At 39.0% G+C, this 71,606-nt stretch overlaps 5 protein-coding genes across 15 annotated transcripts in view; 2 read left to right on the plus strand and 3 right to left on the minus strand.

Moving 5' to 3' along the window:
- The first annotated feature begins 5,903 nt into the window (after positions 1-5,903).
- On the plus strand, positions 5,904-8,190 carry LOC149752907 (uncharacterized). The gene is made up of 3 exons (XM_089925660.1): positions 5,904-6,287; positions 6,529-8,052; positions 8,143-8,190. Exons 1-3 carry the CDS (start codon positions 5,904-5,906, stop codon positions 8,188-8,190), a joined length of 1,956 nt encoding a protein of 651 aa, XP_089781786.1.
- A 2,025-nt stretch (positions 8,191-10,215) lies between these two features.
- Positions 10,216-13,122, minus strand: LOC120105187 (uncharacterized). 2 transcript variants are annotated; one of them, XM_089925457.1, is made up of 8 exons: positions 12,803-13,122; positions 12,259-12,643; positions 12,089-12,175; positions 11,676-12,005; positions 11,399-11,562; positions 11,227-11,320; positions 10,720-11,146; positions 10,216-10,635 (listed from the first exon to the last, which is right to left on the minus strand). In XM_089925457.1, exons 4-7 carry the CDS (start codon positions 11,727-11,729, stop codon positions 10,946-10,948), a joined length of 513 nt encoding a protein of 170 aa, XP_089781583.1. In that variant the 5' UTR covers positions 11,730-12,005; positions 12,089-12,175; positions 12,259-12,643; positions 12,803-13,122; the 3' UTR covers positions 10,216-10,635; positions 10,720-10,945. The 2 variants fall into 2 exon arrangements, with proteins under 2 accessions (XP_089781583.1, XP_089781584.1); XM_089925458.1 differs by lacking the exons at positions 12,089-12,175; positions 12,259-12,643; positions 12,803-13,122 and having other exon boundaries at positions 11,676-12,010.
- A 3,851-nt stretch (positions 13,123-16,973) lies between these two features.
- On the minus strand, positions 16,974-42,579 carry LOC103709367 (zinc finger protein BRUTUS-like). 8 transcript variants are annotated; one of them, XR_015968874.2, is made up of 15 exons: positions 42,024-42,579; positions 37,701-37,910; positions 29,305-29,499; positions 28,843-29,210; positions 27,943-28,168; positions 27,689-27,857; positions 26,318-27,571; positions 26,014-26,185; positions 25,710-25,931; positions 21,529-21,666; positions 20,011-20,245; positions 19,820-19,879; positions 19,659-19,753; positions 17,385-17,456; positions 16,974-17,303 (listed from the first exon to the last, which is right to left on the minus strand). XR_015968874.2 is itself a non-coding variant. In XM_088704522.2 (14 exons), the coding sequence occupies exons 1-14, from the start codon at positions 42,327-42,329 to the stop codon at positions 17,166-17,168; spliced, it is 3,765 nt and encodes a 1,254-aa protein (XP_088560648.2). In that variant the 5' UTR covers positions 42,330-42,579; the 3' UTR covers positions 16,974-17,165. The 8 variants fall into 8 exon arrangements, 6 of the variants coding, with proteins under 6 accessions (XP_088560648.2, XP_088560647.2, XP_088560653.2 ...); XR_015968873.2 differs by having other exon boundaries at positions 27,686-27,857; XM_088704522.2 differs by lacking the exon at positions 19,659-19,753.
- Positions 42,580-51,063: 8,484 nt separating this feature from the next.
- On the plus strand, positions 51,064-63,176 carry LOC103709365 (AP-3 complex subunit delta). 3 transcript variants are annotated; one of them, XM_088704529.2, is made up of 4 exons: positions 51,183-54,400; positions 59,230-59,411; positions 61,955-62,316; positions 62,633-63,021. In XM_088704529.2, exon 1 carries the CDS (start codon positions 51,365-51,367, stop codon positions 54,299-54,301), a length of 2,937 nt encoding a protein of 978 aa, XP_088560655.2. In that variant the 5' UTR covers positions 51,183-51,364; the 3' UTR covers positions 54,302-54,400; positions 59,230-59,411; positions 61,955-62,316; positions 62,633-63,021. The 3 variants fall into 3 exon arrangements, with proteins under 3 accessions (XP_008792886.6, XP_088560655.2, XP_026661319.4); XM_008794664.6 differs by lacking the exon at positions 61,955-62,316 and having other exon boundaries at positions 51,064-54,400; positions 62,633-63,176; XM_026805518.4 differs by lacking the exon at positions 61,955-62,316 and having other exon boundaries at positions 59,306-59,411; positions 62,633-63,176.
- Positions 63,177-64,459: 1,283 nt separating this feature from the next.
- LOC103698052 (putative protein phosphatase 2C 15) overlaps positions 64,460-71,606 on the minus strand; it is a 7,730-nt gene continuing 583 nt past the window's right edge. The window contains exons 1-8 of the mRNA XM_008780008.6: positions 71,090-71,606; positions 70,369-70,540; positions 70,107-70,260; positions 69,969-70,032; positions 69,734-69,841; positions 69,487-69,612; positions 69,049-69,281; positions 64,460-65,010 (exon numbers count right to left, since the gene is read on the minus strand). The exon at positions 71,090-71,606 is cut by the window's right edge and continues 583 nt beyond it. Coding sequence (XP_008778230.3) covers positions 64,791-65,010; positions 69,049-69,281; positions 69,487-69,612; positions 69,734-69,841; positions 69,969-70,032; positions 70,107-70,260; positions 70,369-70,540; positions 71,090-71,389 — 1,377 coding nt within the window. The 5' untranslated portion in view covers positions 71,390-71,606 and the 3' untranslated portion in view covers positions 64,460-64,790. The remainder of the gene's footprint in view (positions 65,011-69,048; positions 69,282-69,486; positions 69,613-69,733; positions 69,842-69,968; positions 70,033-70,106; positions 70,261-70,368; positions 70,541-71,089) is intronic.

Consider the following 71,606-nt stretch of genomic DNA (forward strand, 5'->3'; position numbering starts at 1 on the left):
ATTAGCCTTATGTAATGATTTAAGGTTAAGAAGACAAATGAAAAAACAGAGACTCAGAAAAATATCAATTAGGTGAGTTTTGTGACCAATTTGGATTTGATATGCAAGATAGACCACAAGGTTTAGTTAAGAAGAAAAGAAAATATAAAAAATATGAACATAAAACACCTTGTAGGAAAAAGCATAATGATAAATGGTATGCTAAAAAGAGGCATCAACAACAAGAGAAATACTCTTAAAAAATACAAAAGAAAACCTTATCGAACAGATGAACCTAAATGTTTTAAATGTGGTAGGTTTGGGCACTATGCTAATAAATGTTCAATGAGAAGAAAGATCAACGAATTACAAGTTGATGACCAACTAAAAAGTTAGTTAGCCAAACTAATGATAAACTCTTCTTCAGAAGAAGAAGAATATAATAGCTTTACATCAGATGATGAAGAGATAAATATTATCTCATCTAGTTCATCTTCGGAATCAAATTCTGATTCAGATGACTGTTGTTGCAATAAATCAAGTTGCAATAAAGACTATTGGAAATCAATGGTAAAAATGAGAGGATTAAACATCCTAACCAATAGTCAAGAAGAAATCCTTAAGGTATTAGATCAAATTAATGACAATAATACTAAGAAACAATTGTTAGAATTTTTACAGGAGAAGAACCCAAATAGGGCAGAAACTTCTAAACCAGTACTACCGAGTGAAGGATATCAATTAAGTGAAGTCCTAACTAGATTTCATTATTCTCAAATTAGAGAAAAGCCAGTTTCAATGAGTGAATTGAAAAACAAAGTAAATCAATTAGAAATAGAAATTACTTTATTGAAAGAAGAAAGTCAAAAGACCCAACTTAGGTTATTACGCCTAGAAAAACAATATGAACCTGATATGGAACAATCTATAATGAATCAGCTGAAGAAAAAATCTATTCTTCAGGAAACAGATGGCTTACCCGAATATTTAAATATGTTAAAACAGGTAACCACTCAGAAATGGTATATTAAAGTTACCATTATAATAAACAATAATTATATTTTAGAAAATACAATTGCCTTAGTGGATAGTGGCGCAGATTTTAATTGCATCAAAGAAGAAATAATTCCTACAATATACTTAAAGAAAACTGCACAAAGAATCATAATAGCAGAAGGTAGCCAATTACCTATTAAAGAAAAACTAACAGATACATTTGTCTGTCCTAAAGATGTTTGCATTAAAACATCATTCATCATAATAAAAAATCTGACTCATGACATCATTCTAGGAACACTTGACATCATTCTAGGAACACCATTCTTAGATGATATAATGCCTATCAATAAGATAGATAAGACAGAAATTTACTTTGTAAAAGAAGAAAAACAAATAGTATTTTCCTTCATAATAGACCAACAAACAGAGGTCATTAATGAGATAAAAGAAACCCTTATTAAAAAAGAAAAGCAATCAAGCTCTTCTAAAATTGGCATTGACAACTTTAAATTAAAAAGTTTAGAATTTGTCCCAGATTACCAATGCATCAATCATTAAGTTGCATAATCAATCAAAGAATATTGCATCATGGTCACTACAGCAAGAGGCTACGGTAAGTTCTCAGAAAGCCAAAATTGAGGTAAAAAATTTACCTTATACAAATGAAAATGCATCAGTCATTGATAACATTTTACAACAAGTTGTAATTATTATAAATATTATAATCCAGTTTTTGAGGATAATCCTCCTTCTAATACAAGATTTTTGCAGGTATGATTCCTCTCAAAGGAACAAATTATAATCGAGGCAGAAATTCTGCTCGATATAGCAGGGACGCAGTGCCAATGCACTTTCCATGAGTTTAGAGAATGCTCTGTTTCATTTGAGTAGAGAACGTAGTGCCAATGCACTTTCCATTAGATATCCACAAATGGTGGATCTAGCAATCTATCTGAAAGAGGACAAGACGGTTGACCAACAATAGCAAATTAATGCTGTAAAGAAAGAAATGTTTTCTCAGGCAACTTCATCATCTAACCCTATGATGAACGAAGTACCACAGAAAAATATCCTAAACAGTACTTATTTGGAGAAGCAATCTGAACAGGTGATTATGTACCTTGATCATAATGATGTTCAAAATCTAAATGATCCATGGTTCATACGTCAAAAATATTTTGACGAATTGGGTTATCCTTCATGCGAAGAAAAGAACGGAGTAGTTATGGAGGCAATTTTACTCCTAACTAATTATGTTAAAATTAATCATAATTTTCATAATAACCCAATGAGGAGTACATCATCAACTTCAGCAAATGCACTATTCACAAGGTGATTCGACCAAATGAATGAAAACTTGACCCGAATCAGAGCAAGCCATTCCAGATAAATAGGCAGACAGTCCTAGCCATTCCAGATAAACTCGCCATCCCGACTTCAAACGGGCAAACACGGTCTTCCCAATGACTCACACTCAGAAATAATACAGAAAGAACATGAGAAGAGTGGCAAGACAGCCGTCCTAATGACTTCAGTTTGAATAACATAAGACTAACATGAGATGGATTATGATCAACCAATTCATGTCCTTAGTCTAAGAATCATAACAAAAAACACAGAATAAAGAAACTAGAGTCTGAACATCATACCTCTATGCATACAACATCATTAGAGGCTTAGCCAACCATTCTGGCTATGCCAGTTCCCTATACTAGTATGGTTGGCTCAACAAGGGATATCCAATGGATTTACGTCACCTTGGCCTATGAACCCACACAAGTATAGTTGGGTACAAATTGGCCTAAGGTACTACTAGTAGCCTCTCCTTGGGCTCAATGCTAAATGAACTGTATAAAGTTGATACTAACGTGGCTCTGATACCAAATGGAGCGGGAGAGGATGATACCAAATGGTGAACAAAAGAGGGCCTAAAGTAATACGAATGAAATTTATGTATAAAGATTTAGTAAATTGGAAATGTCAACTAATGCAGTCTACAATAGAAATTCTATAGTGAATAAGGATCGGCAGTGCCAACAACAGTCAGATACTTGAGATAGGCTTGTTACAATTTCATGGTTACACCACAAAAGAAAATGATCTTCCATAAAGAAGGATTAGGCAAGTATTTCTCAAGAATTAGATTTAGTCCACAAGTTGAGATAGGAAGAGAAGCATCAAGGTCCCAACCTATAATACAATAGCTAGTTCACTAAGTAGAAGAGGTGATTTTTAAAGATAAGAAGAGATAAAGATCTTGATGATGGCGCCAAATTTTAGAGCATCACTATCCTAAACCAAAACATCCAATCTAGACCATATACATACAAGAAATAATGCATACTAAAAAATCAATGCTAAAACTCCACCTTTGTTCAAAAATTTGATGCATCTCTTTCTCTTTCTTTTAACACTTTCTGCAAAAATAATGTGTGAACTTTAGATAAAAATGAAATATGATGGAATTTAAGCAAAGAGCCAAGACCAAAATACACTTTGAAATAGTGCCACTTAAACGTGCTGCCTCTGGCAAGTCAGACCAAACTCTATTGGTGAATGGATGATGCATCTTTCATAAGACAGAGTCAGGTTGATACAAAGATCACCATCTAGCCATCTAGGAAGGATGATCAACGAATGTCAACCGTAAAGAAGAGGATGTACAAAAGCAAGGATTTCAAAGAATCTATAAAGCTTCAAGGCCTCCTCCTAGCTAAAACCTTCACCTTGAGGTTAATAAAGACTAAATGCAATCTAAAAAATTGGTAACCATCTTCACTTGGACCATCGATCTTGTATGCAGAAAGCATGGCCATAAGTTCATTCACTTTAGGGTGTTTAGAGGTCTCCCTTGGAGATAAGACCCCAAACACGAGCAACCAGAGACAAGCAAGCTGAATTCAGAAGTTGGGAGGAAAAGCGGGGAAAGAGTTTTCTTGCGAATAATGTTATAAAGCTGGAATCTGACTCTTTCCACCCTGCCCTCAAATCTGTATTGTCAAGAGCTACCAAGCTCTCAGCAAAACTTTGAAATTTGACAGCACTTTCGAATGCCAGAGGACAAGCATGATGTCAGTAATTATTGGTTCAACAAGGTTGTCTTCTGCTAATTTGAATAGCAAGCTGGCAGACACACCAATACCATAATAATCCCCCATTCTGTAACCATGAGCTCCCACTCTTGGCATCAACCTATCAAACATGTCCCATGCAATTTGCCTTCCCAGCACAAACAAAAAGAGTGTCTGGGTATAGAAATTTCGCAAGATTTGTTACTTCAAACTTTTCTAATATCTAAAACCAAAATGTTACATATATCGTATCAAGTCTTGACCACAACAATACAGATACATAAGTGCAATCTAAGTCGCAATATCTTATAACACAGGGTGAAAGAATTATAAGAATCGAAAAGAGCTAGATTATAAATTAAGAAAAAGAACTAAGTATCCCACTTGCCATCAGAATAAGGAAAAAACTAAACGGCCAACGATAAACGATCATACCACATAACATACACCTCCATAGATTTTCAAAAGAAGAGAAAAAGAAGAAGAAGGGCAACATCACAACTTTAGCTCAATATTGTATAGGAACCACGATCTAGCACCAGGAAAAATCTAGTTCTTCCCAAAATTTTTGTCAATGTATACCTACTCATGCAACCAAACCCAGTCAATTCACCAAGTCCCACCATCAGTGAACCATCAAACATATCAAAATTAACATTAACGTAGAAAAGGAATGATGGAACTGGAAGTCACCAGAAGGCCCTATTTTTTCTTGTTATTGCTGTTATTCTTGTTGAGCAGCTCATCCGGGACGACTTTGAGCAGCTTTCTCTGCTTCGACTTGGTTATTTTCTTCAAGGTCTTGGGGTTGGTGATCTTCTGGAGCATCGTGCCCGTCCTCAGAGTGTTCTCCTGCTTCCTCTTCTCCCTCTCCTCTCTCCTCTTCCTCTTCTCCTCCTTGTTCCGCCGGATCTCCTCCTTGAGCTCTTCCTTTCGCTCCCGGAATGCCCGCTTCAGCTCCTTCTCTTTCGTCCGGATCTCGAGAGAGAGGCCGCGGCGGGAGGCGGCGATGGCGGACGCCCGTCGGGGGCGGGCCTGCTTCCACTTCCTGCCGGAGACCTTGCCGGCGATGACGCCATCGTAGGTGGGCCGGCCGAAGGCCGGCTTCTCCGGGTTCTCGAGGGACGGGAGGGCGGGCCTCTTGGACGGCGGAAGGATGCCATCCCCGCCGGCGGCGGCGGCGTGGGGGTCGACGTCCATGGATTCGGTGCCATCGGATTCGGATCTCTTGCGCTTGTTCTTCTGGCCGCCGAGGCCTTCGTCGAGGCACCGGAAATCGAGCATGCACGCCATGAGACAACCAAGATGAGGGCTGGGGGGAATACGAGAATCCAAGAGACGCAGGGGAGGCTTTTTATTGTTAGGGTTTCTGATCTGGAGCCCAGCCTGACGGCGGCAGGCGAACGAGAGCACTTGCGTTGGGCTAGTCTTGATATGGGCTTTCTCTTCCTGAGCCCATCCCACTAATGCTCGATTAATCGATGGCCTTTTAAAGGGCGGCCCCTGATGATCAGCGGAAGCGCATCGAAATAAATCAATCGCAGTATTTCTATCTATGTGCAGCACCTTGAGGCGATACAACTCTGCTGAATATAGATATAACACAAATCCACTCACAACTACGCATATCTATAAAATACAATCACAAGTTTTAAGTCCTCAAAGCACTTTTTTTTTAGGGGAAACTAATCACCGGTCCAGTGTTGGACCGGAGTACAACGAATAGTCCCTGTTGGCCGAAAAGGTAACTCCCGGTCCCGAGACTCAGGGAACCATAATTTCCGGTCCCTGGGAGGAGAAATGTCCAAGAAAATTTGCCTAATATGCCCCGATTCAGTATTTTGAAGGCGGAAAATGGAGACGTTTGGAGTTTCGATTCGGTCTGGCCAACGGAAGAGGAGATTCTGTTTGATGGCGGGAGGAACATTGTCGTTTGGAGTTCGGCACCGATTTCCTGTTTGCGTGGCCAACGGAAGGCGGGAGAGGAAGACCGTTGGAATTCCAGAGAAGACTTTGGAGCTCCACAAGCATTCTGCTCTGTTCTTTGAGGTTCCAACGAACTGTAGGGCGGCTTTTTGGTTTGATGTCCTCTGTTCTTTGGAGCTCCACAAGCATAGTTTTCTGTTCTGTCAGGTGCCAACGCACTGTATGCTTATCGGCCCAGCTAACGGAAGGATTTTTAGAGCAAGACCTTGGGGACCCGAATTGGAGGCCAACGGAAGGCTTTTTGGTTTGAAGGTATGAGGAATTAACTTAACTGTTTTCCATCTTGTTTCCTTTTGCCATAGCTTGTGGGGAATTAACTTAACTGTTTTCTTTGTTTATGAATGCCTTGTTCTGCTCCAGTGTGCCATCTTCTTCCGTTTTGCCTTAGGGTGTGGGGAATTAAGATCAGGTGTGCCTCTAACTTTGTTTTAACAGAGATATTTTGCTGATGTGCCTCTGATTCTGCACTCTTCGTCTGACTTTGTTATAACAGAGCTTAGCTCCAAGAATTGTCGCCAAATCATTTGTGCTGATCCCTCCTATTTTCATTATGATGGCTTCAAAGAACAGTAGTAGCCCGGTTTTGATGGCCATTTGTTGTTACGGTAGCGAAGCTGTTATTATTTCCATATGTGAGGACACAACTCTTGATCAAATATTCAAGGAAATAGTGGAAAGGTGGAGACATTTATCTTCTACAATGATAGAAATTAAGTTTTATATTCCAAACAAATCTAGAATGGTTGTTACCCTCATGAGCGATAAAGATGTTCATAACATGCATCAAATACATGTGAACTTAAATGCGGCAGTGATTGAGATGGTTGTTACTCATTCTCCAAGCTTGATCGAAGCTGCTGATGTGGTAATCAATACCAGATATTCCATATTTGAAATTTTATTTTGTTCATTTCGAGCTAGAAGAACATTAATAAGTGTGCTGAAATTATGTTTATCGTTTTGTATGGACAGTGGCTCATCCCATGGTGCTGAAATTAGTTGGAGATCCAAAAATATTTCAAAGAGTAGCTCAAGTAATTTTGTCCAAGTTGTTGAAGAGACGAGAGCTGCAATTGAAGAGGAAGGAAGTCAAAGAAATTCGTTGGATGCTTGGAAAAGTTGTATAGAGGGCGTTGGTCAGGAGTTCAGGAATGTCGAAACTCTTCGTGACAGCATTCGCAACTTTTGTATCGCAAATTGCAGAGATTTTGTGTTCATAAAGAACGATCGTGAGCGAGTTACTGTGGAATGTGCATATGAAGAATGTGAATGGCGTATCCATGCTTCTCGACTTGGTAATGGTGAAAAGTTTGCAATTAAAAAAATGAACGGTAACCATACATGTGGAGGAGGGATGCAAGTCCGGTTGCATCCAAAGGCTTCAAAACGTTGGGTTTCGAACATTGTTAAAGATAAACTTCAAGATATGCCATTATATAAGCCGACTGACATTGTAAAAGATATTCGTCGGGAATATGGTGTTCAATTGCCGTATCATCAAGCTTGGCATGGTAAGGAGCTGGCTATGAAGGAGATTTATGGTAATAGATCGCTATCTTATGACCGAATTCGGTGGTATTGCGACGCCATTGTTCAAACCAACCCCGGCAGCATTACAAAGTACGAAACATGTGAAGGTCGATTCAGACGTCTGTTCATTTGTTTTCATGCTTCACTATTGGGTTTCATAAAAGGATGTCGACCTCTAATTTTTATGGATGGGACATTTATAAAACATAAGGATGGGGGTGTATTGCTTGGCGCCACTGTCAAAGATGGCAATGATGATATGTTTCCTATAGCTTATGGTGTGGTAGATACAGAAACTGATGAGAACTGGAAATGGTTTTGCCAGATTTTCAAAGAAGCTATTCATAGTTGCAGTGCGTATCATGGTCAAAAGTTCACATTTATGACAGATAGACATCAGGAAATTAGTAAATCGGTGCCGAAGTACTTTCCTGGTTGCTACCACTCATATTGTATTCGTCATGTGAAAGAAAACTTCAAGAATCAGGTTTGCATCATAATATTGTAAATAATTTTAAGTAGAAAGTATCTAAGTAATATACCATCCGGAATGTCTGATATTTAATTGTGATCGCAGGTGCTTGTCCATTATCGTGCAGCTGACAGAAAGAGGCTGCTTGATTAACCTTGGCTGCTTGTCCTAATAAATAATGCAATCAGTTACAAGAACGTCGTACACAATTAACCTTGGCACACACTAAATTTATCCCCGAACACAGTTTTCTGCTTTTTGCACACAGTTAAGTTAAACATTCTGCTCTGTGCACACAATTTATTGTTTACTGCATACAGATATGTGTCATTTGCACACACTTATTATTGTAGCATGGCACAAACTCAATTAACCTGGAAACATACTTAATTAACCTTGGCACACACTAAATTTATCCCCGAACACAGTTTTCTGCTTTTTGCACACAGTTTATCGATTACTGCACACAGATATGTTCCATGTGCACACAGTTAAGTTAAGCATTCTGCTCTCTGCACATAATTTATTGTTTACTGCACACAGATATGTGTCATTTGCACACACTTATTATTGTAGCATGGCACAAACTCAATTAACCTGAAAACATACTTAATTAACCTTGGCACACACTAAATTTATCCCCGAACACAGTTTTCTGCTTTTTGCACATAGTTTATCGATTACTGCACACAGATATGTGCCATGTGCACACAGTTAAGTTAAGCATTCTGCTCTGTGCACACAATTTATTGTTTACTGCATACAGATATGTGTCATTTGCACACACTTATTATTGTAGCATGGCACAAACTCAATTAACCTGGAAACATACTTAATTAACCTTGGCACACACTAAATTTATCCCCGAACACAGTTTTCTGCTTTTTGCACACAGTTTATCGATTACTGCACACAGATATGTGCCATGTGCACACAGTTAAGTTAAGCATTCTGCTCTCTGCACACAATTTATTGTTTACTGCACACAGATATGTGCCATTTGCACACACTTATTATTGTGCATGGCACATACTCATTTAACCTGAAAACATATTTAATTAACCTTGGCACATACTAAATTTATCCCCGAACACAGTTTTCTGCTTTTTGCACACAGTTTATAGATTACTGCACACAGATATGTGCCATGTGTTCTGCTCTCTGCACACAATTTATTGTTTACTGCACACAGATATGTGCCATTTGCACACACTTATTATTGTGCATGGCACATACTCATTTAACCTGGAAACATACTTAATTAACCTTGGCACACACTAAATTTATCCCCGAACACAGTTTTCTGCTTTTTGCACACAGTTTATTGATTACTGCACACAGATATGTGCCATGTGCACACAGTTAAGTTAAGCATTCTGCTCTCTGCACACAATTTATTGTTTACTGCACACAGATATGTGCCATTTGCACACACTTATTATTGTGCATGGCACATACTCATTTAACCTGGAAACATACTTAATTAACCTTGGCACACACTAAATTTATCCCCGAACACAGTTTTCTGCTTTTTGCACACAGTTTATCAATTACTGCACACAGATATGTGCCATGTGCACACACTTATTATTGTGCATGGCACATACTCAATTAACCTGGAAACATACTTAATTAACCTTGGCACACAGTTTATCGATTACTGCACACAGATATGAGTATGTGCACACAGTTTATCGTTTACTGCACACTAATATTAGTCATGTGCACACAGTTAAGTTAAGTCCTTAATGATTGTGATCAAGCAAAACATGGATGATTGTCATATCGTTTACCTCCAAACAGAAGGGCCCAAAACATCTGACTGTCATGGCCTTTGGAACACACAAAGATGTTCTCCATTTTGCACACACTTACAATATGAATGACAGTTTCAATACAATCTGATTTTTGACCTGTACTTCCCATGGCACAAAATCATATGATAGCGGCACGGCATGGCACAGTTAACATATGTAACTAGACATTTTATAAATCACTTACAATATGAACGACAGTTTCAATACTATCTGATTTTTGACCTGTACTTCCCATGGCACAAAATCATATGATAGCGGCACGGCATGGCACAGTTAACATATGTAAGTAGACAAAACCCTAAATCATTACAACCAATTTAGAGCACGACAAGATAGACAATAATGCCAATCATCTCAATAATACAAATGTATTCATTAGAACTGTCTCATTGTTACATTACACAAAAAAAGAAAATGTATTCATCATAACTGTCTCATTGTTACATTACACAAAAAAAGAAAATGTAGGAGTAGGTTGCCTGCTCTAATCTCTCTTTCTACATATCTTCTCATACAAATTCCAGAAACTATCATTTGTACTGCAATGGTCATTCAACAAAATATTGCCTGCAACCCAGCTTCTATATAAAGAGGGATCCTTGAACTGTTCCAGCAATGGTCTCGAAGTGCCCCGTGTCAGTTCCTCCACATACATGAGCAAGTATACCCCACAGTCGAGAGTATCCGGCATTTGCTGTGGACACTCTCGAATTTCATGAATGATAGTTTCCGGGATATGGTATCCTACGCGGTCACTTAGCCAAAATCGCAGAAATGATGCCTACATGGATGTGAAGAATATATTATTTTTAATGTACCTGTGAGTCTTAAAAAAAATGTAACAAATCTTTAAACTGACACTCACAAATTTAATATTATAGTTTGCATCATTGAAGCTCCACATAGAATTGTAGCATTGAAAACACTGCTGCTTCAAGTCCAAAACAAGTAAATACCAATGCCATTCCATATTCATTGGAATGAATAGATATCTATAGTTTTGGAGATCGCAGAGTTCTATGTCCCCTAACCATTTTATAATACTAGGCTGCAAGGACTGTAAAATACTTTTTGTAACATCAGCAGTTACCTCACCAATGCACAATAGATATCGATTCACGGCAGCCTACAAAATTCATTGTCAGAATACACATAATTTGTAGGAGAGTCTTAAAAAATTTTGGGTGATTCAAAACCTGTATTTCACAGCGCAAGAATATAGATGGGTTATCAACAGACTGAGTCTTTTCTCGATGCCAAAGCTCCATGACACGAAAGTAAACGTTGACGACCTGCATTTATTAAAAGAACTCCATCAAATAGAACCGTTGAGAAGAGAAATACATGTGAGGTATGTCTTCAATTAACCTACATCACTGCGTAGTGGCCCATCATGTAGGAGCTGCTCTATAGCATCACCGTTGCATGATGGTTTCAAAGTATCTGCATCCTCCCAAATGGTGTGCCTACAAAATTCATTCCAATATTTAAGCTACTTACATAGTGATAAATGTGAAATTGCAAACTTAATTTAGGTAACTTACTCCATGTGATTTTCTTGAAGGAAGAAATCAATAGCTTCTTCATGGTACATAGGGAGCACACCTTCCCCCTTCCCGTAATACGTATGTTTCCTTGCCATTTTCAGTTTACTCTTTGGCGTCTCCACTCTTTCAACATCAATGAATTTAGTGGTTTCTTCTAAAAGCTAAGTGAAATGAAATGAGAATACAACAATTTTACTTAACAAAGAACATGATATGGATTTACCAAATTGCATATGTACGCAGAATATTTAAGGAACAGAACAAATTTGTATACCTCTATAGGGGGTGATGTTTCTTTGTCGAGTGGAATTGACTTGCGGAGCTCCATAAGTGCAGTAGTGATAGGCTCCAATAATTTACTCGACCGAGTGGGCAAATCCTCCTTTTTAATTGCTAGTGCCCTACTACCTTCACCTAGAGAGGCTATTTTTTGTTTCTTTTTTGCCCTTCTATAAGTATTTGGAAAGTGTGCTATGGCCTTTGCTTTCTCTGTTGCCTTTCGCTCACGTGCTCCAAACTTCACGCGCCGGCATAAGGAGGAAACATATTTCGTGGAGATAGGTCCAATTTCTTTCTCACCCTCAACATCAGTGGGCCAAATAACCTGATAACAATATGCATTTCATCTAATAAACAAGATAGTATAATGATAAAAAATTTTTTTATCAAAATCAAATAATTACATACCTCCACCTCATCTGCACTATCCTGAATCTCATCTTTCTCCACTACACCTTTGTCCTTAGCTTCAACTGCAGTATGCTCTTCACTCACCTAATAATGAGTTGTATTTAAGAAATAACAATCACCATGATCCCCACGACAACATAGTTAATAATTCATCAAACATTGCTTACCTCGGTAAAATCTGTATCATGCTTAACATTTTCGTCATCCACTAAGAGACCATTATCTCGAAGGACCTTCTCAATTCTGGACACCCTCTTATCAACCAAAAACAAATACCTCTCAGCCACTTTTAAGCGGGTATGTAAGCTTTCCAATGTAGGTCCTTCACTCTGGCTGGATGATGGAATCTAAAACAACACAATTATCCAATTAGGTCCTTCACTCTGTATCATGCTTAACATTTTCGTCATCCACTAAGAGACCATTATCTCGAAGGACCTTCTCAATTCTGGACACCCTCTTATCAACCAAAAACAAATACCTCTCAGCCACTTTTAAGCGGGTATGTAAGCTTTCCAATGTAGGTCCTTCACTCTGGCTGGATGATGGAATCTAAAACAACACAATTATCCAATTTAGAGTATGTCTTTAACTAAGTGCCACCAAATGAAATTAAATGTGTACCAAGTGGTTATAAGTTTGTGCCGCAAAATAAAAGGTGCGTGCCATATGGAAATAAATCTGTGCCAAGTACTTGTAAATGTGTACTACCTGACTTTTCTCTTTCGGAGCTTCTAATATTGGCCTTCCTCGCGAGAGAAAGTGCAACTCCTCCTCTCTAGGCTCTAGCTTCTCGATCACCTGTCGCAAGCAAAAACTTAAGTCTTGCATCATGTAAAAATAAATGTGATGTTACAAATTAATATTCAAACCTGAAATTTTTTTAAGTTCTTCATAACTTTGGCAATCACGTCCACCTTGCGAGGAAATTTGGCATTGCTCCAACGCAATAGACGTGGATACATAAACGGTGGCCGGTGGCTGCCTAAAATGATATTCGAATGCTCAACAGCCCATACCTGCCAAAAAACAATGTGAACATCAAATTTCAACACAATACATATATTAACAATGAAATTTAAAAAAATATAAAGATGCTTACCACCAAAGCCACCGTGCATCCATCCATATATCCACCACATCCATTCCCGCTGATGTTCCTTCTCCGGACACTCTCGGATATAGTAGGTAGCTGCTGCCGAATAAAAGCAAAAACGGCAAGACCCCAACTATATGAACCTAACCGCCCTAAATCATCAATATATGAACATAATGCCTTTGGAATATTGTAGTGTACAGTTGGAAACAGAATAGTGACAAAGAGGTATAAAACCCATAATTTGGTAAAATCCTGCTCTGATACCAGTTGTCAGGATCAAGCGCTACCATTACACCAAAACCGACCGGTGTTAGTGAAGGCGCAACTCTATTTCCTTAAACCCCACCAAAGGCAGCGCCAGGAGTCGACTCCGACCAAGGCCTCGCCCAACCCCGGACTCCGACCTGGCCTCGCCATGGGTTCAGGGACCCCTCAGGTATAACCCACCTACTAACCAGGCCATCGCCGTTGGCAGGCGACAGGACATGCTGACAGTGACCCTCCCTGTGCTGCTCAGGGACCCCGCAGGTATGGCCCGCACAGCGGCCGAGTATGTCCAACATTCCCCCCCCCCCAACGCGATGCCTGGGTTTCGAACTCGAGACCTCTGGCTCTGATACCAGTTGTCAGGATCAAGCGCTACCATTACACCAAAACCGACCGGTGTTAGTGAAGGAGCAACTCTATTTCCTTAAACCCCACCAAAGGCAGCGCCACGAGTCGACTCCGACCAAGGCCTCGCCCAACCCCGGACTCCGACCTGGCCTCGCCATGGGTTCAGGGACCCCTCAGGTATAACCCACCTACTAACCAAGCCATCGCCGTTGGCAGGCGGCAGGACATGCTGACAGTGACCCTCCCTGTGCTGCTCAGGGACCCCGCAGGTATGGCCCGCACAGCGGCCGAGTATGTCCAACAGATGCTTACCACCAAAGCCACCGTGCATCCATCCATATATCCACCAGATCCATTCCCGCTGATGTTCCTTCTCCGGACACTCTCGGATATAGTAGGTAGCTGCTGCCGAATAAAAGCAAAAACGGCAAGACCCCAACTATATGAACCTAACCGCCCTAAATCATCAATATATGAACATAATGCCTTTGGAATATTGTAGTGTACAGTTGGAAACAGAATAGTGACAAAGAGGTATAAAACCCATAATTTGGTAAAATCCTCTACATCTTGTCGTCCTCTCTTTCCAACTAGTATTTGTAATCTATTTTCTATTGCATCCCTACCGGCCTTTTTGTGGTCACCATCAAAAAAACGGGTGATAAGGTCAGAAGTAACCCTCCCCTCTCTATACAATTCTACTTCATCACCCGTGGCACTCAAACCAAGGATGAGTGCAAACTCACTCCCTAAAAAAGGCACTAAAACTTTACCAAACCAAAAACCTTCGTCGACATCATCCCAAAAAGAGAGCAAAGTGTCTAGGACAGGCCTACTCTGCTTGATATAGGGCAAACTTAGCATATGTCCAAAAGGAGTTGCGGTCACCCTATCATTCTGCTCCCGAGACATAGACTGCACAAGGGTGGCAATAAATTGGACATAGCGGCTGAAGTAGCACCTTCCATTGACCATATTATTCGGGCCAACAGAACATGTTTTGCCTCTACTCTGAATTGGAGCCATATCAAATGTCTGCATCAAAAATATTAATGAAACACGTTATCCATAAAACAAATCTTTCAAGAATGCATTGTCAAACAAATAATAAAGATCAAATTAAGAATCACTGCAGGGTAAAATTAAAGAAAACAGCAACCTTATATCAAACAAATCTTTCAAGAATGCATTGTCAAACAAATAATAAAGATCAAATTAAGAATCACTGCAGGGTAAAATTAAAGAAAACAGCAACCTTATATCATGTATTCGCAGGAAACTATACCAATATATCACCTACCAATAATCTTCCCTGGGCGAAATCAATACTCGATTCCATAGCATTCAAAAACGAAATCAAAATATTATTCCGAACAAAAAAAACGGAAAGCAAGAGAGATTACGGTTTACCTTCCACTATAGCCAGCATTATGGTTCTCAAAAAGTAAGAACAAATCTTCCCTAAGCCAAATCAATATTTCATTCCGTAACATTCAAAACCCAAAAGAAAAATTTCTTCGGAAAATAAATTTGGGAAGCAATATTGATTAGGGTTTAGCTTCGATAATAGCAAGCATTATGGTATACACTAGCATTGGGCGAACGGAACCTTACCTGCGATTCGGAATGCTTATCGGGGCGGACTCGATCGGCAGGAAGACGACTCCGTCGACTGGAAGAGGACTCCGTCGACACGAACAGGAATCGTTCGAGAGGAAGAAGAAGAAGGGGTTCTCTCCGAAGGCGAGAAGAGAAATTCTTTCGGTCGAGAGGGAAACGAAGACGAAGAAGGGTTTCTTCCTGGATACAGAGGAAGAAGAAAATGAGAGGAAGAGGAAGAGGACTCGCCCGAGCGGAAGAGGAGCAAAGGAAGCCGGAAAGCCCATAAAGGGTAGTTTCGTCACCATTTAGAAAGCCAAAAACTCTCGGGACCGGGAGTTACATTTTCGGTCAACAGGGACTATTCGTTATACTCCGGTCCAACACTGGACCGGTGATTAGTTTCTCCTTTTTTTTTATTGTCTCATTAGAAGAAAGGTTGATAAAGACGTCATGCAATAAATGCCAGAGAACATAAGAAATAATTATATTAATAAGAAATTTATATGCAATGTTGGTTTCGAGTTGTATTCCTCGGTAGTATGATCATGTCATGCTCTAAATTTAGGACATGACAAATCATGCTCCTGATTTGGATTGTATTAACTGTTTTGAAACAAAGTGATGAAAATAAATATAAAACAAGTTAACACCAAATCTGCCATTCTACCTTCAATCAACTAGACGCGCGAAAGAACTCTGCCGGGGGAAGAATGGATGCATTGACAAGACCCAACTCCTCCAACGTTTGCCATCATTGAGGTTATTTGACTCCTTGGACGTGCCTCAGTTGCCTCACAAATACAGCCTCAAAGTGATCCAGCATGAAAACACCGGGCTCCTCGGAGTAAATTTTCCACGGTACCAAACAGAACCAATAGGAGGACCAACTACGACCCAAAATCAACTAAGAAATAGTGGAGAAAACGTTCAATAGTAAAGGGGCAGAAAACATCCACTGTGGCCGAGTCATCCTTAAGGATAATCCGGTCGGCATATAGTATCCGTCGAGCATAAGAGATACCCTTCCATGCAGCTCTGAACTCAGCATGCATCACCGAAGAATTAAAGATCCGCTGACCCTCTGCTGCCACTTGACTGGATCAAGAGCCGGAGGCGTGCAGACGGAGACAGACCGCTATTACTTGGCATTCGCGGACTACTACAAAAGTATTGTGCCCATCAGGCCACACACATCTACAGAAAAACAAACTATGCAGCTGTTTGAATTGCTTCCTATGCAGCTCACCATTCTGAAGGTTTTGTTTGGAAAGAGTGTGACATAGTACCGAATTCTTTATCTACTTATTGCTTTCGAATTTTGTTGGCCTCATTCACACTCGTAGAATTTCAGCCACTCTTACATAAAAATAAATAAATAAATAAATAATAAAGCAGAAAACATTTGCTCAGGAGCAGAAGACGAACAGCAAGCTAGATACAAGGTGTCGAGACCCTGGTTCCCTAACAAATGCTGACGTTTTCTTTCTTTCCTTTTTTGTCCTAAGGTATGGCGAAGAAAACATGACCTACAGTCCGTTTCCATGGTACACGGGTTAAGCTCGAGAATTCTGAGTAATAATTTCGTTTATTGATCTGATTTGTCAGAAAACTGCTGGAGGAGAACGCCAATGCATTCTTTAAATTTGTGAAAAAAAATGAACTGGCGATGAACTAGTGCGTGCGATACAGCAAAAACTACAAATAGTTGGTGTAAGAATATTATTTACACCTGGAAAAATATTCAAAGAAAAGCACCCTTCACTGATTTGACGTGGAGCAAATCGAAGAATCAGCCTTGATTACCCTGGTATTATATGAACCGCAAAAACCGCATTTGTGGTACAGCCAGTGGAAGCGCGACGTCCCCCTTTTATCGCAGTCATTGCATAGTATATCCTGAAATACAAATCGTAATTATTTAACCGCCCTTGATTACCTGTCATGAAAGCAGGAAGAGAAATTATGACGAAAACACACCTGACATCGATCTCTGTACTCTTCCGGAAGCTCTTCAGCAGCCAACAAGGCATCAAGCATGCCAAAGTACACCTGAATAAATACATAAACATTTTGATATCTCGACTACCACAAAAGAAAAGAAAAGAAATAAAGAAAGTTAATGCCGGAATTATAATTTGAGTTGGGGCATAATATAAGTTTCTACAAGATGGACTCTCACAGCTGCATTTAGGTAGACTGGTTATTTTCTTTCTACGGCTTGTCACAGTTAAATGACGGATCTAAAATTTTGTTAACTCAGCAGGCAAAGGAAAAGGCTTCATGCCGTAATTCCATGATACAATGTTTAAACACATTCCTCTAAAACAATGAATGACAATTAACATGGAAATGTCTGAACAAAGCACTGAGTTTTGCATCAACTTGAAGATGTCATGCAGAGCACATAAGAAACTAGAATGTAACTGCTCACCAATTAGAAGCGGCCTGGGTTTCACAAGTATTATTACAATCTAAAACTATGCAAGATGCTCGCAAGTGGGTTGCCCACCATCTTTTATGATATAAATGTTAACTGAACACCATTTGTATCAAACTCGACTAGAGTAGTGATGCGGAATGGGTGTATGGTGGATGAATTTCGATTTAGCATAGAAAATCATTACTAGTTATTCTAGGCCTCTCAAGTCAAACCTGATTTGTAATTTCTTAATGAAATAACACTTGGATTGTGAGTACTCTAAAACTTCCCAGCAGCATAGTTCAATTGATGGTGAACTATCGAGATTGAAGCAACCATGCGAAAAACAAATGGAGGGTACTTTAGCTTCGAATATCGTGATGCCAACATCCATTTGAGTTCTTAAAGGGTTTATGTACAGAGATAGTCAAAAAGGTGCTGACCAGAAAGAACTAGAAGTTCAGTGTAGTATGAGTTTTCGCACCACAGAGTAAGACAGGAATCGGCACAATAAGACAATGAATCAGCATGAAGGATAAAGTAGGCATCACATGGATGATAGAAGAACCATGTTACAAATTTCTCCATTCACCTTTGCTTTCTTATGTATCCATACACCAAGTAGCAATAACAGTATCATTAAGAATGTGCCTACCATTGACAAGGGCAATTTAGATAGCGAAGGAAATGCAATCTGTCTGCATCTAAAAGGAAAGCTTGGCAGTGAAATGATACAACAAAGAAGACTTACACAAACACTATTTTCTCAACTTCCCTCCTATTTTCTGAATGAAGTTGATGATGATAAAACCAAAATACTAGAACTCCACCAACATGAAAGACCTCAAGGAATGGTTATAAAGAATTAAAAGGGGGAAGAAAGATTCCCATGAAAGGCACCTAAACCTATTGAGACAAGGTGTGTCACAATTTTCAGAATTAAAATGGCCTGTTGATCTCTTCATCAATTATTATCACATGGTCCTAGACGAAGGGATGCAATAAACAAACAGTTTTCATTTTCTTCTCAAAAGAATTTTGCACATCTTTCCATTAAAAATATCCTACCGATGGAGTTGGTTGCTTTCCTCCCCCTATCCCTTACAAAAGAAAGTAGCTCTTTCTAAAATCCAGGCAAAATAATGTTACTGACCATGAATTATGTTAAGATAAAACTAGAAAATCAGCATCTAGAGGAAAAAAACAGACATTTTACCAAGATAAACCTATGAACAAGACAAATAAAATGCACGAACTAGTGAAGAACTTTCTGATGGCCAAAAAACAAAATTTTAATAGGATGATCAGGAAGAGTATATAATAATGGTGTCAATAGCTTTCTAAGACTTATAATTCAATATGTTCATAGATTCCAGGAACCAGAAAATTGTAAAAACAAGTAAACACCTAATCTTAGAAAATGACTAAATTTCCTACCTTGATGCATCAGAAAAGCGAGGAAATGCAGCTACACAATTTTGCTACAAATCGTATATCTGAAGAGTTCATCAAGGTTTTGTGCATCATGTCACTGAAACAATAAAATACCAAATCCTTTGCATGGGCTCCCCGTGCATTTGTATGGCCTGGAGAGGCTTACTTGTCTTATAGTTTAGGTGCTTTATCTGTCTTTGGCAACAGCCTATATTGGTGATTTAACATGAAAATCTGGTCATGTTAAACGATACAAGTAGTTGCACAATTTAAAAAAATGCAATATTTCCTGATTAGATGCAAAAGTAAATGCACATGCATGCACAAAATACAAGACTACTAGCCAGTCAGAATTATCTTTTTTTTATTTTATGGGGCATCAAAATAAAAGGACTAACAGGTCACATCTTCAAAAGGATCAGACCCATTCTTTACTATCTGAACTATGCCCTTTGTTCCTTGCAGTCCATCCAATATAAGATGAACTTTGAAACTGCATAAAGACAAAAAAGTTACTATGCTTTTTCTGAACAAGATATAAGGAATAACGATATCCTACCGCCATGTCTCCCAAGGATTTGCTACATATTGGACAAGTGTAATGACTGCAAGTGTATGCCTGCACAGAAATTGGGAAAGCTTGGTTAACAATCAACTTCATCAATAATTTTAAAATGAAATGAGAGACATGGACACAGAAGGGGAACAAATTCTTGTCCTAAAAGTTTAGCAGAACTGAGAAGGATAAACCTGAAAGCATGCTGAATGCATGAAATGGCCACAGGGAAGAGCTCTCACTGCGGCGCTTGATGTAAATAAAAAATCACAACATATGGGACAGTTTGTCTCCAGTCCTTTTTCCCGACACTTGTGCTCGACTAGTTTCATTCCCAAGCAACAATTGCATTTCATGCAGTGAAAGAAGTCGACACCAAGTCCTTTCCCAACACGACACAAGTTGCAAAATGGACAGTGATATACAGTCCTGGAACCAAAGATTGCAGTTTTAGATACTCAATATTACATGCATATTCTTCTTTTTGAAAGGACTTCCAAATTTATTTCTTGCTTCTATTTTTTTATTTTCTTCTTTTCCTTGTTCTTACTCAAAATAACTACTGATACATACTGCTAACAGCGATGATTCTGAAAGAGTCTCTAAATATTAACTACCTTTAGGTACAGATGCCCTAGCATTAACAACACTGCAGGTTAAAAAGCTATATTCATTGCTAGTAAATTCTCACACAACAAAGGCACATACCACCAAGGTTTTGCTAATGTTGGAAACTTGAAAGATGGAAAAGAAGGGAAGGAATCAAAACGTTGATAAGGGCCACCTTCATATTTGAGGCACAAATTATAAGATAAAAAATCAAATTTGGATACAATCCTCAAGCTTCTACAAAAAAAAACACATAAAAATTCAAGTCACCATTCTAACCTTTATTGACAACACACTTCAAATGGGTACTGGTGTGAATCTAGGCAAGGGTTTATAAGAAGAAATTCTTAGATATTGGAAGAATCTAATTCTCGGACAAAAATCCACACCTGACATATGTACCCAAGTTTATGTAGTACAAATCTGATTCATCGCTCACCCGAAGCATTCTTACTAATTTAGACTGATTTTAGAATTTTTTGTAATCTTGAAAGAATATGATGCCTTCGCTGGCTGATTGCTCTATATTATAGACTAATGAAACACATCAATTACATCTGAGACAGGAGTTCTGTGAACAAAATAAGTTTGAAGAAATCAGTTTGATGTGATCAAGTTTGTCAAATAGCTAGGAAACATTTTTAGGAAGATTACAATCATTATTATCGTTCTCTACAAGCCAAAGTAAGCAATAACCGTGCACAAGAACTTTCTCCTTTCCTTCATTATCTTTAGCCCTCCACATTACATTACTGTGACCTAATCTACACAGACTGGAAGATGCGCAAAAGGTATCTCAGTCATTTATTCAAATACAGAGACTCTTCATCTATGTAGAACACACTGTAAATAAACAGACTAAACTAGAGGAATTTCCTTACATTTATCAGGGTATCAACCACAATTTGGAGAAACATGTATTTTAATTTTTAAGCTGGATGTAGAAAATTAAAGAGACTGTGCAATCAGTAATCTAAAAAGACTTATAATAATTGCAACAACTGCACCAGAATTAAAAAAGATCAGTTGAAAACAGGTCATCATCATATACAATTTCATGCCAATATATGATATTGAGAAAAGGAGTCAGGCTTCAAAAGAACCTTTCATCATCAAAAAACTTGCAGATATTACAATAATATTTGGCCATTGAAAATCGATCACAGGAGGGGGTCATGCAAGTTGATCCAATTGGTTGAACTTTCAGACAACGCATACACATCATTTCAGTCGTTGCTTTTCTGCAGAAAATACAATCATAAAGTCAGGCATATTGCCAATTATAACATACTCCCTCATCAATTATGAGTAGATTTGATTCTAGCTCAAACATACTAAAATCTGGTGCGTATCATCAGTTGATTGAAAAATAACGATGTTCAGGAGTGGCAGGCAGCTCAAACATACCAAATAACTATTCACCAATAAATTGAAGGGAAATTAGCGTCACAAAATTTAAGCAAATAATTATGACTCTCCAAATAAAAAGCTAGTGTCTACAAAATCAAATGTAGTCAAAGATAATTAGGGAGCTGATCAGAAACTAATCAGAACATGCAGGAATATCAAAACTCCAACAACGTCAATAAAGTAGACGGTCTATCACTACTACAAGCAGCTAAGAATTTAATTGGAGTCAGAGATAAAGCAAAAGCCAGCTTTGAACAATGAATCGCCAAATTATCAGCACATTCATGTTTTTCCAAACCTGTATAACATCAGCATATATGGCATTATTAAAAGTTGTTGATTTTGATCAGGCAAATCAATCAACTCCTAATCTCAGATACTGATGAGCTCCAATATAATAATAGTGATTCCCATCACTAATCCTCATTTAAGTGGATGGTACAACTAAAACTACTGGCCAAATACCAAAGGACTACAGATGGTTATGTCTAACCATTTGGTTTTTTCCATGTGTTTGAAGTTTTAAAATGCAACCACAGTATCTAGGTGGTTAAGGTACTTTGTAGTGCATATATACAGGTACATAGCAGGTGCCTATGCAGTTGGCATTCAAAAAATATTTAAATATATACAATTCATAGATATAGATAAAGTAGGAAAGGAAATAAAATATGTAAAAAGATTATGAAAAGTAGGAAATTTAAGTTACACTTGTACACTTATATGAGATCCTATTTTTTGTCACAATATAGCATTTAATCTTAAAAAGATATATTGCTTTACTAAGTATGTTCAAAGTTTAGATATGCTAATGCAACAAAGAAATATACAAATTATCAAATGATGAAATATCAAAAAATAAGCAAAATACATGAATTAGTTAACATCTAAGTTTAAGGTACCTACCAATTAGACAAGATATAATAGTATATAAACTACCAATCTTTATAAGCACACCCAAAAGTCAATCTTCTTCTTTGGGAAGTGACATGTCATGAAACAAGTAATTGTCGACATAGTCCATATGCACTCAGGCCACATATGCAAGCTGTTTGACAGATGTAGGTGTAGGACCTCATATGCAAGCTGCTTGACCTATAATAGGTGCTTGGTCTCTCACACTATGGCCCAATGCCAATGCGATGCGGTCACAAGACAGCATCCACATATGGAAGCTCATATGCTACCACTAGGACCACATTTAAAACATTGTGCATGCATAGGGTGTGTGGGCCTTTGCACAGCAGATATCATCTAGCTTAACTTGTTGAACCATCAAGGCAAGTTTTAAAATACTTAATTAATTCCAAAATGAACTTCTTATCCCTTGAGGATGATAACCCTGCTATGGCTTAAGCATTAAAAGGAGCGAAAGTCTTCAGCCAACACCCACTGATCGGCCAAATAATCACACTATTGGAAAAGCTTGCTACATCTCTAGTAGGCCCTTAGATGTTTCCCACAATTATTTATTCAATATCTCATTGCCATTGCCTCCTCAAATTATTACAACCTCATTGACTAGAAAAACTAGTAGAATTCTCTAGTGTACTCATCCATACTGCTTAAACCTGTTGACGACAATGGAATTTGATGAATAGAGACTGCTGATAGTTCATAAAAAGGACTGACTTTTTAGAAGTACTTTCATCTCTTCTTGCATAGCTACCTAACCTTCCCATAGTAAATTGGACCAACCACATACTTGCAACAACACTAAGCTTTGCGGTGGCAAATTAGACCTTTGATCTCCCAACAATTGGTCCTAAGTAAAAAACGTTCTATGCTCCACAGACAATCCACCACCACAACCATGGTATGCCGAACCGGCCCGTACAAACCGGTTTGTACAGTTACCAGTACGCCGGAGCCGTGGAAACTGGTACAGGCCGGTTCCATGCCGGAGACGAAGAAAACGAAGAGAAAAAGAGAGAGTGCGGGGAAGAGAGGGAGGGAGCCCACCTTCGGCCGCCATCGGAGAGCCGCGGAGGGGCGTCGGAGGCCGGTGGGGAGCGGCGGAGCCCGCGGGGGCGTGGCGGAGGCCGAAATAGTGGACGCGGCCGCGGCCTCGGCCTCCACCACGCCCCGCGGGTTCCCCCGCCCCCCGCCGGGCTCTGCCGCCCCCCACCAGCCTCCGACGCCTCTCCGCGGCTCTCCGATGGCGGCCGAAGGTGGTCTCCCTCCCTCTCTTCCCCGCGCTCTCTCTGGTTCTCTTCTTCTTCTCCGGCTCCGGCGGGGAAGAGCTTCCCGGTTCGTACCGCCCGGAGCACGATACGAACCGGAATCGTACCGGTCCGGTAGGCAACCGGTATGCCTACCGGATCCGAAACGGTGGACCTTGACCACAACCAATACAGAAAGGTCTATTGATTCACATATCTAAGAAAATAGACACCTCTAGTTCAATGCTTCTCTTTCTATCATATCGAACACTTCTAGTGTCAAGCAAAGATCCATCAAAAGGTTCTTCTAGCCTTGTCGAGAATTAGCATCAAGCAGTTCTAGCAAAATACCTATTTCCTGCTCTCCGTTTTATATAACCAGCTTGCTTACCACAACCCCTTGGACTTGCTTTATTTAAGGCACAAATTCACCAATCAATTCTCCAGTAAGGATGTAACAGAAATTCCTGTACATCAAATCCTTGACTAAGATGTCCCGATAAATCTCTATGATGGTCGGAAGACCTAAAATTCATGAAAACACTTGCATGCTTTGCTTTACCATAGATTTCAGCCAAAAATTTGATGTCAATTAGGAAGATCAGTACATAGTTGTAACAAATTACAGGTAGGGTGTTTTAATCTTTCAGATATTGCATGCTCTTCAATAGAAATAGTGGATGATGGAACTTAAATTACCTCCGATTTTACTGGCTATCCGATCGAACCCCTTAAATTTCAAGATTGCAATAATCTCTCATAGCATCTTCTCCATGTAGTTCATGTGCTCTTCATTGCAATCCAATCATCTCATATTCCCTTCTAATGGTTCTTACATGCTCTTGATATTGTGAGCTACTCATTCAAAGCCTCAAATGTTGCATTATATTCTCTGAAGCCTATCTTCAAGTTGTCAAAACCTTTCGCTAGGCAGAATCAAAATGACCTAACCATTGACAAACAGAATCCAACCATCTTTCAGATCAAATTAGTTTCAGATTGGATTTTGATAACGTTGAAACGACACCCAACCTAACAAATATTCATTCTTATTTACTATGGCACACATGGATCTATCTTAGACTACATCACACAACAAGAAGAAAAACAACCATTGAATAGGTTGTCATCCCTTCTCCAGCAAAGGGGAAAAATATCATCTTCCTTTTTTAGAGCAGGAAGCAACCATATATATAATCCAAGACTAAGAACTATGGCAGTTATTTTTCTACATTTCCAATTTACCCCAGGATAAGCCATTACAGTTTTCTACTCCATGTTTAAAAAGTGGTTTGCAAAGCAATAAGGCATCTCTCTTTCTAAGCTACAAAACCTACAACTGCTCTGCAGCTCCAACAAGCCAATAAATTCTGCATTCATGTACCCAATGACCTCCAGCTACTGCATAGCCCCTCAACCGTCACCCAAAAGACACATAAATATCAGTACAATAAAAAAAATGTAGCTGCAAATAAAATGAATGAACTCGAGTAGAGTTATAACAAGAACTACCATTAGAAACTAACATGTTAGAACAGATTTACAGAAGATAATATTTTAAATAATTTCATCCATAAATTCAAAGTCTTCATATTTCTGAATAGGTTTCAATTGATCTTACCATTTTCATTTACAACTTTAAAGCATATTTTATTTGCAGATAAGTTGTCAGTATGCATCTCTAAGTTGACTTAAGTGGAAGAGAGTGACACCTGTCCATTGGATGATCACTGACTTTATCATGGCAGAATCTGCATGTGAACAACCTATTACAACATGCAGCAAGGAGTTTGCAATTTCTTTTGTAGTGCTCACAGCCAAATACTTGCTTTTCTGGATCTTGAAATGATGGAGAGCATCCAGGTACATCTTCCCCTTCTGTTGTTTCCTCAGTTCTTGCTTGCAGTAACTTTTGCTGGGCAGCTATCCAGCGGCTGCAATAACCATTTCCTACTCATTACAGGACTTGTGAACAAAAAATTATGACACATATGAATGGTTATTAGTACAACTAACCTTGTCATGAGATTTTGAATAAGATATGCCTTTCTTCGTGGATCAAGCATTGGATCTCGAGAAACCTTCCGTATCTCTGCCTCGAGTTCGTTCTGATTCATCCGAAATATATCTTTCCAGCCAGGTTTAAACATCTGGTCACTTTGGTCAACTCCTTCTTGGTAATCAGTTCCTAAAGGGCCAAAAAGAAGAGTAAATACAACAATTTATATACAAAATAGAATATCCACATACTCCTTTTATATAAAGACAGTCAAAACTTCCTGCAGCATACAAAGTGCCCGAAAAAAAATAAAGAGAAGACCTTTTGAAAGAACAGAGCACTCTGTTGCATCCTGTGATGATACAGGAGCATCCTTCCACCATTCATTTAGCCACTCATTAAACATTGTGTTTTTGGTTGCTTGCCTCCATGTATCCATCATCTTGTTCTGCTCTTCTTGAGTAAGTGCGGAAGTTACCCATGGTAACATTGATTGGAGAACCTCTGCCCCTGTTGTTCCAATTATACGACCAACAATCTTATCCTGCTCCTCCACTGAAAAGTGTTGGTCGAACAATGGCCACAACTCAAGTTCTTCCCTAAAAACATGATGATCCAGACTAACCCGTATAGATTTGCACATGCCTTGAAGCTTTGTAGCAAGTTCATTTTGTTTCCTCATCCAATCAATACCCTGAACAGAAGAATTGGAACCACTTCCAGCTGCATCAGCTTTAGCATTGGTCCTTCCCAAGACATCATGCAGCTGTGTAAGCTCTGTAAGAACTTCAGAAATATCTTTAAATAGCTTTTCCTCCTGCTTATGGTCTAGAGTGTATGAATGGCTCACATTGTGAAGAGTCTCCCTCGATTCTAAAGCTGGAAATACAATCTCATCCTCAGCATTACTATGAGCTCTATATAGACCCCACAAAAGACGAAATCTTCCACTGAATTGCCGAAGAAAGGCCTCGTCACAATCTATAAGCTTTCCAGATTCAACATCCAAATACTCCAAATCTTTGCGGATTGCTTTATGAAATTTGAAGACATTGTCAATTGGCCTCGCATTGTTCTCCGCATTAGATGACATAATGTCTGTCTCCCAGTTAAAGAGACTGGAATTTAGGGAAGGAGCAGAACATTTGTAAGACAATGAACGCAAGGACTTCACAGCAGTCAATGAACTTATCCCTAAGTTACTGCTATCAACCCCTAACCCAGGTACACAGCAAGGGTTTTTGCTAGACAACGATTTTTGATTGTCAACTGTTTCTGAATGACCATTGTCATTAGCATGTCCACATGTTCCTGAGAAGTTGCATTGTTTAACAGGCCTAGAATCATCCTCATATTGCAGAAGTGATGATTTTTCCTTAGTGCTAAGTGGACAAGCACATGCACAGACCATTTGTCTATAATCTTCTTCCAACTCGTATTTCTCATTTAAAGGACAGCAACCAATTACCTTCGAAGTCAAACATACAAACTTGCCAGAATTGGAGATATCCTGGGATCGACCCTTGCATGCCCATCCAGAGAAAAGAGTAACAAGTGCAGTTTCAGATGATGGAGCTGCACCACACATTTCAAATACATCTCAAACGGCTTAGATGAATGAGAAAAAAATCATAAAAAAAAATCCATGCAACATACATAAAGACATTAAAATGTGAAGCATGAGCAGACAACCTGCCAGATACATATTCTGGAGAAAAGACGTTGCCTCCCCATCACTTAGCTTTGTGACAAACCATGGAAAAACACGTTCTAACAATTTTAATGGCATCACGCATATACTTCTGTATAGAAGTTGCCGCTGCTTCTCAGGAGAGAAATGCTTCCTGGCAAGAGGAAGAACCTAAAGGAAGAAGGGGCGAAAAGCAAACCTTTGAGCGCAAATTTCACGGCTATAATAAAGTCCATGTTTCCACTATTAAACCTACCTCAGCTTCCTCACTACAGAAGTGCCTCTGAGTTGTGTCCATTATTTGATCAGCATGTGCGCATAATTCAGAGTAAAATTCTGCAGGTGTTACCTTTGCTCCTGCACTCTGAACTTGTTCAATTAAACACCTGAACTCGTTAAATTGACTTTCTTCTTCTGCATGCTCCTGTGCAAAGGAGACTTCCCCATCTACTGCAGGAAATATGACTTGATCCTCAGCAATACTGCATGAGTACAAAAGCATTCTGGTTATTGGAAAGAAAAAAAAAGAAGGAAAAGAGAACTTCAAGCCATGATTAGTAACTCTAGCAAGACTGTTTCAGGGGCTGTCATTCAAGTTTTATTTCCATTTTTTTTTTAATCTATATTATGTTATTCTAATGACCAGCATGTGTTGGTGGTGTCCAAGATTAGCACGTGTCCTTGATGAAATGCATGTCTTGTTCAAACTTTTGTAATTCATGTTCTACTCTGTCCATACATGGTTCATGAGCCTAACATGAACTGTATTCAACACACAACAAGGGATGTCGAACAGGTCCTACAGAACTTAAGGAACAGCATCCTGATAGAAGCTAGTGTATGTGATGTTTGGTTAGAATTTTTTTTGTTTTTTTCTGACATGATAGTCCTATTCCAGAAACCAGACCAAATCCTAAACCCACATCCATATTCACGCAACAACAGCGGCCAAACCACTCACAATGGGAAGAGAAAAATACATGACAAAAAAAAAGAACTTGAAAAAATGCCAATATGAAAGTAGCAGTTACATGAGCGAAGTATTAATATACTGATTTTTAACCAGCCAATGGTGGGTGCTCATTATCTCAGACAAACTAATGACTGTTAAAATTTCCACTGAAATTCCTTCCAAAAAAGAGTAGAAGCCTTATACCTATGAAAGATGCATACGTCGGCAACAAATTGTAGTCTTGCATTGAAGGCAGCCAAATCGGAAAAGTCTCCCAAAAGTTGAATCCTCCTAGCTTCTTCTGCAATATCATTCAATTCTTTTCTGATAGCATTATGCCAGTGCAATATCTCATCTATTGGGTGAACCCCAAGAAAATCAACAGCACTCTGCTCTGTTTCTGTATGTTTTCTCTTTCCAATCTTGGAACGTCCACATGCACACGTGTGATTCTCAGCGTGATCAACCAATTTGCCAGGCCCACAACTGAGACAGCTCTGTAATTGAGAATCATCACAGTAACTCTGCCCCATGTTGGTTGTGCCTTTTCCTTCCATCCAGGCGAAAATGACCTTTATTATTTTACAACTAACATCAAATGCAGCTTGTTCAAAGGGTTTACAAGGTGGAATGAAAAGCGGGGAAAAAATAAAAAGGCGTTCTTACCTGTCGAAGGAGCTTTTCTTCTGGTACTATCTTGCACATGCAGTTCAACATGTCTTGGTGTTCATCACGTGAAATACAAGATGAAAGCCAGGGAAGAAACTCTGCCATCATATTCACAGGGACACTACATAAAAACTGCCAGACCAAATCAGCCTGCTCTTCGAATGAAAACTTCTCAATAAGCAAAGGGTATACCTGTAACACTACCAAACAATTAGCAAACACTAATAGTTGGCTGCAAATGCTCCACAGATAGAGATTAACCATATGGTATCATGGACAAGATCAATATGTAAAATTGTACCAAGATATCGAACTGTTAGACAAAGGAAGAACAAATACAACAAGTGAATAAACTAGAAGACAGATGAAAAAGGAACTCATACTAAACTAAATCACCTGCTCAATAACACTTAATCATTGTTTACTTGCAATATTGAGTCCTACATAGAATGGTTTTCCATATGAAAGATTTGTGGAAACACCAAATCTATAATACTTGTCAAACCTGAATAACCAAAATACCTCCTAAAATAACCTAGTCACCTCAGTGAACTGGAGCAAAGTGTGGCAAACTAGTCTGTCAAGTTACACGTATTAAATACCATTTCATGGCCTATGCAAGCTGAATAGATGACCTATTAATTGCTATCAGGGCAATCATAAAAGAATCCTCCATTCAAGGAGAGTCAATTTTAGGTGTAACTTTACACTGAATATTAGTTGACACTCTGTCAAAGTGATAGACACACTTCCAGTATTATACTTAAAAATTTACCTTATCCTTTTTACATTACTCGAGCTGGTCCAAGAATCATATTTTTAATGTTTAAATTTCAACAAAATTAAACAGATCAAAACAAGATCAAAGAACAGGTTTTTCCAATTCCTTTTTTAGAAACCTACTGAATTTGAGATAATGTCGATCTAAGGATTCTATCTATTGTTCTAAAAAGAATATCTAATAGAATAATATTATGAAAAAGATTAGTAAAAGAATATAATATGAAAAGGACAATTTGCTTGAAAATAAATAAGTGGGCAACCACATCAATGTGTCGAGCAACTAACATGCAATTAAACTTTTTTGCAAGATCCGCCAAACTAGTATGGCAGTACCGAAACCCCTACCGGTCGGCGGACGGGTCGGTACGGTACCGAATCAGTACCGTACCGACATACGGTATGCTTGGGCATGCCGATACCGGCACGCCCAATTTTTTTTGGAGTTTTTCAAGTTATATCGGCACGCCCAATTTTTTTTGGAGTTTTTCAAATTAAATTAATTGGTAATCAATCTTTTAAAACTTTTTCGATGATTTTAAGTCTAATTTGATGCTTTTTTGATATTTTTTGATGTTTCTATGATCCCGGATTAACCTAAATGATGCATCTTATTGTTTTAAAATGATATAAAACATAAAATGATTAGTGAGGTGCTGCATGCTATAAAAAGCAACATAAAATATTCTCAAATCAAGTAGTGAGATGAAAAATATAAAATAATACAATCAATTACATATATTTAAAGTACAACATACATACCAATATCTAAAATCTTGTCGAGTGAAGATGCCTCTCGTAGATATCCCGCTCATTATCATAGTCAAGAGGCAAATTTCTATTTTTTCAAGCAAAAAAAATAAAGGGAATAAAATAGAAAAGAGGAAGCACACCTTATTTAGACTTAGATCTTCCTTCAATTGCGTTAAATCGGTGTGATTTCGCAAATTGGAGAGAAGGGAGAGTTGTTTAGCCGTCTTACGACTAAACGAATTCCAAAACAAATTGTTGGAAAGGCTGAAGGCCTTCCTAACACTTGCTTTTAACAAAAGAAGCAGAGGAGGGGGCCCAGTTCTAAACCAGGTCGACTCGGTACAAACTGGACAGTTCACACCGAGTTCGAACGGAATCGGCTAGTTCCGAACGGTTCCAGCCGGTTTTGGGCCGGTTCCAAACGATTCCGGCCGGTTCCAAACAGTTCTGAACGATTTCGGCCGGTTCCAAACAATTCCGAACGATTCTGGCAGGTTCCGAACGATTCGGTCCAGTTCGAGCCTTTTCCGACCGGTTCTGGGCAGTTCGGAATCCATTCCGGACGGTTCGGGGCCAGAATCGCTTCCAATAGGCAAACCGACCCGATTTCCTATCGGGTCGGCTCGGTACGGGCGGAACCGGATGGTTCGGTCCAGTTCGGCATACCCTGCCCTTTTGTAATGAAAATTTCTACTCGTGACGAATTTAATAGTTCAAGACATATATACATGTATGTATTTATGTATGTATATCTGTGTGCATGCATACTAAGAGCATATAAGGGCCGTACTGCACGTCAAGGATTCAAATGCTGACCATGCCATGCTGTGCCACCAAGGTGCCGACACTGCACATGCATGTATGCTGCAATATCCTGCACATCACAGGGTACCAAGCCAAGCCAGCACGGGTAAAAATGGCTTGATACCTTTAGGTGCGCAGCCTCTTTTTGTTTTTATATCTTTTGGCATAGCACCACTTGTGGATATGCCCATAACACTAACGCTTGAATCCTTGTTGTATATCAGCTTTATATGCACCATTCTTTTGTGCAGTTGATATTTTAGTTACCACCTTGGTGATTTTGTATATTTGGGCTGTTGTGCTGAGTACACAGTTAGCTCCAATTCTTATCTCTCGGCCTTGTTTCTCACCGGCAATAATTGGAGCTTCAGTTCATCAGTCCAACAGTTTAGTCATCAATTAGCATCATCAAACCTATCAGTTGGCGTCCATCACTGGAACCTTAAAATCAGCAAAATGTGCCATCAGCATTAGTTTCCCAGAAGTTGAAATAGTTAGGCTTTCTGCGCTTGGAAATAGAGAGATTCATAGCAGCAATTCATAGCACCAAACAAAGCATTGTAGGAAATGTTTGGAAATCCATTTGCTTGCTGCTCATTCCTATTGCTCCATAACTGCAGAGTGCAGAGCTTGTTCAAGCTACATTTCCTTCATCAGGAGTTTGAAATTATCCAACTTGAAATTAAGATTATTGGCTATTCCTTGAACATCATCTAAAGTTTCATGGCCTCTTTTACTCTTGTTTTAGAGATCTATCATCCAATATAGAGCAAGGCATCCCTGTGTAGTAAAAACTAGCATTCAGTGGATTGATCTCCGATAAATTATTCAGATCTACATCGAACTAAAGCAACAGGATCATTGTAAACCCTTTTATGCATTCACCAAGCCATTTTGAGGAGTTATTTTTTGATGCCTTTTCCACTGTCTTGGTGATACTGTTACTGCAAATGCCTTGCTCTGGCCCCATTTTTTGACTCTTACAAGTGCAAAACTCTTTAATGATTTCTCATATCCTTAAAGCAATATGTTATTGTTTCTTCATTTCTTAGTGTGATTTGAGGACTTTCAAGCGCAGCCTTTACACCTTCTTTCTAGTTGTTGGCCATCCAACATGTGCATAATGTCAATGTGTCACACTCATTCAAACATACACACACCTATGCAAATATAGCCAACAATCAGTTTTAGCATGCTACCAGGAAGTGACATCCAAAAACATCATCATTCCATAACCCCCATGATATCACTTGTGCTTCACTAGTTTATCCTTGTCCAGGACAAGATTTCTACGTAACTATGTTGGGAGATATTCAACCCCCTTGATGCGGGACAGGTGATTTAGGGAAGAAGATATGAATAGCAAGGGGAGGGGAGGGAAGATCTGGAGTCCACCAGATGTCAAGACAAAGTTTTCATTCCAAAATACTCTCTAACTAAAATAGGAAACATGGGGGTTCCATATATAGCTCCCTATGCAACTACCCATGATCCCACAAGTGATCATATAACTACCCATGATCCAACAACATCATGGTTCACTACAATAGCTAAATACAGTCATAACAAGCCAGTAACTAACAAAAGACGAAAATACATAATAAATAAACGAGAATACACAAGAAAATAACACTAGGGCCAAAGTCCTATGCACGCCGGCGACGTCTATAAACATGCTGGAAACAGTGGTCTGTGTCCCCACCAACTCCCCTCAGCTGAGAAGAGTTCGCCTTTGGCGAAACGGATGTCTGGTAATGCTCCAACAGGTCTGAAGCAAGTCGCTGAAGCTCATCTCTGCTAATCCAGGTATCATCTGACGGAGGTCGACCATGCCATCTGACAAGATATCGCTGATAACCACCGCTCTGCGTACTAACAATCTGATCATCCAAAATCTGTTCCACTATGTCTGTGATCGAGGGAGAAAAAGATACAGAAGGCAAGGCAGGAGCAGGAGATATATTTTCAAAATTGGATATGAGGTCAATGTCAGGCTCATTGGATGGGTCTACAGGAATAGTTGTCGGACCTCGGTAGGCAACTAAGTCTTCTACGTTAAAAACTGGATTAATTCCAAAATCACTTGGAATATCCACCACATATGCATTAGATCCAACCCGTTTCAGAATTTTGTATGGACCCATACTTCGGGCGTGCAATTTGCTAACAACTCCTGGTGGAAACCGTTCAGGTCTGATTCTAATCATTACATCATCACCCACTCGAAATTCGTGATAACGTCGACGTAAGTCAACAGCCATTTTATATCTCGCATTATTGATTTCAATTTTCTTATTAATCTCTTTATGTAAGTTTTGCATGTGTTGCGCAAAGGACTCAGCGGTCTCAGAGATTCTGTTGTTAGGTGCTACTGGGATAAGATCAACAGATTTTCGCGGAACATAGCCTAAAACAATTTCGAAAGGACTCAAGCCAGAGGTCCTGTTCACAGAACTATTGTAGGCAAATTCAGCTATGGATAGGAGAAGATCCCAATTACCTGGGTGGTCACCCACTAAACATTGTAGAAAGTTTTCTAGGCTGCGGTTGACCACCTCAGTTTGACCATCTGTCTGAGAGTGATAGGCTGTGGAATATTTAAGCTTTGTGCCCATAAAATTTCAGAGGATCTTCCATAAATAACTAACAAATTTAACATCTCTATCAGTCACTATCGATTTTGGAAGCCCGTGGAGTCTAATGACCTCATCAAAGATTATCCGCGCAACTTTGGAGGCATCAGAAATCTTGGAAGTGGGCAGAAAATATGCCATCTTAGAGAACCGATCCACTATCACGAGAATGGAATCATGCTTACTTCTAGTCTTTGGCAATCCTAGCACGAAATCCATACTAATGTCCTGCCAAGGACGGTCTGGGACAGGAATGGGGGTATATAAGCCAGTGTTTTGTTTGCGCTGTTTGGATAAGTGACAAATACAACATTGACTAACAATTTTCGCAACATTCTGTTTTAAACTAGACCAATAAAATCTTTGTTTGACCATATCAATGGTCTTATTTCTACCAAAATGGCCAGCTATTCCTCCCGCATGGAGTTCCCAAACAAAAAAATCTCTAAGGGATGTTTGAGGGATACACAGCTTGTTTCCTCGGAACAAAAAAGCATCAACCATAAGGTAGTCACTATTGTCCCTGGTGTGACCTTCTTGGCTTAAGACTCCACCTATACCTATGCCAGATGCATCACAAGAAACTTCAAAAACTTTAGTAAAATCTGGGAGACGCGGGGGGGGGGGGGGGGGGGGGGAGAGATCTGACGGAGAGATCGGAGAGTTGGAAAGTGATGGAAGCGGCGAGACAGCGTGGGCGAAGGTAGCGACGGAAGTCGGAAGGGGCGGCACGGAGGAAGAGGGGTCTCAGTGAGATGGGAGGGAAAAGAAGAAAGGATTAGGGTTTGAGGGATGAGATATGGGAGGGAGAGTGGTTTCGGTGAGCTGGGAGGGAGAAGAAATGAAGTGAACTCGAGGGTTTGGTGGAGGGTGGAGGCAGCGGAGAAGATGAAAGGGGTGGTGGCGGTGTGACCGGGGCAGCGGTGTGACCGGGGCAGCGGTGTGTGCGGTCGCAGAGGAGAACGGCTTCGGCGGACGAGGACGGCCTCACGGCGAATAGGAGAGGCGGCTCAGTGGCAGCAAAGGGCGACGCAACGACCTGCCGGCGGCAGCTCTGCGGGCGGGCGGTTGGTCGTAAGGGAAGACGAAGAGGTACTACTCTTTTTTTTTGTGACTAGCTTGTGCGACTCACGTGCAGCATTCTTTTTTTTTGGGAGTGGATCCAGGCTAATAAACTGGGTAACGGGTGAGGGACTTACCCGTTAACCAATACTCCTTCAACCTCCCGACGGTTTCGGGAGATGGTTCCGGACTCTGTGGCTACTGCTGCAGAGTGGATCCCGTGGCCTACGGTGGTGGACGGCAGCCGGCCACCCGCTCCGAGCACCGTTTCTCTTCCCAGATCTCTTCTCTGTGAGTGGGGTCTGCGGCTGCTACGATGGAACTGAGAGACAGAGACGAAAAAAGGGAGGTGAGGCTCCTTCCTTTTTTGGTCACACGGGTTGGGCGTGGTCCTTCAACACGCTCCGACGTCCGTGGTGGTCGGGGTACAGCGTAGATCTCGTGCGCCCACCTGAATCCAGGAATCCGGCGCTGCTCCGCCATACACAGGGTGAAACTTCTGTGGGAGTTTTCGGAAACAAGGAGACAGCAAAAGAATTTTTTTTGTGTGTGTATTCTGTCCCACTGCAGCCCAGAAAGGGAGAGGTTTTGGCAACAGTGGCAAAACCGGGGTGCTCTGATACCAAACTGATGCGGGATAGGTGATTTAGGGAAGAAGATATGAATAGAAAGGGGAGGGGAGGGAAGATCTGGAGTCCGCCATATGTCAAGACAAAGTTTTCATTCCAAAATACTCTCTAACTAAAACAGGAGACATGGGGGTTCCATATATAGCCCCCTATGCACAAGTGATCATGTAACTACCCATGATCCAACAACATCATGGTTCACTACAATAGCTAAATACAGTCATAACAAGCCAGCAACTAACAAAAGACGAAAATACATAATAAATAAACGAGAATACACAAGAAAATAACACTAGGGCCAAAGTGCTATGCACGCCGGCGATGTCTATAAACATGCTGGAAACGGTGGTCTGTGTCCCCACCACCTCTTGACTTCAAGGACTTCAAATAATAAACTAGAAATTGCTATATTAATACTAGATTCAATACTTAAAATCTGATTATAGACTGCTCAAATGCATCTTGATACCTTCGCTTAGCACAATTTTGGCAGCCAATTCCAACCATTGGAAGATCTAATGCTTGATCACTTTGAAATGAAGCTTTGTTCTATGATTGGTGGCAAAAAATGGTGACAGAGATAGTACTAAAATCTGCCATGGTTGCAAAATCAAACTATATCATAAGATCATATTAGACACACAAAAAAACCCAAGAAGAAGCCACATATTTCCATCAATTAAAAGGGCATGAATTAGCACCCTCAACTATCCCTCAAATTAATGATTGGCATACCTTTCGTATTAGATGGTCAACAATTTTCAATTTATATAATGAAAGAAATATAGCTGCGTTTAGCAAAACATAGGTAAACAGCAATCATTTCTCACAACATGTTGACTATATCCTTCTATACGACCATTGCAAATTTGCAATGGGTTCATAAGCTGCCATTTTGCTACACATGAACCCATAAAAAACTAAATTGATATTTTCAATTGTGATCTCGAATTAATCATCTTCGCAAAAACAATACTCAACTTGATGACCATTACAAGACCTTCCACTGATTGGATTACGACAGTGGAGGGTATCTTGACAATTCAACAGTTTATTAATTCACTTAAATTTATGAGAGAATTGTTCTCAGATGGGAAGGATGCCAAACAAGGCCTTTTTAGTGATCACCATCACAAAAGTAATAAACAACTTGATTAGCATTACAAGACCTATGTCGATTGGATTAGGAAAGTGGGCATTATATTAACAATTTAACATTCTACTAGTCCACTTGAATTTATGAGAGAAATGTATTCAGATGAGCAAGTGTTCTTATAAGGTCATTCTTAGTGATTGACATATTAATTTGAGGACATTGGTTCCATTCTTGCTGGCAATATGCCAGCGCAGTATGCAAATACCAAGACAAAGTTCAAGCTACCATAGCAGGAAGGAAACATGTGCAGAGAAGCCAGCTAAAATCAGTACAAAATCAGTCTGATGCATCTAACAGCCCACTAATTTTAGAGTTCAACACCACATGCATACAAAAATTCTTTAATTATAAGATACTGAAATGGTAAGATACAGTGATTTTTAAAGTGAATGACGTAATTCATAACAACCAGGTCAGTTGGAAGCTTTACATTCATTATCAAAAATATCACGATGACACCGAATGGTTAAACTATAGATTCTCTAGCACCTTTTCTGAACTAGTAACATATGGAAGTAAATTCAGTAAAATGATTTATATCTTCGCAGTCAGTATGAAAATTGGAAAGGCATGTACCTGCTCCTCTTCCTTGGACATGTGCTGACTAACTGATGTTTGAATGGCCCCAGTGCAGGAAGCAAGCTCTCGTCGAAAAATATCATCATTTTGCACATCTGAGCTTAGCAAGTCAAACAACTGATCGAAAAGATTACTCTCCCCGTTATGCTCGAGAGAGTACGTCCGCGCTATATTCTTGACTCGGATGTCAAGAGCTGGAAAGATAACCTGTCATATTGAGGAAAATTATTTGCTTATCGATTCCAAATTAACTTTTTGTGGACACAATTGTGACAAGCATTCCGATTGCCATGAACCATTTTTTGTCACTTAAAAGTGGTTGTATTAGAATGATTAAGCATGCATTGCTAGGATCTACAATCGTCCACAGCCCCACTCCCCTCTTCAAAAAAAGAAAAAAAAAAAAGCAAACTGAGGTTCAGCATAAAGCTTCGCAATTTGTTGCAATTTATTTTACTTTAATTGTACTTATGAAAAAAAGTTTCAGCTCTAAATAAATTCAAAAGAGGGTGTATGTACTCAACCCCCAAGAGAACCTTCCATAAAAAATAATATTAGAATAGATTAAGTATTTACAACAATTTAGCCAATTAAGTTTTAGTATGCCAACAAAAAGCATCCACAAGAGCCAACTGGTGTCAACTTAAGCCAATTACAGTGTCCATTTTAGACAAAGGCAAAAAAATGTTGTCTAGATAAGGTTACTACAAGATCACATATATTTGGTACATCCAGAAGGAAAAAAATAGAAATAAAAAAATCATCCAATTCAGGGTCCCCATATGGAATTACTTAATAGGTGTCCTCTATCAAAGGTTTCTATCTACAGTAGGAATCAAATTAAAAACCATTTCTCGTTATACCCAACCAAGACTTCCTCAGTCTCTTCTTGTATATTTCAAACCCAACCAATTAACCTCTACTCGAGATGCCCTCCACGGCCATGATCCCCTTGCCTGCACAATAAATATATAGATAGGTAAATAAATTAATTAATTAAGCATCTGCTGGATGCCAAATATGCCCAAACTATCACATGTTTGCCCTTGCTTTATCCTCTGCCGGTAACATCTGTATCAATTCTCTATATTTCAATTATTTCCCCCACTTTACCATGCATCCACTCTTGCATCACCATCATAGCATAACTCATCTTATGCTTATGATTGATTGACCCACTAAACATTTTGATCCATATAATATAGCTACTTACTAGTGGTAACCATCAAAAAATAGATGCTCGGAGATCTGCTAGAATCTAATGAAGAACAATAAAACATTTTAAAAAAAAAACTAGAAGGGTCATTTTTTGTTGAGATGACAAGGATTTTAGTCTCTTCAATTCCAAGGACTTTGACTCCAAATCATCAAAACTGACATTTCAAAGTTGCCTTAGCAAATTGAAAGAAAGTATTTTTCTTTGCCAATCCTCCAAGAGAGATCCACTTGTAAATTATGCAGGATCTTTGCCTGGATATTTTGTTTCTTAAAAATTTTAGGTTGAGAAATGCTAGAAGTAATTTAGGCATTTTGTATTGTTTCCATTGTAACTTTTGAGTTTTTATGGATATGGGATAGTGACAGATATCAGATGCAAAAAAACCTTGGAAATTTACAGGCAGGTAAGCCATTCTAGGAAAAAGTAACTCATAAAGTAAAAGCTGTTGAACCTTCAACTTGTTTATGACAGAGGAATTTGGAGGAATTGTAAAAACTATAAACTATACAAATGGACCGCCAAAAACGGGTACTGTAAGCCAAGAAAAATCAATCATGCAAATACTGAGGAAGCAAAAGGAGTTAATTCTAATCCATTGTCTTGGAGAATTCATGGGAAGTCACACAGCAATCCCCTATATAGGATATCCATAGTTAGCTGACATTTAGCGATGGACTTCAAGGGCGAAGACTAAGAGGTCCTAAAGCCTAAGGATATCAAGTAAGAGAATTTGGAAGAAGAGGACTTGGATTCTTCTTGGGTTAGGGTTAGGGTTTGGGGAGATGTGGGAGGCAGCGAGGCTGGGGCAAGGGTGGGGAGGGGGAACGGTTTGATTAGATGGCATTGGGAGACTGAAGGCATCTCAGTTCTAGCAGTCTTCAGCGTCATTGTCAAACCACCTGGACGAGTTCTCAGGAAACCGGGAGGATGGGGTTGCTGCCAGCCAAAGGATGGATTCTGAGGCCAACCACCACCAGGGCAGTGAGCACCAGCATGGCATACCTGCCGCAGATACATAAGACAATAAGGCACTATCTTACCATATCACAATTTTGGACAGTAGTTTAGGACCCAACAAGCTGTATAGTGGTTCCCCCACATGCTTATGCCTTGCCAGTGATGGAGGAGAAGTGTTAAGATTAAGGTATAGGAGTTCTATAAAGAGGATTTCAAGACATGTGAAATCTGAATTAGTTGCCAAGAACCAAGTACTTTTTCACTTAGCACCAGCTGCCGAAAAGAAAAGGTTATACTTTACCTCTATAAAACTAAAGAGTGCAGTGAACATGCAGTGGAACCATGACGAAGACCATGAGGTGGATATGAAGAATAAAGGTGGCTAAAGATGAAAGCCTTTCCCCCTGAATTACCAGCAGTATTGTCTATCAGATTCCATAGAGTTCAGCAAGAACAATGTATCAGTGTGGAAGCTGTTCTCACATGCTAGAGTATACATGTTCAAGGAGGTGGCAGCAGCAAGGTATTGTGCAAACTCCATTTTGATTCAGAATTAGATGCCCAGTTTTTACTCCACATAATTGAGGACAACTCCTAGATGACTTCTAAATTTTGAAGCTGAAAAAGCACCTTTCAAACTTTCTATCTGCATTCCTAAAGCTTCAAGGCCAACCTATAAGCTAGTTGTGCAATGGCAAAGTAACTTAGTGAAGACCAGGACATCGTGTCAAATGACGTGTTTCTGTGCTTTGAGTATAAAGATACTGAAAAATGATAGCTTGTATCCTGATGTCTGGCAAGTAACCACAGCTAGTCAGCTACCATAAAGGATGATCAGGAGGGTCAGGTCCTAGGACATGATGCTAATGAGGTTGATCTTTGAAACTATTGCAGTAAGGCCTCTTTTCCCCACAGAGGTATAGACAGCTCTGGTAGTCACCAGATGGTGATTGTCAATGCAAATTTCTTTTATATACAAGAAAAGTATGCCATGGGTGGAACTGCTCGATACTAACCCATAGTCAAGGCACAGCAAGCCTGATCTCTTAAAACTTTGACAGGAAATTCAGTCTTCATGAAACCAGCATTACCCAGTCATGTAGTTTGCTTGTTGGAGCAGAAACATAGAGATGTAGTTTGATCACAATACTTATTGCAATTCTCTGTCGGAGACTTGCTAAGAAAGCATAGGATGAAATATGCAGATCAATGCTGAAGAACATGGAATCTCAGAAGTGTAAAGGTCTTTATTTTTAGCTCCAATAAAAAGATGGATTTAATCTTCTGCAGCACAAAGAGCAAACAAATCCACAGGCTTTAATCTACAACAATTTTCAATCATTGAATATGATCCTAGTCTGCACCAAAAAGTCCCAAAGCCATTGCAAAATCACATCCTAAAACTCTACCATCAAGTGTAAATGTAGTGTAATCTGCATCCTCTGACCTTGACAGTTCAACAATCCTAATTTCTTACAAATTTCAAACCTCAGAGTATCATTCCCCGACACAGCCTAATGAAATGATAATAACATCTTTCACTGAGACATTGTTGGGAAGGTTAACAAAGACCTTCAATTCACCACATCTACAAGCTCTCAAGGTACAGTTTCAGTACAAGAACTTTTAGCACGGCAGTTAGCTGACTGAAACCACACATCACTAACAGTAGAAATTAATAGATGTCTTGATTTCCAAGCAAGGGCTAGTGTAAGAATATTCTACTTTTGGTGCATTGATTGACTGGAATATTGAACACGAGTAAAAAGCAACAGAATCAAGATGCGAACAAAATCTTCTTTTGAGCCCAAAACAGATAAAAGAAACATCCCCCAGCCCCGCCCCGCCCAAAAAAAAAAAATTATGCTCCGAATAAACGACCCTTTCTAGCACCTCCTAGTCCAGATAATTTTCTAATTTGCACTATCTTACATCATTTTCTGCAAGCTGACCCCACTCATCCAGTCAAAATTTTTTCAGATTCAAATTTCCAGCAATCAAGGCCTCAAAATCCACAAAACCAATCATTTATAGTAAGAAAGCTTATCGGATTCATCACTACTCACACGAGAACTATTACCACCAAGCAAGCCCTACAAAATCGCAATTTTTCCCCAAAGAAGAGCGAGAAAATGCACCAGTACCTCGTCCTCCGCATTGCAGTGGTGCTTGTAGATGGAAAATAGGAAGCGGCAGCGCGCCGCGAGCGACTGCACGTCCCCGCTGCGTTCCGTAACGAACTTGACCGCCGTCCGGTGGAGCCGATCGAGCTCCGACCGGATTGCCTTCTGGAAATACAAGAAGACCAGGATCGGAGACTTTTGGGCCGAGTTCTTTATGCATCCGTTAGAAGAGAACACCGAGGACGAGGAGGAAGCCAGATCGATGGAATTCACCGGCTTTTGGGGTATCAAAGCCAGAACTCCGTCCCCCGCCAATGGCGACGCCATCCCCACCCACCGACCAAATCTTCCCCCAACTAGGGTTTGGATTTCTCCCGGACCCTAATCGACCAACCTCCAGAGCTCCAAGGTTTCAATCTCTTCTCTCCCTCCTCTCTCTCTCACTCTCACTCTCTCTCTCTCTATATATATATATATTTACTTCTCGACGAGGAACGGAGACGGAGCGGGTGAAGGAGGCAAGAGCGATTCCGCAGCCGTTGATAAGGGGAAATAAAAAGGATTTTCTTTTTTTAACGTTTTTTTTTAAGGTCGGCGACACGTAGAGAGGAGGAGGTGCGGTGCCGCGTCAGCGGACGAGACTGCGGGCACGTGCGAGGGGGTTAGCCAATGGGTGGTGGGAGATGTCCCACATCACCAATCTCCCACCCCGTCCGTCCCCGTAAGCCAAGAGTAGAGGGGTATAACGGTCATTTTATTATGCTCCAGCGGTTCCGGAACTGCGTCTCTCCTAATTTTCCGAAAGTTAATGCAGTCTTTGCTTGTTAACTTACCGATACAGCCCCCATCGTTCACCTGTTTCCGAAAGTTACCACTATGCATGCAACTGTTCGCCCCACGGGTATCGGTCATATCCTAGTCGTTCAATCACTGTCCTCCCGTGGACAATCAGATATATTCTTCTCTGTTGACGATAAGAAAACTTAGATGGGCCACCACACCGGTTTAGTCAGAGCACGGGGGTTTGGAATATTGATCTGTTCATAGAGGTTTTTCTTTTACAGAAAATATGGACCAACAACAATAGACTACTATAGATACTTAATGCTGAAAAATCACACCAATAACATACTTGTTTCCCCGATCAAGATGGAATAACAAGTTCATGGCTGGATTGAATAATTATAGAGGCATATCACCCAAAAAAAAAAAAAAAAAAAGAGATAATAGCATAGGTCTAGATACCACGACCTAAATTAGATAACTAAAAGCAAAAATTTAAAGAATAAAAGCAACAATAAATTAAAAATAAAGATAAATATAATAAATAATTGTTTGATTGGTTGAATGATTTTCTTTCATATTATATTTTATTATTTATACAATACAATTCTAAAACTATCTAATAACCATTAGTTTTTTGTACTTATAATCATTCAAGTTAATTTACCATGGTCCTCAACAATTTTAGCAGTTTCTTTCCATAACTCCACATTACTTCCGTATGGTCTAACTGCCAGCCAATAATTCAATTATTTTCTAAAATAAGGCTAGCATCCTTCGGCCTACATTCTATATCTCTTAGGTCCATATAGTTTGTAGTGACTAGACCGTATTCGACCTATCAAAAATAATTCCATTGTAATCTATCACGGTCTTTAGCCTTATTTACGCAACATTCTCCTAGAATGATTGGTAAATTAATGAGATAAAGTGCGAATAATACTATTTCAAAATGCTCTGTATGAAATAGCTATATTTTTATTTTTATTTTTTGATCAAACTGAAAGTGCTATGGGTTGTTGGTGAAAGGCGCAAAAAATAAAGGATATATATCTGCACTATAATGTTTTTGTATGAAATTTGTTATTTACACTAGCACTACATAATATGGAGTAGATATGTATTAGAGAAAGAAAAAAATATTATATTATTTTGTTTATAATTGAATGCCAGCATTTGAAATTTGGTGGATGCTCTTAGGAGTTTGAATTTTACAGCTTCGAATACATGAGTCTCATAAATCAAAAAATTTCAGACCAGATCTAAACAATACTAACAAGCATATTGGGTCAGATTTTGGAAAGAGAAAAATAAACAACATTTTGGTAAAGTTCATAGGCAGCGTTATACCTGTTGTGAGAATCATCAAACCATGGGGCATAATGTGGGAGTGTAGCTACGGACAGGCCAATATGTGGCCCGTCGTGCCATTTATTCTCCACCCTGAAGAGAGATTATTATATGGATCAGATCCAGTAAAGTGCGTAAGAGAAAGTGTGACAAATGATTATTGGATCAGTCTAACTGGACATGATATATCTAATAATTATTGTATCAATATTACATCTAATTATTAGATGGATCAGATCATGAACCAGTCGAATGGTCACTCGCCATATTATTATTATTATTTTTTAAATCAAACAGTTCAAGATTAAATGATAGACGCCCGTTATCCACCGTATATATGCTCTGGAATTGGGATTTGGCTATTAGATGGGGTCCATGTAACAATTTCTTCAGGATCACGTCCCACGTCAACCGGCCAACCTCGGCTCGCATTTACTCCAAGATGGTGCCATCCGACGGCGAGCGCAGTTTGTCAACTTGGACGGTTTTACCCCTATGGTACTTTTGGAGCTCTTGTCCTTAGCCTCCGCGCTGGAATTGCCGCTACTAGGTTTTGGATTTCGCGATCTGGGGGAGAGATTCTTATCCTTACAGGTGGAATCAGGTGGGGGTAATTTCGTCCATTTGTAATGAAAATGAAATAATGTTTCGAAGTTCAAATCTTTCTACCCAACGAAGTCGAGAAAGCACCAACATCACTGTGGCGTGATGCACAGAAAACAATTTGGTGCCTTGGTTGGGCTGCGTAGCCTTACTCGTTGGGGAATGATCTGGATAAGGTGGTCGGGGATTGTGGTGGACCAGAGAATTTCGGTTGATGGGACGGCTGTGAAGGAACTCTTCTGATATCCTAACGGGGTTAGATGGCAACTAGGTAACGTGAGCGGTTGACCGTTAGGTTTGGAAAAAAATTGTATAAAACTTTTTACATAAATATTCTTCTAAATATCGAAATTTACATGATATATATCTTCTTAAAATACTTGTTTTACTATTTTATTCTTTTTTATTCTTATTTTTGTATATATATTCATGTCATCTAATACCGTTAAAAAATTAACGGTTTCAAATTAAAATAACTAAAATATTCTTAGAAGAACCGTTATATTAGGAGCATTTGTGAAAAATAGTGTTTTATAAAGGTATAGAAATAAATATAAGTTTGAAGAGGATATTTACATAAATTTAAATTTTTAGAATAATATTCATACAAAAAAAACCTAATTATATATATATGTATATATATATATTACTGAAAGGCAAAAGCACAACACAAAAATACATTAACGCGTTTGATGTTCACAAAATAAAGCTATTATTTTCCTTTATATTGTTTTAAAAGAATTCACTTACCCACATCAAAGTAGTTACCCGCGATTCTACTTACACGCAATACAACTACAAATATTATATTTATATTTGTAGTTACAAAAATTATTTTTATTTAATTATTTGTAATCGATAACTGTGCATGTATTTTTAATTCTTATTTGATTTTGAAATAGATTTGCCAATCCTCCAAGTGATCAAGGAACACCACCCCTTGAAACATAAACTGTTTTTTAATACTTTTTTATACATTTGACCAGCAAATGAACAACTAGTAACTTTTTAAATATTTTATAATATGTATAATATTACATATCATTATCATATTGAACTGATATTTATAATTATTATATATCATAATTGTTGTTATAACATTATATTATAATATTATATGACAAAAATAATTAGTATAACATGGTTATAATAATCTATGTTATATAATAACTATTATATTATATTATAATTAAATACAATATAATTAGCCGTGCACATTTTTGTTTGTAAAAGTTGTTTACTTGTAATTTTGGACTCATGACCCTTTGCCTAACTTAGGATCCAAATGGAAGGCGTTGGTTGTCCAATAACCCCTCATAGTGGTGTCGTTTAGAAGATCAACAGATACATACTTAGGGGAGGAAAAGACAGTATTTTCTTCTTGTTCAATTTTGAACAAGAAGAATGTGTTATGATGCTTGATCTCTTTGGAGTTTTATATGGTCATAGTGTTTCTCGTTGCTTCACATTAGTTGGAAAAGAAATCTGGCCAGAAATATAGACAATGGTCTACATGGTTTTTTCTCGTCAAAAAGAGAAAATCTTAACTACTGGTTTCAATAGCAAGAAATAAGGTTCAAACCAGGCAGCCAAAGAGGCCATTACTTCTTGTAGAGCATGTCTATCTTTTGAATAAAATTTGACAATGGGAAAAGAGAAAAATGTATTTCTCAAATATAATGAATATCTAAAAATAAAGTTCCTAAATCGTGATGAAAATTTTGAAGAAAAACGAACCAAATAAATAATAAATTAGTTTTGTTGGAAATCTTAAGTTGTAATTAGTTAGTTTGAAGATTATTGCAGAATAAATGAACTAGGGTTACTAGTATTTTTGTGAAACAATGAAAGTTAAATAATTCTTTAATTATTTAGTAAAGCTAAATATCTTATATTGATTAGAATAAACAAATATATAAATAGGAATTAAATAATATGACAAATCTAGTTTTGAAATGAAAGTTATACAATATTTAAAAGGAAAAAAAGGAGTCTCCACTAGTGGAGCTCTTTGTAGGCCTTTGGCCCAGACATTAGTCTACTATTTTGCTATCTTTTCTTGTTTCACCATATGCAAAACCTCAAGCCTTACTCATTTTTGCATCATCATCTTTCCATTGCTCCTATGCTCCACACTAATCCAAAGACAAGTGATGCACTAAAATATAAGTTATTCATCAATATTCTTTGAAATTTTTTGACTAATTTTTTCTTGCACCTATCCATAAGATTCACAGTTAGTAGAGGTAGATTATTTAAGCCACTACCTCAGTTAAGAATATGAGGATTATTTTGTCCTCCACTACCAAAGCTAATTTAAACTTTGGGTTACCTAACCAAAGGGTTTTATGCTAAGGGTGTAGGAATTTGCTAGGCAACAGAAGCATCTAGTAGTTCACCATTAAGACTTTGTTCGTGACAAAACTTTAATATACCAATGGATGGATATGTGCCCTCAATACCTTAATTTTAGCTATTTTTAATGGTTGACAACTATGGCCAACCACCTATATTAAAACACAAGTATTTTTTATCTGACGATGATGACGAGGACGACGATAGTGATAATTAGAAGTACTTTCCATCATAACAAAAGGGATGGGTCATACAAAAGGCTGCAAGTTTGGATGTCATGGAAAGTAATGGGGCTCCTGTTTTTATCTGCACCCTTTTGCATTCTTTGAAAACCACAAAGATATATATATATCAAAGATAGGCACTCATCTCTTGTCTGGGGTTGCCTGTTGCCATATGGAAAATGTAGCTGAAATGCACATAATCTTGCAGATTATGCAATTGCAATCTATTACATGTTGACCCAAGTGACCACCTCAGTATAATTCTTCAAAGGGAGTCCAAATTTGATTTCATGGGCTGCTCATCCCAATGAATATATAGTGCTAAATGGTATCCGAGATCTAGCAAGAGAGTCGAAAGAATGATCATGACATCCAATGAGTCAAGGTTCAAGGAAAAGAACCCATATATCCTTGCTTATCGCCAGGTCGGGCCAACGACCCAAGAGTCATAGGTCGAGCTGAGATAGGGTGATGTTCGAAGATTTTAAATTGGGTTGGAGGAGTGGGGTTGCAGTCAATGCGGCCTCCTTTCTTGTGTCCAACTCCTCCTCCCTAAGGCTGCAGATAGGTCGGGTTGACATGTGATCCGACCCAACACGACCCGTTTAGATCCGACCCGATCCGTTTGAATGACCCATGGGGCCGGGTCGGATCTTAAAATTGGACCCATTTTATTTTTTGGGTCAGGTCTGGATTTGCTGAATTCAGACCCGATCCGACCCATTTGAATTTTTGGTAATTTTGAATTTTCAATTCTACGACCTGACCTGATCCGAATCTATAAAATTATTTGGGCCCGCAGGGGCGTAAACAAGTTCTGAAGCCATGGATGGGTTGACCTGAACTAAACTCGAATTTTTTTGGTTGGGTCTAGATTATAGAGGAGACCTTAGGATAAGTTGCTAAAACAAACGAAGGGAAGGATCGACCCCTTCAGTAGAATTCCGAAGAAAGACTGTTGGCAGTAGGTAGATACATTTCTTTGGCTCCCTTCAAAAGAAATGCGAGTAAGGTAGACTGGTAGAGCTCGATATAGCGGTAGACCCGACCCGACCTGATTTTCTATTAGGTCGAGTTTGGGTCCAAAATTAGGACCTGAACAAGGAATCGAGTTGGGTCAGAGTTACTCATGACCCGACCCGATCCGACCCAATCCATTTGCACCCCTACTCCTCCCGAAAACCAAAGATGAAAGAGAAACTATATATAATATGAAACTATTCAAAAAAAAAAAAATCTAGAATCTCGACCTTCAGGAGCTGGTTAATATCGACATGGACCGAAATCTCGGTCCATCAATCTTGGCCTAGAACCAAAGCAAGATACATTTAGAAAGGCCACATGAGATGGGTGCAATTATGTGGGAGGAAAGATTGATGGTCGTCATCTTTTAGGATAAACATATTTTCACTTTCAGCTAATAAACTCGTCATTTTTTTGATTAAACAATAGTTAACTTAATAAGAATATTTTTATTGAAAGAGTTACGAATAAAGAGGGAGATATGTAACAGAGTATGTAGTTAAGATGGAGTCTCCAAGATGATAAGTAGAAGCTCAATCTATTTGTTTTATAATGGTAGAGATTGTATTAATGAATTTGTTACCATTCAATATTTGTCTTTATAATAGTGTTGAGATTTTAATTGTATTAGCATATAGAGACACACGAAGCACCTTTAGTATCAAAAAAAAAAGATAAAAATAATTATATTAAATAAAATAAAAATAAATAACTATTCTAATTAATAAAATAAAAAATAAAAATAATATAAAAAACAAAAAATATAGAAAATTAAAATCAAAATAGGAGATAGAGGGTAGAGATGGGTAAAGTTGTTAAAGGAGACGTGAATAGAGGAAAATAAGTTTGTTAGATAGAGAGAAAAGATTAAATAAGATATAAATTAGAGGGTCAAATAGATGATTTGATGCGAGAGAGAGGATTAAAATTAGTAATTTGCATATTTTTGTTTCAAAACTATAGAATAATTTTTTTTAAGAATCAAGTAATATTTTATCAATGGCCAAATTTCATAGACCTAAAAATCCCCAAATGCTCTTTTTAATTGTAAAGATTATACCAATGAATGATTGACAAGTCTTTTTAATAGGATATAACATTGATATAAATTAGATGCTGGCTATTAATATAAAAACCTTGTTTCATATAGAACTTCATTGACCTTGTTGTATTTTAATTATACTTTTATTTTGCTTGCCTTAGATATGTACAATTCTCATATATACAAGATTCCTAAGTATTTTAGACACACCAAAATTTTTAAATAAAATGGAGATTTAATAAATTTTCAAAATTAATAAAGTATAAATTTTATTTATATAAAATAATAGTTGATTTTTATTTCACAAATGAATTCTGCATTTGTTGATAAAGAAAACCAAAAGCTTATATGCACAACAAACTAATCTATCCCGATTGCAATTTTATTACTAAAAAAAATCTTGTACCATAAAAATTATTAATTGTAATATGACACAATACGATAATAAAATTGACTTGTTATATCCGATTTTTTTTTTCTTGTAAGTTTACTTTTAGTTTTTACCATGATTAACTCTTGTTGAGTCAAAAGACTTGTTGTCAAAAAAAAAGAAAAATTAATAACAAGTCTTTTTTTTTACCAAAAAAAGATTTGTTATTAATTTGTATCACTCTCCCTTGACATGTGCCAAATTGCAAATCATTCGTGTGTTACCGCTTACCAACTCACTCTGGAGCTAAATTTCATTGACCCTTGAAAAGTGTGCGACCTAGCAGATGTCGCATCGGATTGTCATTGGCGGGTATAGGATTATCGGTTCCCAAAAATTTTAAACAAAAATTCAAAATTTTTAAACAAAGCAAAGATTTAATAAATATTCAAAATTAATAAGACATTAATTTTACTTATAGAAAATAATAATTGATTTTTGTTTTACAAAGGGTTCTACATTTGTTGATAAAGAAAACCAAAAGCTTATATGCATGACAAATTAATCTATCCCGATTGCAATTTTATTGCTAAAAAAAATTCTTATACCATAAAAAATATTAACTCTAATATGACACACTATGATAATAAAAATGACTTATTGTATCAAAAATTTTTTTCCTATAAGTTTACTCTTGGTTTTTATCATGATTAACTCATGTTGGGTCAAAAGACCTGTTATTAATTTGTATCGCTCTCCCTTGATATGTGCCAAACTGCAAACTATTTACAAATTACCATTTATCAACTCACTGTGGAAATAGATTTTATAGACGTGTGAAGAGTGTGCGACTTAGCAGATGTCGGGTTGGATTGTCATTGGTGGATATAGGATTATCAATTCCCAGCAATTTTAAACAAAGATTCAAAATTTTTAAACAAAGCAAAAATTTAATAAATATTCAAAATTAATAAAGGTATTAATTTTATTTATATAAAATAATACTTAATTTTTGTTTCACAAATCAATTCTACATTTGTTGATACAGAAAACCAAAAACTTATATGCACGACAAATTAATCTATTCCGATTGCAATTTTATTACTAATCTGTCTTATACTATAAAAATTATTCACTGTAATCTGGCATAATATGATAATAAAAATGACTTGTATCCGATTTTTTTTTTCTTGTAAGTTTACTCATGATTTTTATCATGATTAACTCGTGTTGGGTCAAAAGATCTGTTATTAATTTGCCTCACTCTCCTTGATACATGCCAAATTGCAAATTGTGGAACTGAATTTTACTGACGCGTGAAGAGTGTGCGACCGACCTAGCAGATGTCGGATCGGATTGTCATCGGCGGGTATAGGATTATCGATTCCCAGATCTATACAACGAGATCGGATAGCTCCGGTTGTAAATCTGTACCCAATGGTCCTTGGATCTCGCTCCCTTCTGAGGGACGGAAATTCCGAGTTCCACGGCGAGGTTCGACAAAGGCCCAAGTAATCTAATCGCCGGCGTCAGTGCCAAGTGGTAGACAAGGGGGCTCCCAAGAACAAACACATTCCAGACGCGTTCGGTCTTCGCATTCCTCCTCCTACCCATGGCGGGAGGCTCCTCCTCCTCCTCTTCCTCGTCCTCGACGGGCCCATCCCTGGCGGACTCGCTGTTCCAGCGCTCCCTGGACGACCTGATCAAGTCCCTGCGCTCCCAGCCCGTCGGCGCCGAGCCCGCCCTCCTCTCCCGCGCTCTCGCCGAGATCCGCCGCGAGATCCGCTCCCCGGACCCCGACACCAAGGCCGTCGCCCTCCAGAAGCTCACCTACCTCTCCTCCATCCACGGCCTCGACGCCTCTTGGGCCGCCTTCCACGCCCTCGAGCTCCTCCCTTCCCCCTCCCCCCTCCACAAGCGCCTCGCCTACCTCGCCGCCTCCCTCTCCTTCCACCCCTCCACCACCGACGTCCTCCCCCTCGCCACCCACCAGCTCCGCAAGGACCTCTCCCCCTCCTCCCCTCTCAACTTCTCTTCCCTCGCCCTCCACCTCCTCTCCCTCTCCGCCTCCCCCGACCTCGCCCGCCACCTCGCCCCCGACATCCTTCCCCTCCTCTCCCCCCGCGCTAGCAGCACCACCACCAACACCAAGAACAACAATAACAATTCTTCCCCTCTCCGCCCCAAGGCTGCCGTCGCCACCCTCCACGCCCTCTCCCTCTGCCCTGACGTCGTCCCCCTCCTCGTCAAGCCCCTCGTCGACTGCCTCTCCTCCCCCGACCCCCGCGTCGTCTCCGCCGCCGTCGGCGCCTTCGCCGAGCTCGTCTCCGCCACCGACCCCTCTCCCTACCTTCCCCTTGCCCCCGAGTTCTACCGCCTCCTCACCGACTCCCGCAACAACTGGGTCCTCATCAAGCTCCTCAAGATCTTCGCCCGCCTCGCCCCCCTCGAGCCCCGCCTCGCTGCCCGCCTCGTCGACCCCCTCTGCGACCTTATCCGCCGCTCCTCCGCCCAGTCCCTCGTCCTCGAGTGCGTCCGCACCCTCTTCTCCGGCTTCCCCGACCACGACCGCGCCTTGCGCCTCGCCGTGGATAAGGTCAAGGAGTTCCTCACCAACGACGATGACCCCAACCTCCGATACCTTGGGCTACGCGCCCTCACGATTCTCGGGCCGCGGAACTCCTGGGGCGTGGTAGAGAGCAGGGATTCCGTGATCCAGTCCCTCGCCGATCCCGACCCCAACATCCGCCGCGAGGCCCTGCGCCTCATCATGGGGATGGTGTTCGACACCAACGTCGTCGAGATCTCCGTCATGTTGGTCAACTACGCCATGAAGTCCGACCCCGTGTTCGCCAACGAGATGCTCGACGCGGTTCTCACCACCTGCGGGAGGAATGTGTACGAGCTGATCGTGGATTTCGATTGGTATGTCTCGCTTCTCGGGGAGATGGCCAGGAACCCACACTGCGCTAAGGGGGAGGAGATCGAGCGGCAGCTCGTGGATATTGGGCTGAGGGTCAGGGACGCGAGGCCGGAGCTCGTCCGCGTGGCTCGAGATCTTTTGATCGATCCTGCTCTGCTCGGCAACCCATTTCTCTGGAGGATACTGTCTGCGGCTGCTTGGGTTTCGGGGGAGTATGTCGAGTTCTCGACGAACTGGTTGGAGCTTGTTGAGGCACTGCTGCAGCCGAGGACTAGTCTTCTTCCTCCATTGGTGAGAGCTGTTTATATTCAGGCAGTGTTTAAAGTTCTTGCCTTTTGTTTCAGTTCATATATCGATCAACTAGAAGCCAGTCAAGTTTCATCTCTTGGCCATTCAACCACCGTAGGAGGGTCTACTATAGAATGTAATGCTGCTTCTGCTAATTGCTTATCTGATGATATTACTGGGACGGAGAGTGCTGATGGCTTTGCTACTGCTGACAAACCTGCCTCTTTATTAAGTTTGTTAGAGAAGAAAGATCCCTTCTTTACACGTGAATCTCTTAAACGCATTCTATATTTGATCGAAACAGCAGTCGGTCCGCTATCAGAGAATGATGATGTAGAGGTTCAGGAGCGGGCAAGGAATGTTCTTGGTTTGATTCATATGTTGCAAGAGATTCCAGCTTGGAAGACTGAGGAGGAGGGCTTTAAAAAAGATAAAGAAAACGGGGTTGGTAAAATTATGAACCTTATGCAAGCAATGTTTTCCGAAGAGATAGGTCCAGTTTCTGTGAATGCTCAAAAGAGAGTTCCTGTACCTGAGGGTCTTGTTCTTGAGGAAAATCTTTCTGATCTTGCCATGATATTAACTGAGGGTGATATTGCTCCATCCATGTCAATTTCATTTACCCTTCGAAGTCATCAACACATGGAGACCAAGGATGAAGCCGCACCATCAGTTCAGTCAACATATCTGCTTGCTGAACACCGTAAACGTCATGGACTGTATTACCTTCCTGCAGAGAAAGATGAGACTGAATTGAATGATTTCCCCCGTGCTTATGACCCTCTGCTGCCAGTCAGTCACAGTGATGCCACAGAGGACCTTGTAAAGCTCACCGAGCAATCGCTGATTCCCAGAAAGGTAAAGCATACAAAGCCACGTCCCATAGTGTTAAAAATGGATGAAGGTGATGGAGTCTTGCCATCTGCTTCAACAACCGTGAAGGAATCAAAAGATGATATGCTATCTGGTGCAATACATGAGGTTCTTTTGGGCAATGAAGGCAAACCATCTTCATCACAAAAAGGGTCTTCAAACAAGTCTTCTGGAAGAAGAATGAAAGGAGTGTCAGATAATAGTGAATCTGTTCCTCAGTCAAAAGAAAATCTAGATTTGGGTGATAGAGAAAATCGGAGTTCAAGTTCTAGGAGGAGTCAACATCGTAGTCATGGTAAAGGGAGGCATAGGAGTTCTCAGAATAATGAGGAAAAAGAAGAGAAAAGTCATAGGAACTCAACAAGGAGTGGTCATCATCATGAAAGACATGAGCATAGACAAAGAGGGGAGACTCCTCTAAATGCAGTTCCACAGGCACCAGCCATCCAAGATCTCCTTTTGTGATTGATTCTAGTCTGTTTGGTGCATTTGCTTATCCAGTTGTAGTTTTGGAGGAATTTGGATGATGTGATCGCAATATTGTTTGTTGCCCCATCTGCAAAGGTCATGTTCACAACTTCTTTCTCCCTTTTTATGTGGTTCACATCCTCTTTTGTGTCCTATTTATCTCATACAAATTTGTTTTAAGATTTGAATCCTGTATTATTATCTTATAGAATAAATCTCATTAAGATGCTCTGTGAATGTTGTCTTGTATTTGTTTGTCGTAACTGTTGTAAATTCAGATCATCAATTGTTTTTCTCCAGATGAAGACTATTAAACTTATTTAAACTTAGGAAAGAAGTTTGATAATGCCTTATCTTTTCAAAAGAACTAGGAGAGAAATGTTGGGAGAACAGAAGGTGAACAACAGTAGTAGAATAGGGTTAGCAAAAGACAAAATGAGATTCAGATATATGTTTGTGCGATGTATACGTAATACATATTTTACTAAATATAAATAACCAGTCACTCTATACTCTTGTTTTGAAAATATAAAGCTTGCTCTGACTAGTTTAGTTTGTCTTACTTAAAGTCGGCGGAACTGTCCCGAACTGGGCGGTTCTGGCCGCTCTGAGCTGTACTGGTAGCTTGTTGGTACGGTTCCGGCAACGGAAACGAGATCCGTTGCCAGAGCCGGAGAAGGAGAAGGAAAGAGAGAGCGAGCAAGAGAGGGAGAGGTCAGGATATCGGCGGAGGGTCGACGGAGGCCGCGGGGGGGCGGCGGAGGTCACCAACCTCTGCCAGCTTTCCTCCCTCTCTCTCCCTTCTATCTCTCTCTCTTTTGTTCTCTCCCATAGTACCGTTTTCTCTGTTGGTACAGGTCCGACACGGTCCATACCGACTCGTGCTGCCGGAGAATTGGTACGGTGCCCGGAACCGGTTCCTCCGACTTTGGTCTTACTCTTAAAGACATGATATTTGTTGGAGTCAATAAGAATAGTAAACTTTGAGATTTTTTTCTTTAAAAGAGTAATTTTACTATATCTTTTAATGCTTTTTTAGCCTTATTGTAAAAATAAATGCAAAAATCTCACCATACCTTCTCTCGAAATAAACTTTTGATAGAAAAAGAAACAAATCATTAGAACTTTGCAGGTATCTTGTCTGGATTAATGTTTTCACTTTAAGTATCAATTTTGGTATCTGTACTAGTACCCAACTAGTACAAAGTTGAATATGGTACACTTCTTCGTACTGGCTTTTGTACTAGGTATTGGTTTCCGACCAGTATGGTATGATACACCCTGTACGGACCCGTAGAATCTAGTACTTAAAATGTTTGTCTAGATTCTAACATAGGAGATATGACTTTCAATTCTTATCTATGGTGATTCTAACTTCTTCATGAAATCAAGGGAAGAAATATTGGTTGCACTCAAACCATTAGTGATTGAGGGGTTGAAATTTACTCCACCCTATCGAGTACCTGTCTTGAATTGATTTTAATGATGCGGGTTTTACCTGTAGAGTCGGCAGTGGGGATGATCTTTATCCTAAAACCTGCAATGGATTTGGGGCGGATGCGGATAATGGCAATATTTGCTCCAAACCCAACCTAATTATATATAAGCCTTGATGATTATGATTATCATGATGATAATGGAAAAAAACAATATTATGACTAATCATGAGAAAGATTAATCATATGTAAAGCTACAAGATATATGCTTAGTTGTTCATTTTTTTTGGTTAATTACTTTTATTAGTTTAAGGGATATTTGACTTTCTAAAGAGCAAAATTTCTGTTTGTTGTTTCTATTAGTGTTGAAATTTTGGTTTGTTATGTTCTATATCTTCAACTCTTATTTTGTTTAACATTATGTGAAGTACTAAGATTACTCTTATATTCTTTTTTTATTTATTTGACTTGTATATAAAAAAGGATTTTTGCAGCTTTACTCGTCTCGATCTATTCCAACCCGTTCCATCTATCACTAGACCCCACCCTACCCATTCCATCTATCACTAGACCCCACCCTACCCTGAGTTGGGTTAGAGGCCGATATGGGTATGTGGTTCTCAATTGCGGGACGAGTCTAGGTAATGCTCTACCTGATCCTTATTTATCCCATTGCCCTTCCTAGAAAGATCCCTTCAAAGCCTCCTATCTTTATTTTGTACTTACAACTCTTTTGGTTTGAAGTAGGGCTTGAATTGGGCTCGAGCCAAGCCGACTTCGAGTTAGGCTACGAACTAGGCCCGAAAGATTTTGGACCAGGTTTGGGCTTAACTATAGAGCCCATATTTTTTTTTGGGGGCTGGGCTCAGGGGGTTTGGGCTTAAATTTTAGAGCCCATATTTTTCAGGCCGGGCTTGGGTATATCATTGGCCTGGCCCGGGCCCGGCCCAAGCCCAAGCCCGAGCTCAAACAGGCTCGAAATGGAGCCCTAACTCAAGCCCAGACCCAGCTCGAACTTAGCCCCAAAACAGAACCTGAACTTTGGTACTTGTTTACTACTTAGAAAGTAGGAATGCCATTTTCAATTATGTTATCAATTTACTTTTTTGGTAAACATATTTTTGATCATCAGATGGTTGCTAATGTGTAGCTATAGTATTTCATCAAAAAAATGTGAAGCTATAGTATGAAAGATTGAAAGATTAAGCTTCAATTGGGTTCGGGCCAGCCAAATTTTTAGTCAAAATGGATAATTCGGGTTGGCCCAATTGGGTTCGGGTTGGGCCTAGATCTGGGCTCGGGTTGGGCTCGGGTTGGGATTGTTCAAAAGTTTTCGGACCTCAGCTTGGCCCGAAGCCCCAAAAAAATTTCTGGCAGGTCTTATGTAGGAGATTGGCTCGGCCCAGCCTGGACCTTTTCTAGCCTTAGTTTGATGTGAAGTGTTCTTATTGATTTATCGTTTCCTTTTTGTTTATGAATGGAGATATTAACTTCACTTATAACCATAATTGTTTGACATGCATGAGAAATTCTCACCAAGTGTCTACTTCATCAAACGAAGGACAAAAAGCTTCGGCTGAAACCCCAGAACAGGTCTATCCTAATTTGACTGAAATTTTTGGTTTAGTTCTAGCCAAAACTAATTTGTTGTTGTTTACGTTTAGCAGTTTTGGCCAGTCTTGGCCGAGGTTGATTTTGTGTGCTTTTGTATTCATAATATTGATCATTCTAAGATTTTGGGGCTTTTAGTTTTAATTTTAATTTAATATCATTGAGAGGTCATTTCTACATTTCTTTAAGTAAAATTGACGAACTAATGTCAATGTTGGGCCATCTCTTCATTTTCGATTTAAAAGCAAAAATGTTTATGAACATTAATCATATTTTTTATTGAGTTTATCAAAAATTAAATGCATTTGGGTCTAGAATTTAAGAAAAGATACAACTTTGTAGGTATCAGAGATCTCTGCTTTTTAAGATAATTTCTGAAGGGAAATGAGAAATAAGGTCTCCAAGCAGGTTTTGAGCTTGCACTTGCTTTATCTTAGTTTAAGTCCCCAAGGCAGTTACATGAGGTATATCTAATCAGAGTCTTCGTCATACTAGGTTGATTATAAATTGTTGCCAGTACATGGTATTTAATGTGATAGTAAATATTATATCAAGTTTCATAGTCATATGTACTTCTGTTTTAGTAATTTTAGTGTCAAATTTACATTACTAGGCATCCAAGGATCATGTTATTGATTTGTTATCAGGCAATATAGTTCTTTACCATTTCATTCATTTTCAAATGTTTTTATATTCTTCATACTTTCAGACTTTCATCTTGAAAATCCAGTACTACCCAATGTCTGTTTCATTTGCTTAAATGTTTTTTTCTTATTTTTTTAATCATTTTCATTTTATCTGAGTTTCAGCTGAAATTTTGAAACTCAAGCCAAAAATACCAAAACAGCCAAAACTGCTGAAAACAAAACTGGAAAAGCTTGATTGAAACCAAAACCAACTTCTCAAACCTTGAACAAAACTATGTAGCTCTTATTGACCACAACTGTAAGCTGCTGTCCTGCTGATTTTGTTCTTGTTAGGGTCAAAGGATAGTGCTTGTCTAATCTCCAAAGCCATAAAAATATCCTTATCATCTTGAAATGGGCTTGGTAGATAAGCTCTGAAATTTGTTGTTACCACTTCATCATCTTTGGAGACACTAGCCCTCATTGAGTGCATGAAGATGCTTTTGTTGTATTTGTCACTTGTTAGCTAGAGTCTTCTACTTATGGTGCCAGACTTTGGTTATCTCTTTAGGATATTGCTCTTATGCTTCTCTACTGCTTCCTAAATGTAAAACATTAATAAGAGTTTGACTTACTTGCTCTTGCATTTGAATTATACTTGCTCCAGTTTCAGGTAACTAAGATAATTGACTTGCTTATTGAATTTGACTTACTTGCTCCTATTTTAGGTAACTCTGTAGTCAACACTCCGATCTCCTTGATGAGTATAATCGAAGTTGGTGAATAGCTTTTGCTGGTAGTACTAGGAAAATACTTAGGGCCTGTTTTAATTTTCCTACAGGATTATGCTGAAAATCCTTTAGGATTTGTGGATTGGGCCAACACAACTAGTAAGATCATGGGCCGCGTATTGGGTTAGGCTTGTATTCATAAAATACAAAGATCACAAGTTACATGCCGAGGTCTTTTTTTTTTTTTTATTCTCCCTATGGGATTTGGGCCGGCCGACTTCAAAGCTATTCCTTAATATTTTGCCTAGCCCAGCTTGTAGCCTGTGATCTTACTGGTTGTACTGGTCCAATCCATAAATCCTATAGGATTTTCAGCCCAATCCTATAGGAAAATCCAAATAGACCCTTAAATTTTAGTTTGTCCGGTTCTTTTGCCTCTTTCTTGCTGCTGTGCCAATTTTGTTTCTTGTTAAAAACTATTAATCAACATAGTTGTTTGAATGAACTATTTATCTTCACAGTCGCTCAAGGGAGAATATGGACTTGCATTCTTCTGGAACTTGGAATTTTGAAACTTGATCTCCTTCTCTGTTGTAGAAGATGAATCGTACACATTTGGTGGACCATGTGCTTCAGTGCCTCTCTTAATGGCTACCTTTGTAGGTTGGTTTATTGAAATGCAAATGTGGTACTCTATGATCAGGCAAGTATTTTGCTGTTTGCTGATGTCAAAATCAGTATCTTGTTTTCCTTGATAGTCAATATCAGATTTTTTTTTCCAATTTGTAGCATTTAAAAATGATGGATAATCATTAGCTATTTTATGAATTCGTATTCTTGCTGCAAAGTGGCAAAAGAAGAGGAAGCAGAAAAAACTTGTCTTTTTTAAGGTTGATCACTCAGTTAGAATATGTGAGGATTCTTTAATAATTCGCAATGCGACAATACCAAGCATTTTATCATTTGCATCGAATTGTTTCTGTTTGCATGCTTCGATGAGTGGGTAAAAATCTTCATGACTTAAAAAGGTACTGGTGAAACAGTCCTGAATTGATAAAAGGATGGTTCACCAATATGAGCTCTTAAAAGAAAGCTGGCTTGCCCTCTAAGTTTGTTTATCTAGAAGGATGTTGAATTGTTTCTATTAATTGAAAGGCTAAGTGGAAAATTATTTGAAGGATTACAAAGATTACAAAGGACGAGAGGTTTTCCCATTCAAAGCTCAATAATGGAAATGGTGGCATGAGTCTATGCAGTACAGTACTTGACAACTTGCAAGGCATGTTTCTCCAAGAGAAATGAAGGTTGCATTTGTGCATTAAAGAATGATCACAATATTACCGTAATCTTTAACAAATAGCTAGGTAGTTAAAGGATAGCAGAACTATATAAAAGAAGTATCTAATCTTCTCAAAGAAAGACCATAAACTAATTTTTTGTTCTCCAGGAGACCTTTAGGAGATTTTGAAGATCTGCATTTTCTTCATTATTGAGCAACACAAAATATTCTCACCAAGAAAAAAAAGAAACACAACATATCTAGAAATATGATTCTCCACATTTTGTGCCTAGTATAAATGAAACAACCTCATTCTGAAAAATTCGTTACCTTGTCAACTATCATATGTTACCATTATAAGCATTCCCTAGTTGGGATGACATGGTAAAATAGCTTTTTAAGCTTTTACACACTCTTTTTGTCAGAAAAAAGCTTTCACGTTTCAATTGGTTCAACATTGTAGCTCATCTACTTAGAAAACGTTTATGAACAACAGCATATACTGATGTAGGTTATGATTTTGGATGTTTCTCTCAGAAAGCCCACAAAGAAAAGGCCAAGTCTTTGAAATAACTTTAACTAGTTAGAGATTAAGCAGCTGTAATTATATCAATAGATAGAGTAAATAATCATCTGGATCAGCAATTCTGAAGAAGTACATTAGGAAACAATGAACTGTGAAATGTTAACCATATGGAGAGGCTAAGTGATAGAAGGGCTTTGGATTAGCGTTAAGTGATTGATAGTCAAAATAATCAACCCTGTGGCGGGATCTGTCGCAAAACTTGCTGGAACATTGAGATCTATGGCTGAGTTGTAGTGAAGAGAGTGACTGCTGGACAAGAAAAGACCATATGAGTAGGAACAAACTTTGACTACAGTTTTTATCATGCTAAGGATGGTAAAACTTGATCACAATTTGGTATTCAATACCATGTTGCTATGTCTCTGCTTCATTTTTGCCTCTGCTGTTTATTTTAATGAAAAATTCTGCCGTTTTTCCAAATATGTTTGTTGACTAAGAGAGGATGGATCAAGTTTTTCATCTCAGGATCTTGCTTTGTATTGGTATCAGGCACCCCCTCAATACAATATTTATAGAAATCTCGGCCAATATAAACCGATAAAATCTGAGATATTGGGAATATGATATATCTATATCATCCAATATTTTTCAACCATTCTTTTACTTCTTTAAATAGTTTTTGAATTAATAAATCATGAAATCAATGCTTAAATATAGTTCTTAATCTTGGATTTTACCATATCTGGGGAGATTCTGATATCTCGGTTCAAAAGTATTGGTTGAGATCTTAGAAAATCTTAATTCCCTCCAGATTTTTCCCACTGACAATATTGGCTGAGATAAACCGAGATTCTGGTTCATCTTGGTCTTAGCCACTCACTGAGGTAACTGATATATTGAGATCTAAAAACCTTGGGATAGATATAGATTAGGTAAAAGAAGTGGTCTAGGAGGATTATTATTACTAATGCTTCGATATATGCATATGAAAAATAATTGAATACAATTGATGCCCACAATTATGTACATATATTAACAGCATAAGGGATCATTCTTGATCACATTGGATATTAGTGCAATAATCTCATCTGACTAGGATCATTTGTTTAATGGTAAAATATGCTGATGAGGTAATATTTACTCATCATTGAAGTGCTTATTTTATTTGATTTGCAAACATATCTTAAAGTCCTTTTGTTATTAATCACTCCTATGTTCAATTTGGTTTAGAAATTGCCATTGTGTTATTTTTTGAAAATATAATATACTTAGAAAACCTGGGCACATTTGTATATGCAAGCCTTTGAATTCATGGCAGAGGGTATATTAATTGACAGCAAGAATATTCTATAAATATTTCTTAAAAAAAATATCCATTGCTGCTTTGCTCATGCAGTTTAGATTTTTACACACTCAAGCTCTTCTTCTTCATATTTGGCAGATTCTTTCTCCAGATATTTGTGCAAGATGGTTACAACTGCACCTTAGCATTCTCTTGGAAATGAGTTGAAATGATTTTTGGTTTGCTTCATTGGCAGTCCAAGACTGCATTCTGCAGAAAAAGTTGGGACTAAGCAAGCACATTTATTTGAACAAAGCATTCTTAAGCAATAATTTAGTCTAAGTTCATAACTGAATTTATCATTGAACTGATATATTTGGGATCTGGACATTCTTGTTTTTATTTTATAAACTGCATGGTGAAGGATGGACCTAAACTAAAAGATGGATGTCACCATCGGACAGCATCTCCACAAGTTAGTCTACAAGAAACGTCATATATACACCAGCATGATAGTAAATGTAGGTGGATTTTTTTGTTTGTTTGTTTTTTTTCTTTTTGTGTCTGTGAGTTTCATCTGTCATTATATGATCATGTTTTGAAACATGATCTATTTTTAATTATTATAACAACATGAATGCCTGAAAATTGCTTCTTAAAAAATAGATGGGTTTTAAATAAGATTTTCTGATGTAGTTATGGCTCAAAAAATTATTGGTGCACAAGTGGAGGGCAATTTTAAGTCATTATAATCTAAACTTTTCCCTTTCTCATTGTCCCCTCAAGTTCAGCGAGAAGTTTCTTGGTTCGGCTGATCATATTTTCTGTCTTCCACAGCAAAGAGGTCGTTTGAACTCTAATCAACTCTGCAAGTATTGGTTCGTCTCCACTTGTCAAAAGATAGTCTGTTCCAGAACACTTAATGGAGATGGTATTGCTTGTGGCTCTGCAATGAAAGTTATCCTTATACAGCCTGTTGCAGGTTGAGAACCTATATCTAGCACGATTCAACTTGAAGACATTTAACAGTGAGCTTGGGTTCCTTGTATGCTGCAAAAACAGACCACTATTTGTTTTATGCTGTGATATTTTGTGCAATCCCCTGTTCCATGTTCTACCTTCTTCATAGGGTTTTCAGATAGAGGTCCTACTCTGGATGTGTAATTCCTGAACTACTTGTGTCATTTTGTTTGTGATATAAAATTTTTAATTCTAGGTTGAGCATAGAGTAGGTGGTGGTCCCTTGGTTATGGATTTTAAGCAGTGACTCAGGGCTTGTCCTGCCTATTGAAGTTCAAGACAAAACAAGGAAAAAATAAGCTGTAATTTGGAGATCTTTCACTTGCATTCTTTTGGTTTTATACATTTAGGCTTTCTACAAGCGTGGATGGTATGTATTGTGCTTGCATTTGTTTATTTTGATTGAACTGATGAGTGGGTCTCCATTTAGATGAAGTATCAGTTCTACAAAGAGAAAAAAAATGAAGAAATGCAATACTGGTTGGACAGTGTGTTTGTATGTTGAGGGTGTTGACTGCAGAATGAGTCTAGTTTTTTGTTTTAATATCATCTAGATACCTGGCTTTTGACTGGGATTGAACCCATTCTAGTTTTCTGTTTTATCCTAACAGAAAAAAAGCACCTGTACATCAATATGGATGCACAAACTTTTGATTTTGGTGAGGAAAGGCTGGGGTAGAGATCATACGTTCATACATGGCAGAGTATAAAGGTAAGGACTGTCAGACTAGGCAGTAAATACCTGCCTGGCAAAGTGATGTTAGCTTCAAACATGCATGCTAACTGGTCCAGACTTGAAATGACCTAATATTGGTTATCTATTTTTTTAGCGAAATAGTAGCAAGTCACCTCATATTTCATTTATCAATAGCATGAGGCAAAAAAAAAAAAAAAAAAAAAAAAAACTAAAGAGGATGTGCAAGGGTTAGAAGTTAGCATGAGAAGGACATTTTTTCATGCAACTGCCAATGCTTCATATCATAGGCTGTCTTTGATAAAAAAGAAATTCCCCCCTTTTTCTCGAAAAAGTCTTGGAAAACAATAGTTATTAAGAGAAATGCACTTCTGGTGATAAGAGAAGATACACTTACCATGGGCGTTTTTAATATGGACTGGAAGAAAACCTGGAAAACAATGACTAAAAGCTAGAGCAGCCTACTGGAAAAACAATATCATAAAAATTATTTCATGGCACACCGATATGGCATTAATGAAATATTTAGGTTTTCCCACATAGGAGATGCAAATCTATTAGTGGATCCTAGATGCTGAACCTACCAACTACTGAAGGCTCAGTTCCTACGTACACACGTATTAGCTTCCAGGAGGAAAGCGATCATGGAGCACCTCATCTCATGGTAGATTGGCAGCATAATTCTCCACTTTTATAGCAATTCCGCTTCCCATCACAGCCCCAATTTGAACTCAGCTCAGGGATACAGATTCGCCAGTGGGTCAGGTTGATCTCTAAGACTTGCAAATGCAACCCGGCTGATAAGTTTCATTTGACACAAGGCACCCCAGTGAAAACTAAAGCATGAAACGAGAAATAGAATGCTATGAATATCACTCTAGCAATAGAATTTCTCAGGCACAATTCACAACAGTTTCATTGCTGATTTAAAGGGCAAGAACAACAAACCATGATAAAAATAATATTAAGATAATATGATACATCTGATGAAGAAAATTAGTACCAGGCCTTTTCATAAATTACAAGCAAAGATGCAAAGAATTACGCATTGCCAATATATGCAACTTGTCAGCTAGTGTAACAGTTCGCAAGGAGGGTAATCAACTTCAAATAACATAAATAATCACTCAAATTGCATTCCTCTTGCAGATATTACATATATGGGTGCTTCATTCATCCCCAAGGTCAAACTAATCACGCAGCCCACAAAAATTGGCAGCAAATTAAATTCAAAGAAGAAAATAATTAAATGGGGACAACAGGAGGAAAGGGCAGGAGAAGCTATAGCACTGTGACTCCACTAGGGCGTTTTCCTTCCATTGCGTCCTTCTTGTTGCAGCAATCAGCACAAAGGAAGGGGCCTTCCCATGGCTTTGAGCTGGTGGAGAAGATTGAACCAGCATGAACGGATATGCCCTCGCTTGGAGCAAGGTCCGCCTGGCAGATAGCACATGTGAACAGGCCTGAAGTTGCTTGTCCTGCTGATAAGTCATTCCCAAGCCTGAAATTTGAAGAGAAATTAGCATTCCTTCAGCATTGGAAGAAGACTGACATGCAACAAAGACATGATTGTGCAAGGAAATCAGCTTAAAATCAGTGGTCTGAGAACTGTAGATGCTCCCAGAAAAGTAAAAACAGCTGCAAAATATCTTCAGGCAACCAATCAAGGGCTGCACGATGAAGAAGCCTTATACTAGGAATAGTAAACTACACATTAACCAAATGAACGAATTATTTGATCAAATAAACTATCAACATGCTGCTCAATATCACTGGGCTGATTACACTTCGGCCGGCAGTCACTGTACCCATCATCATGATACTGACAAATAGAACAAGGTATCAGGCATTGCAAAACTAACTATAACAAGAAGAAGCATATGTTTGCTATGGATCATGTTGTTGATAGGAGATGTCTGAAGGAGATGTAATGAACACTTGATGCAGTTTATTGAAAGAAGAACTCACTGCTGTTGCTTTTTTAATTAAAAATCTACTGGATATGCTATTGCAATTGCTAAATTGATTGAGTTTATTGGCAGATGGGTGCACTTTTCATGTAGAATATTCAAAATCTACGCTATGAAGAATGAAGTGTGCCCAAATGTAATCTAGATAGATTAATAAAAAAGGTGCATTGGCATATCTCTGGTTTTTAAACAAAGGATATATAGCAACAAGCCAACAACAATAAATTGGCAATTTCAGCAAAACTTAGTCAATTGAAGTTGGGCCTTTGGCCACTTAACTGGACAAGGCTCCATTGAGACCCCTGTTATAGCAACTCAGAGATTCTGCTTGAAATTCTCCGACTAGCATTAACAATTAAATGCAAGACACCACCAGAACAACAAAAGGAGCATCTTCTAGATAAATATAAGATTCCATAACTGTGTCGGATTAAATGGCAATCAAAACCTCGAACTATGTGAAGGACATTCTCAAATTCAACATCCTTTCAAGTTCTATTTGAATAGATGCAGAAGGAGATTTTAATACACAAGGCACTAAGAGCTATACATTTGTCAAATACAATGAATTTTTGAACAACTTAAGTTTAAAATGAGCAAATAATATATGTTCCACAACATAATTCATCATTAGACAATTAAAATTTACTTATATATATTCCAGTGAAATACTACCAATATAAAACAAGATCCTATATCACACAAAAAAATACAAAACATTGTGTGAACACTTGGAATCTTTTATTTTTCTCCTTTTTTTATTCTTTAAAACTTTTCTGTTTAATTTTGACCGAAACCTTGAGTGGAAGTGAAAATGCACTACAAGTCCAAGAATAACTAAAACCAAGTTTTTAACCTTGGTTATAAGCAAATGGATGTTCAAGAGTGTAGCCAGCATGCCATCAGCATCATTTGAAAATGATAAGGTGTTCATGGATCAATATTTGAATTCATGAGGATTTAAGGTATAAAAATATGTAAAATCAGCCAAAAATGCAAGTGCATAAAGATTACAGAGATAAAAATCTTAATATCAAGTTGTGAGTAATTAACTCCTACCTTCGAAACACAAGTAAAAAAAAAATTATGTACAAACATCAAAACACTCCATTTTTGGTAACTTGAAGTTAACTTCACCTTCTAATATTAAACAGTAAACGTTTTAGAATCTAAGTTTGAACTAAAATTTTCCAATAGATGAAAGTTACTGAAGGACAACAATGCAGTCCAACATCGTAATGCAGCGGAAGATTAAGACTGGATCACTCTTTTTCGATAAATTGCCATAAAAACATAGATTATGTGCATATCAAGATAGATTAATATCTGCAAAGAAGATGTAAGAACATGAGAAGATGTAGAAAGATGGATGAAGACTATTTTAGGCACCACACAAAGTACTCGCACCTGGTAGGCCCTCCATGAATTACTAGGAAGTCTCCTCCTTGTCTCTTTCTTCCTTCTCTCAATCTCTTTCTTTAGTGGGTGGCACCTTGAGACCTCTTGTTTGAGTTCTCCATTCGAGATACGAGAAACATCCCCACTTTCTACCCAAGTCCTGCACCCCTATTTATAACATTAAGGGGCCGGCCCTAGGGAGGATCCCTAGGCCGTGTGGAGCCACCCTATGAAACCTTAGGTAAGTGGCAACCATGAAGGGCTCCCAGATATGGTGGGTCACTTAGGGTTGGACCTAGGAACTGGGCACTTAGAAAACCCTAGTCCATGGTTTGAGTCCAATTCATTAGACCACCCTAATTGGGTCTTGTCAGCCTATATGAACCAATCCCTCTGCTCAATTTGATTGAGCATGAGTTTGGTGAGGATTCACGAGAAAGAAAAAGGCTAAGGTTGATGAACAAGTACCAAACCCTAAGGTTAACTTCGGTTTCTAATCTACCATGTCCCTCTTATTCAATAGGTGTGCCGCAATCACAATGAAGCAAGTTGGACCGGCCTCCCCATAATATAAAGATGTACAATCACACCAACCCCTAGTAGATATATGGACAGAAAAATCTCTTCAAATACAGCAATTGTTTTTGCAATTTAGTCCCTCCACCTCTCCTTACCTTGATTGTCCATTACAAAAAAAAATAGTATGGTCAAACTCATAACCAATCAATTTCATCACCTATTAGAATCCTAGATCATGGGTCAAACACCACTGAAAGCCAATGCACATGCAAAACAAATTTTGAAAAAACATTTTGTTTATATTCAAAATAAGTAATATTTATATAATATCAAAATGATTTGGTCAAAATACCGCTAGATCCAGGATTCATGTGCCTGACATGTCTCTATTTTGATACGTGTAAATTTCTATAGATAGGTTACTTGTTGGACAATCCTTACCCCCATTCGTGCCACAGCATAATAAACTGATGTATGCTTCCAATCAAGGATAAATCTAGGATATCCTGGTTGATACACAAGTTTGGCCTTCTATTTATTGAACCAAGATAACCGTGGGTAGTCATGCCCTCAGGTTAGGGCACCACTTGCATGCTGCATACACGAGATTGTCATCCCTAACTTCAACAATGATTTCTAAGAGATGGTCTTGAACCTATTACTTGTTTAATATGAAATAGACCCATGTGCTAATGCAAAGTGAACTACTTTGATGACTATGATAAAACAGCCACTCCAATCCATTATTGGATACAATATACAATGGTATCTATATGTGTCTGATGCCCAACCTCAACCATAGCTGTGAACTATTTTCAAGTGTCAAGAGTCAAGAGTGATCCCTTTCTCCCTATTGGATACACAATTGGCTACTTGGTTCTACCTATAAACGGCACTCTTGGACTCTTTCTGGCTAATATGTGATACATCCTCCAACTGTTTATGACCATGTGTACGGGAGATACCAAGAAATGACTTAGAATACCATGTTCATTATGTCAAATGGTTTTTAGAGCACATCCTACCGCCAAAAAGTTATATGGCATCAAAACTTGACCATACAAATTTACATAATGCATTTTGATGATTTATGTGTACCAATTTGCGGGAGGTTGTTATGTGTGCCAATTTGCAACTAAGTCATTAATTAAACAAAACATAGAATCATGTGGCTACAAGCATGGAAAGATGAATGAACATACGAGTCAGGGACCCTTAATCAAAACATGTCAAGTGATTCAGATTTCAGAATACCTTAATCAGAAAGCCCCAAAAAGGTCATGGCAAGAAGTGTTTGTACATATTAAAAATAGTGCAAAGCAAGTAAAGCAATATAGCTTCAGAAATAAAACCACAACGCTACCAAATCTGGTCATGCATACCAAAAAAAGGGGAAAAATGGAAAGGAAAGGAAAGGGAAAAGAAGAACCCACTCATGCCCATACATGATATCAGAATCTGGTATGTACATCTCAAGATCTAAACAAAGATGAATATAAATTTCTCAGTCCTAGCGTCGAACTTATTTTCCCTCTAAGTAGCACCTAGCATCCGAATAGAAAGATGGAAAAATTGTACAGTATCAAATTTATAACAAGAGCTCCAAAATGATATTGTTATCTAACTACAGAGAAACTTATAACAAGTCTGACCTTTCTGCAAGCATTGCTGAACCTTCTTCAAACAGTTCTTCTACAATACCCACAGCAGACAACTTCTTTGCCAGCTTACTAGCAGAATCCTCTGACCTTTTCCTGAAAATGAGAGACTTGAGTTTGTTCGTCTTTCTTGGTGGAGATGGAGGCAGTACTGAATGATCAGGCGGAATTATGTCAACAACGATGCAGGTTGTGTCATCTTTCAGCCCCCTTGTCCTCAGTGCTTCCTGAATGTTCGTCAGTAAAATGTGATAAGGATGCTTTACCATACAATTAGCTGGATCATCTATATCTATGCCATCAAAAGCAATCAAATCCAACACTGATGCATCAATAGAACTTCATAAAATATATTGCCTAAGGGCTAAACCAGGATGGTCACACAGCTTGCAAATGACAAATTCGAAAGGGACACAACAAGTAATTAATCACCTTCACAACTTGTCTGGCAGCAAGCTCAGCAGGCAACCCACGGCACGACTTTGCAGCCATCTCAGAGGATAGGGCATCCCAAATGCCATCTGAAGCAATGATAAGTCTTCCCCCAGCATTTGATAGCTGGTGTACCAACAAAGATTGTTAAGACAAAAATGAAGACTATTAGGATAAATGGAAGTGAATATAAAAGTCATAAAAAAATTAGCCATTAAAAGAGATTAATATGATACATAACTAATACCTTCACTTGCTTGACATAAGGTACTGGAACAATAAATTCTCCAACATCCATATCTCCGATAGACCTTGATAGGCATAAACCCCCTGGCCAACATCGGAGGGGACCTATCTGAAATGAAGGCAAGAAACTGATGAATTTAATTTTTTTCAACATCACATAAAATGGCCGAACATGTTCTTGTTATCCATTTTAATTTATTTATGCTAATGAAACCGAGATCACAAAGCAATCCCACCTCAGCACCACCCATAATGCTGAGCCTTCCTACTTCACCTCCACTCGCGGTCACCCGTTCCCTCCTGCACATCACTTGTTCAGCAGAAAGGGGAATAACTTTAGAAGAATAACATAAAAGAGAACACCAGGTACCCACTCTTCGACATTTTCTTCTAGCCTGTGATCCACGGTCAGTAGAGAAACCACCCCGCCATGAGCATCTAAAATGCAACGGGAGTCTCCAACTGAAGCAACAGTGATGGTCCATCCATCAATTATCACAAATGTGACAGTTGTACCAGAAGTTTGTCCTGGTAAATACCATGTATCAATCGTCCCCGCATTAGTTCATCCAGGTATAGGCCAAATCTTCAACAGAATAATATCATGAGGAAAGAAAAAAATAGTAGCACGCGTGCCTCTGCTCTGGAATTCTTTGTCAGTCTTGACAAACCCAGCAACTAGCGCACGAGGCAAAGCTTGAAGCCACTCTTCCCGGCTAAGTCCACGTGGTATTGCACTCAGTACATGATTCAACAGGTTCTCCCTTGCATATATTGCCGCAGCATTCCCATTGTGGCCATCCAAGACCTGAAAAGAATTCGGCTCAGCTCGGCTCACCAAATAATTCTTCTTATCACAAACTGCATCGCATTAATGGCAGCAAAGACAAACAGACTTGGCTTTAAGGATTCTAAATATTATAATTCTTAGAAGCATAGAGGCTACCATACATTAAACTAAACGAAAAAAAAAGTCAAGTCCTCGCAACCCCCAGATCAGGCTGCTAAAGAACAATTATCCAAGAAAATCTTTCTCCATGAGGTCAGTTAAAACCTTCACCAATCAATACATTCATTTTTTTTCTTTTGATAATTAGTTCAACGAACATTAAATTCCACCAAAAGTGGCACCTTTTTTTGACAGATATTTTGAAAACTTAAAGAAGTCAATTCCTGCAGCAAGCAATCATTAATTAAGAACTTGAAAGGATCAAAAGCGCGAACAACATTCTCTTAGCAAGCAACCACACAAAACCGATCAGAAATGTAATTGTGCCAAAATGCTGGAAAAGAGCAGATCGATTGTTAAAAGCAAGCGAATGAGAGAGAGAGAGAGAGAGAGGGACAAAATGCTCACGGCGAAGACGGAGAAGGCGGACGAGGGGTTGCCGGGGAGGCGGTGGCAGTCGACCTTTATGAGGAAGTAGTCCTCCCCCTTCTTGGACTGCGCGGCGCAACCGTACCGAATGCACGGCTTCTCCATCTTCTCGCTCTTCAGCTCCCGGCCTATCAGCACCGCCAGAGGAACCAGATCGTGCCGCTGGTGCCGCCGCCTCCCCTTCATCGCCGCCGCCGCCACAGACGGCTCGGCCATCTCTTCCGCCGCTCTCTCCTCCTCCTCCACTCCCCTTGAGATTCGCGCCCTCCGATCTCTCATCCCCAAGGGCCCAGGCCTCAGATCTGGTACAAGGAAGTGATAGAGCCGACGCGAAGAAGAAGAAGAAGAACAAGAAGAAGAGACGGCTGATGGTTCAACGCGGAAACGCGGTTAGCTGCTGACCGAGACGTGAACTGTATCATGCCCCCCCCATCCGCCATCAAATGCGCACCAGGGGGGACGGGGGAAATACAAAAACAAACCCTCTCTTTTGGAG

This window comes from Phoenix dactylifera, chromosome 9 (genome assembly GCF_051530095.1).
Source record: "Phoenix dactylifera cultivar Ajwa chromosome 9, Ajwa_hap1_PhDact_Kaust_v1.1, whole genome shotgun sequence".
Classification (NCBI taxonomy): Eukaryota; Viridiplantae; Streptophyta; class Magnoliopsida; order Arecales; family Arecaceae; genus Phoenix; species Phoenix dactylifera.

Excerpts from the sequence above, each read along its gene's own strand:
- LOC149752907 (XM_089925660.1), top strand. The coding sequence starts at position 5,904 with ATGGAGACGTTTGGAGTTTCGATTCGGTCTGGCCAACGGAAGAGGAGA. Across the intron at positions 6,288-6,528 it reads GAAGGCTTTTTGGTTTGAAG|AGCTTAGCTCCAAGAATTGT; the intron begins GTATGAGGAATT and ends TTGTTATAACAG. Across the intron at positions 8,053-8,142 it reads AAGAAAACTTCAAGAATCAG|GTGCTTGTCCATTATCGTGC; the intron begins GTTTGCATCATA and ends TTGTGATCGCAG.
- LOC103709365 (XM_008794664.6), top strand. The coding sequence starts at position 51,365 with ATGGCGGGAGGCTCCTCCTCCTCCTCTTCCTCGTCCTCGACGGGCCCA.
- LOC120105187 (XM_089925457.1), bottom strand. The coding sequence starts at position 11,729 with ATGGAGCTCCGCAAGTCAATTCCACTCGACAAAGAAACATCACCCCCT. Across the intron at positions 11,321-11,398 it reads CTTCAAGAAAATCACATGGA|GCACACCATTTGGGAGGATG; the intron begins GTAAGTTACCTA and ends TGAATTTTGTAG. Across the intron at positions 11,147-11,226 it reads ATGGGCCACTACGCAGTGAT|GTCGTCAACGTTTACTTTCG; the intron begins GTAGGTTAATTG and ends TAATAAATGCAG.
- LOC103709367 (XM_088704521.2), bottom strand. The coding sequence starts at position 42,329 with ATGGCGTCGCCATTGGCGGGGGACGGAGTTCTGGCTTTGATACCCCAA. Across the intron at positions 28,169-28,842 it reads GACGTATGCATCTTTCATAG|TATTGCTGAGGATCAAGTCA; the intron begins GTATAAGGCTTC and ends GTACTCATGCAG. Across the intron at positions 27,858-27,942 it reads TCTGTAGTGAGGAAGCTGAG|GTTCTTCCTCTTGCCAGGAA; the intron begins GTAGGTTTAATA and ends TTCTTCCTTTAG.